The 72089-nt window shown below is 35.7% G+C and overlaps 3 protein-coding genes across 3 annotated transcripts; 2 read left to right on the forward strand and 1 right to left on the reverse strand.

Moving 5' to 3' along the window:
- The first annotated feature begins 9773 nt into the window (after positions 1-9773).
- Positions 9774-23437, forward strand: LOC126816423 (macrophage mannose receptor 1). The gene is made up of 13 exons (XM_050542963.2): positions 9774-9906; positions 11222-11340; positions 12837-12964; positions 14129-14319; positions 15283-15413; positions 16842-16969; positions 17315-17469; positions 18296-18411; positions 19228-19358; positions 20485-20666; positions 21695-21828; positions 22446-22567; positions 23132-23437. The coding sequence occupies exons 1-13, from the start codon at positions 9883-9885 to the stop codon at positions 23209-23211; spliced, it is 1641 nt and encodes a 546-aa protein (XP_050398920.1). The 5' UTR covers positions 9774-9882; the 3' UTR covers positions 23212-23437.
- A 4668-nt stretch (positions 23438-28105) lies between these two features.
- On the reverse strand, positions 28106-38314 carry LOC126816424 (post-GPI attachment to proteins factor 4). Its single transcript, XM_050542964.2, has 2 exons — positions 38212-38314; positions 28106-35414 (listed from the first exon to the last, which is right to left on the reverse strand). The coding sequence occupies exon 2, from the start codon at positions 35343-35345 to the stop codon at positions 34125-34127; it is 1221 nt and encodes a 406-aa protein (XP_050398921.1). The 5' UTR covers positions 35346-35414; positions 38212-38314; the 3' UTR covers positions 28106-34124.
- A 329-nt stretch (positions 38315-38643) lies between these two features.
- On the forward strand, positions 38644-44518 carry LOC126816425 (post-GPI attachment to proteins factor 4-like). The gene has a single exon (XM_056099473.1). The coding sequence runs from the start codon at positions 39318-39320 to the stop codon at positions 40536-40538; it is 1221 nt and encodes a 406-aa protein (XP_055955448.1). The 5' UTR covers positions 38644-39317; the 3' UTR covers positions 40539-44518.
- The last annotated feature ends 27571 nt before the right edge of the window (positions 44519-72089 follow it).

Consider the following 72089-nt stretch of genomic DNA (forward strand, 5'->3'; position numbering starts at 1 on the left):
TAATTAGCCCCTGTGACACGTTAGATCCCTATTTTATTTTAGTTTCTTTATCAGGGCCCCTAATTGGTTTTTTTCGTTTCATTATTTTCGAATGAATAATAGCGAATGAAATTGACACAACTAATAACGGTATATCCGCACCTGTATTTGTTTTGTAATGGAAGGAATTCTAATATTACATGTGCCAATTAACGATGTGAATAACATCATCATCAGTTAGCATAACAATATTGATTCTTGATTAACAACTTACAGAATATCTCATTTCACCCAAGTTTCAGATCTTCAGTCCTGATATTCACAGATGTTAAGAATATAGAACCGAGTTTAGTTGATATTGCTTATTGTTGAACAGTCGTGTATATTAGAACATTTCATATCTGTAGTTCTGATACTCAGAGATAATAATCAGCATGATGCCGAGTTGAGTTGTTGTGTAGCTATTGTTGAACAGTTTTAGAATATCTCGTCTCCTCTCGTCAGTAGTTATATTTTGAAGTATAAAGGACGTCAACTAGTTTAGACAGTGACACCGATATTTAAAGATGATATTCACAAGTATTAAGAATGCTGCTGAGTTTAAAAAATTTTAATTGTTGCTAACGATATTGAATATTCGTGAATCTTCTGTTGGGATATTCAAGTTGGGAGTTTAAATTCCGGCACCGGAACCGATAAACACTGCTGTCTAGTTTAATTTTTATTAGCTGATATTAAACAGTCGGATATATATATATATATATATATATATATATATATATCTATATTTGACTCACACCTCAAGTCTTGCATTTTAATAATTGTTGAGGACATTGACGAGTTTAGACGGGGATACAACAACCGATAAACAGCTGCCGAGTTTAATGTGTATTGGTTATTGATTGCGATATTAAACAATCGTATATTTATATATTTGACTTTAGCAGTGATTTTCAAAAGGTAGAAAGGACATTGTCGAGTTTAAACGATGAGTACCAATTGTACAAATATTACATCATCTTCACCAAGCGGTCTGGAAATTATAGTCTTTCCTATCCTGTATATCATTCTCGGTCTGTTTATATGTGGTGGAAACACGTTAACAATAGTCGCGGTCTGCAAGACGGAAGTATTAAGAACAATACCAAATATGTTTGTGGTTTCCCTGGCGATTGCTGATTTGATGATCGGGGGATTGGTGATCCCCATGCAATTTCTGTTGTACATGCCGACGTTAATGGACATCTTAGATCATAGCCGAGTATACTGTATATTTAAATACGTCACGTTTACAACTTCCGGAGCGGCGTCTGTTTACTTCTTAATGGCGACGGCCTTTGATCGCGCCCTTTATATCGGCTATTCAATTCATTACGAAACTATTATGAATACCTTTAGAGCGAAGGTGGTGATATTAGTCGGTTGGTTGATTTCCCTTAACGCTGGATTTATCCCAGCTTATTACAACAACTGGTATACCTGTCCAATTTGTCATGCTTTTATTTTCTTGAAAATGGAGTTTCAAGTCTACATACAATGTGTCGCGTTTTTTATATGTTTTATTATAATTAGTGTGTGTTACGCGATCATTTTAAAAATAGCCGCCAAACAACAGAAAGAAATCCTTCGACTTCAAATTCAAGATGCCAAGAAGACGTTTGAGATTGAAATGAAGCTAGTGAAGATGTTTATGTTGGTGTTTGGAATCTTTGCCATGTGTTGGATACCCAATATGGTCGTCCTGATATTAAAACATCTAACCAACAGTGTTCCTAGAATGGTGATTCATATTGTAACACCGCTCTGTTTGTTGAATTCCGGGATGAATTTTATAGTTTATGCTGTGAAAAATCCGGACTTTCGACGTACATTTTATAAATTGATGGGTTTCAAAAATCGGCCCAATTCAAGAATAGCTCCGATCTTTAATAATCCACCGTAACAGAGAAGGGGGTCTGATTAAGGCCTTTATGGGCACTAAAATCGGAGTAGATTATTGTCGTCTAACAACTCATCATCAACAGAGACGGGACCTGATTAAAACCTTTATGGGCGCTAAGCTCGGAAAAGATGGCTGTGAACCCATATTATTGACAATATAAACATTAACTGTTAAATAAATCTTTATATTTCAAACTGAAAACGTGCGCTTTAGATCATAAGGCCTGTCATTGAGTCAATTGACGTGGTTTCCATCGCAAGCTTGTACGCGACAAGGAGTAGGATGACTTGCCAAACCTATTTCAATGTGTAACAAACAAAACGTACAAATTGTGTGTTTTATATTGTGATATTGTTTGTTGTCATTAGTGTTCGCATCATGGCAAATCCCACCTGGGAAGATTCTCCTTTTTTCCGGTCCTTAATTGTTAGTCCAGGTTTAAACATAGAGAGTGGAGGGGGGGCAAATAGTTAGCGCGTGCGCGCTGTATCATAAAGTCTGTCATTGAGTCAACTGGAGTGGTTTCGATTCCGCTGTTGTAAGTGACAAGGAGTAGGGTCGCCTGTCCAGCCTAGTGGGTTTTCGGCGAATCCTCCGGTTTCCTCCCACTGCGAAAGACCCCTACACGCCAGCAAATTATTAAAATTTAAAAACCCAACGGGTTTGACAACTTTACGTCATGAAGGCGGGGCTAAATATATGTCGTGTACAACAGCCAATCAAAGTAAGCAATGCCCCGCGGTAATTATGAATGGCTGTTATAATTCTGTTACAAACATCGCTTGATTCACTTTACTTACAATATTTACAGATAAACGAAAGATGTTTCACTACATTGGGTCGGGTATGTTTAACTAGTCCCAGTAGTATAAAACATGTTATATGCATTAAAAAAAATAAAGCTTGCCAGGCTAAAAACAAACGCAGTATATCTCAGTGTTATTTTATAGCTACTGTTCTTGTAGCTAGTAAATTAAAAAATAAACAGTTCATTGAAAGCAGTTACTGTATTCTAACCGGAGATACGTTTCTATAATTCAATTAACACTTTCTTTCAAATATATCTGCGTAAGAAAGAAAACAAAGTTTTTAGTTTTCGGTAGATTTAAAAAATCATTTAAAAAAAAATCATATCAATTATAAATACTAAATTTGATGTCAGAGTTAATTGTAGAATTCTTCTTTTGTTTAAGTTGTGTTTCTTAACAAAAATGAAATGAAAAGGGAGTTTAAGGTTCTATATTTTCGTCCCATCCGAACAACTATACAGCGTCCTACAACGATGACAATGGTGTTTAACCTCCTCCTGTTCTGCACCGACTGGGTTACTGTAGACGGGCATACGCCATACAGTGTGCTAGGAGGTAAATTTTGCCCTGACAGCGGTCCCACTGTCTACTCTTGTATCGAATTCCAACTTTCAAGCGTTCTTTTACGTGCACGCCAATGTGTACATGGCACCTCAAGTTTTCATCCCATCCGAACGACTATACGTTGTCCTTACACCGCTGGCAATGGGGGCGCACTGAAAAAAAATATTTATTTATATAGTTATACAGCTGTGTAAACATGTATGTCTCATAATTCCTATGGAAACCGGGGGCTTAGATGGCCGAATGATTAGCACGTGCGCGGTGTACCACAAGGTCTGTCATTGAGTCAACTGGCGTGGTTTCGAATCCCCGGTTGTACCTGACAAGGAGTAGGATCGCCTGTCCAACCTCGTGGGTTTTCTCCAGGTCCTCCGGTTTCCTCCCACAGCTAAACTCCCCTACGCGCAAAAGAATTATTATAAGAATAAATTAAAACTAAACCATATGTTAGTCCCGAAATGACCTAGATTGTGTCGCGTGAACGTTAAACCCCCATTTCTCTCTCTCTCACTCTCTCTCTCTTTCTCTCTCTCTCCTCTGAAAACCAAAATAAATCTAAAAACACGGAAATGGCCCTAGAAATCCTACTATCAAGTTTACCCCCCCCCCCCCCGCCAGCATAAATTCGAAAGGGGTCAGAAAATATCGGTAGCGTAGCGTAGCTGTGGTACATCTATCATATTCTACAGATTCTCGGCAGGTCACATCGACCCTTTTCTACAAATGGGGGAGCTAATTATTTTATAAATATTTTATCTAATTTTTTGATTAGGTGACTTTAAAAGGGAAGTGTTGGAATAATCTCATGTGTGTTTGAATAATTATATACGTAAATATGTAAGTGGTATGGCTGATAGTTATGTACACATATATAATAGCATCTAGTCTTTGTATTTTCTGGGCAAAGTATAAAATATATTGTGTTTATAGATATTAATAATGTCAATATAACTTATGTTTAATGGTTTTTACGGTATATAACAATATAACATAGACTAACATGTATCAATCGTTATATATAAATCTATATCATCTGTTGTTTGTGGATTATAAAAACTTATTTAAAACCCTTTCTTTTGTATTGAACCAAAAGGTCTTTTGTTCTGACACCATTACAAGTGAGTCTGTAACATTTATGCAACTGTGGAAACATTAGGAATCAAACATACTAATGTATAACGTAGACATCCGAGTAACAGGTGCGTGGTGAGGGTAGAAACAGCTGAAATAGACTCATTATATTTCTTTACTAATAAAGGACAGAACTTCCATGGCCGTAAATGGACAGATTCCAAATTCATATTCTAATAGGAGCAAGCTTCAACGTCTCCTAGATCTTGGTTGCGGTATGACTATTGTGAAAGCAGACGTTAAAAGACTAGCCCCCGGTTATAGATGAGATTAGAAATGAAATGAAATGTGGTTTAACGTCCCACTGTTCCACACCGACAGGTCCAATAAGACAGGCATACACCAGACAGTTTGACCCGGATAGCAGCGCTACGGCCTAGTCTTATTTCAAATTCCAAATGTCAAGGGTTTATGGGACCTGGTTTTTATCGTCCTATTCGAACAACTATGCATTGTCTCTTGCCAGTCCCTCTGACCTGCACCACTGACGGGGGGGGGGGCGGAAAACCCCGTTGAACCTTCACGGCCAACTCCGGGATCGAACTCGGGACTCCAAAGTTCGAAAACCAACATCCTACACACTGAGCCACCGTGGGCTTGTTGTACTTAATGAAATGATAAAACAATATATTACTGAGATGGCGAATAGTGGGATATATATGGCGATAGATATCAGATCAAAGATTAGTTATTATCTGAAGAGAGTCAGTCGATGATAGTTATCTACATAGAACGTGATTCATTTTATCAAGTTCATTAACTGTGTTGGATATATCGATACCTTCTAATACAGGTGATGTTTAAATATACAGGTAAATATATATAAAATACAGGTGATGTATATATAATACATGTACATTGAAATACAAGTGATGTGTTCATATACAGGTGATGTGTTCATATAGAGGTGAAGTGAACATACACAGGTGATGTGTTCATATACAGGTGAAGTGTACAGGTAAACAGTCAGTTAAAGCTTTACTTATTACATGTATATCGTTTCTGTTGGCTAATTCCAGTTCTCTAGCTGTTAATACGCTCGTGTACCTTACAACTTCTAATATTGGGATTTAATATCTTTTTCTTCCATATCTAATAACCGGATCGAATACGGCTTAATGTTTAATCAAATAGGCCATATAAACCAGTGGTCATATTGTGGGGACGGTGAGGGGGCATAACTGAATTTACCAATCGACGAAACTCCCCTTGGCGGTATTTAGCTACCCCGACCCATATCATTTAAACAATGGTACACCATCCCCACCACACTCCCATTGGGAAATCCGGGTGCTAGTTTTGCTTCATATTGGATAGGAATAGTCTATTCTGAAATATTTTGAATTTGTGTGTTGCTCAAGGATCAGTCTTTGGCCCATTCACGTTGATAACTGAAATATACAATAATATACAAAATAATAAGCATATAATGAACTGTATTCTTGTGCCAGGAATATTGTGTGTAACGAAAGTGGTATAAGGTGTTAAATAAATAGTATACCATGCCACGTGTACTACACCCGCCAATGTTTACAGCTATCTAGACCAGTCGTTTGAACCTAGATATCCGAACAGTTCTAATTTGGCAAGATAATCGCGTCATGTAAGGTTATTAAATATATATTTTACATCTTTGGGAGCAGGCTCCAAACGCACCCTTTGTAATCGCCCACGTGTTGATGTGGCTGTAAACTATCGCCACACTAAACCGTCCGGTCGCCCATCAACATCTGTGCTCACGCTACAGAGTTAATTAGTTTCATCAAATTGGTTTGAACAGGATAGGATTCAATCTATTTCACATCTTTTACTTTTATCTCTACAAGATGACTGACCTTTATCAAGTTCACGTGAATTCTACGTGTGACGTCACATCACAAGGCGTAACTCATTGGTTGTATGGAGCGTGCATTGTTTACATAGCAGAATGGCGCCTTTTACTCAAATTATATAGCCAGTTACACTAAATAGGAAATATTTTGTATCCAGATATACTTCAAACGCTTTATTTATTTTTCTAATACTTTAAAACATTATTCTAGAAGTTAATTTGCAGAAGGAAAATAGTTAATATTGCTGGATTGACTTCTGATACTTGAGCTTTTGAAACAACACGACAGCCCTTTGTTTAATCTGGGGTTTTCCCTAAAACCTTGGACAGTGATTTAAGGTATTACTATAAAAGTATTGTTCGTCTCCAAAGAGTATAGTTTACATTGTAATCGTTTTGGTAGCCTCGTTTGTCACACAATTAGGTTTTCTACAGTTTTCTGCTATGCACTGGTTAATTGGGCATAATAAAATCGTGCGTCATGACGTAACGTTATGTAAACATATTTGGTCCAATTCGGAGCTCTGTTAAAGCGTAATGATGTTGTTACATAGTTAGGCATTGGTTGTTAATCGGACTATTGACCAGTCATAATTTGGAACAGAAATTTGCTTCCATTACACCAGTGTTAAGTGTGATTAGCTCTAATCAAAGGAAAAACTGCAAGGAGTATGGAGTTCATTAAGCCGCACCGATGTTCAAGATATGGTTTATAAAAACTATAACTGATATTGTGAAATATGTGACCCAAATTCTAATCTATGTGATATGAGTACCTACTATGTGTACAATTAGTAGATATGAACTGTAAATGGGGCGATTTTATATTGTACATCAATAGACAACATCACAGGAGAACTGCACAACAAAAGATAGACAAAACAATTAGTACAGCTCAATTAGATACATTTACGCATAAGAGTAGATGTACAAATTGAACATAATGAGTGTACACAAAAGACATCCTTGTTCTTGACGATGTTGCATGTATGTGTGGCTAGACGCCGGGGTTTGGGGGAGGGGGGGGGTCGTGAGGGCACGATCAAGCAACTTTCACCTGAGTAGTTCGATCTGAATACCACAGTCTCATAGAAAACAATGTCGAGGGGGTATTGGGCATGCCTTGTACACAGCTTCAGTTGTCTAGTTCCCATACACAGCCTATTTCAAGTCGGGCACTCACGACATATTTACTCTACATTTATGTTTCCTTCATAAAGACAAACCGTTTGATGGCGGGATAATAGACTCAATCATCTTTACAAATACATTATGCAAGAGCTAAATCTGCCTATTGCAGGTCTTTCTTTAGGTCTGAAATGTTATAAAAATTATTAATTAGACAGGACCATAATTAACTCTCAAGAGCATCGGATGCTCGACCATTTCAATGGATTGAAACTATATCGGTATTTAATCATTTATTTTTAAAAACTGGATAATCGAGACTTTGTTTACTATCGCAACAACGGTAGCAATTACAATCGAAACTCCTCCAAACATTCATAACTTCGGTCAGAATAAAGTAATTTGACTGTAATTTGCTAACGATACATTATAGGATATTAGATAAAGAGCTAGCAGTTCTCACTATAATAATTAAAAACTAGATAATGTAAAGGGAACATGCTGAAATTATGTCAAAGTGATCCACTCTGAACCGAGATTTTAACGATTGAATTTTCGGCCTAGCCTCGATCATCATTACTAAAGTCGGTACGATAAAAAAAAACATAGTCTCGATTATGCAATTCATGATTAAATCATGAATGAAAGTTGAGCAGCAGATCGGATCATAATCCAATAAATATCGCAGGCTAGCGTTGACACCGAGCATTGATTATGGTCTGGATAAGTTAATTAATGTCTAATTAATAATTTAGATAACATTCCATGCCTAAAGAAAGACCTGCAATAGGCAGATTTAGCTCTTGCATTATGTATGTTTAAAGATTCATTTTTCATTATCTATTTTTAAACTATTATAGCGATAACTGTCAGCTCTTTATCTAAATCTTACATAATGTATCTTTGAGATTTGATAAATCAAAGTTTATACTGTTGATATAAATCAATCAAACCTATATACAGCACGTGCACGACCCTTCGTGTCAATTTAGACCACGCCCACTGTTATAAAATTTTCTTATTCATAACATGGGTCTTTCTGTGATTATGGTATTTTGAAAAACTTGAAATACTTCTAATAAAGTAAAATATAAAACCCAAAATACTTCTAAATAGCGTATAGTGTATTAGGGTCATTCCATGCCAAGTGGACCAGTGTTTCTCGGATGATCCCCTGTCACCCGACAACTTTCTATGTGGTCCGCTTGACATGGAATTACCCATTAGATTGATTCGTGTTTGCCGGGTTGGGTTTATAGGAGAGCAACTGGGCCCAATTACCCATTGAAATTTTCATGTTGTTTTTAATTTTTTTTCAGGAGGATGAAATATCTCTGTCCATTTTTATTTTTGTTATCGCTTCATTATCTAACAGGTAAAGTTAATAATTACAACTATTTAATTATTGGTGCCTCGGTGGCTCAGTGGGTAAAACGCTGAGCTCACTACCCAAGAAGTCTTGGGTTCGACTACGCTGTTAGACCGAGTATTCAGCGGGGTTTCCCCCTTGTCAGTGGAAATGAAATGAAATGAAATGGGGTTTAACGTCCTACTGTTCTGAACCTATGCTGGGCTAATGAAGGCGGGCATACGCCATGCAGTGTGCTATGAGGGAAATTTTGCCCGGGCAGCGGCACTATCGCCTACTCTTATATCGAATCCCAACTGCCAAGGGATTTTTTACGTGCATTCCAATGTATACACGGAACCTCGGTTTTGCGTCTCATCCGAAGGACTAGACAGCTGTCCTTGTCAGGCCCTCCGTTCTGCATCACTAACAAGGGGGAACCACGCCGGAAAATCTGGATGAACTTTCCCGGCCAGTACAGGGATCGAAAACCCGACCTCCAGGCTAGCGAGCCAGCGTCTTACCCACTTAGCCACGTGACCCCCCCCCCCCCCCTTGTCAGTTTTGTGGGAAAGAGGGCCGAACACAGCTTCTAGTTAATCAGATTGGACGAAAATCCGCGGTCCCGTGCACACGTTTGCGGACACGTAAAAGGGCTTCGCTCTCCGTGCAAATTTCCCCCCCATAGCACACACAGTGTCTTTACTATAATGTTGATTATAACTTCTTTCAGAGGCACCAAGGGATTGAATATATCGACACAAGGTCCAATATAATCATTGAGTTACTGAACATAAGGTGGTTCAGTATACGCATGAGTTAAGAGAAAAATAATATCCCGCGAATACTTCCTCTGGAGGATTTAACCTTTTAATTGTATGGAAGTTAAACGTTTTGGTTTATAGTTTATATTTTCATCCAATTAAAAGCCTGCATTCTAATGATATTTTAGTTTTAAATTTTCGTAAATAAAGCCCTTGTCTTGTTAATGAAATTTTTATGCGGTTTAGCTATTGACGTCGTTAAAACAACGTCATGTGAGCCAGGATGGTTATTAGCCAATCAGAAGTGTTATTATTGGAATACTATAGATCAAGTGACCTTCACCCAGGCTCATGATGAATGTCACTCACGTGGTTCAGAACTACTTATGGTTGGTAGCTCCACAGAACAGGTAATATATTTTCAAAATGTTCGTATCGTTAGTCAACTGTTGACCGATGTCAACCCATCTATAATACATAGTTTAGTCAAGCTAGCATATATCAAACACAGTTTATTGTACATCAAGCATAGTTCAGCATAGACCAAGCATTGTTTAGCATACACCAAGCATGGTCTAGACAAGACTTAGTTTATCACAGAAAAAGTTTAGTTTTGCTTAGACTTAGCATACGAAAAATATAGCTTAGTAAGGGTCAAACAGTTTAGTAAAATATCAAACATAGTTTAGTAAAAGATCAAACAGTTTAGCAAGGGTCGAACGTAGTTCAGTAAATATCAAACATAGTTTAGTAAAGATCAAACATAGTTTGTTAAAGATCAAACATAGTTTGGTGAAGATCAAAGATCAAACATAGTTTGTTAAAGATCAAACATAGTTTGTTAAAGATCAAACATAGTTTGTTAAAGATCAAACATAGTTTGGTGAAGATCAAACATAGTTTAGTAAAGACACAAACATAGTTTAGCGCTGGCTAGCTTGTCAATAAGAAGCATCATAATAATAGTATGACATTAACATGGTGTCTATGGTTTTTGTGATTTGGCGGGGGGGGGGGGGTACTCTCGTATGACATAATCTAAAATCAAGACTCGTACTGGCCTTTAATCGTAAGTGTCGTGGTCAGCATTCACTGTAGGTACGAACCCCGAACTTGAACTTTTAAAATACATACCCCAGTTCGATGCTAAACTGGACTGATATAGTTAGATTTGTGCTGAATTATAAAGTTTTATTTTTATGCTTGGTGGGGGTTCAAAATATCATTTTTGTGTATGAAGAATTTCTGTAGACCTTCAGGAAATCCCGCTATATATGAAAGATTTTCAAAAGCATAGTGATAGGTTTGCATGTAATGAACTTTGAAAGTTGATATGTTTTGTTTGTGATTATGGTTAACACATTATTCACAGTACATTTATTTGATTTATAAATTATATATTTGTATTTCGCAATTGTCGGATTTATCTTTTTTCAATCGCTGTCGGATGGCTCACTAAGTATAGACGAAGAGGCCAAGGGATCGATCACGTTGTTGGCCTACAAAGTTTGTGGGATTTTCCAGCCTGGTTTCTTTGGATAGAAGATCTGGCAAGGAACTGGAAGAGTGTCTATAGTCGTTCGGATAGGAAGAAAACCCAAGGTCCCATGGCAGTTGAAATTCGACAAAGAATAGACGTTAACTCCGCTGCCCGGAAAAATTTCTCCCATATCACACTCAAGCATAGTTTTACTCCATTTCTTGTTATTATTATTTTAAATCAAGCAATGGATAAACGTACAGACTGAATCGTATCCGACTTCTGGTTGGTGGCTTGGATTAAAGAAACAGGAGGTATCACCGTATTCCTGGTCCTGGTTAGACGGTACAGTCGCTACTAATATGTAAGTTATTCATTACATCCTATACGTAAGATATTCATTACATTCAGTATGTAAGATATTCATTACATTCAATATGTCAGATATTCATTACATTCAATATGTCAGATATTAATTACATTCAATATGTCAGATATTCATTACATCTAATAAGTCAGTTATTCATTAAATCCAATATGTCAGATAGTCATTACATCCAATATGTAAGATATTCTTTACATTCAATATGTAAGATATTCATTACATTCAGTATGTAAGATATTCATTACATCCGATATGTATGATTTTCATTACATGTAATAATATATAAGATATTTAACATATTAGCTTATCGTTAGATCCATGTTGAAGTTATTTGAAACTTTTTTTAAGGATTTGCGAGCTATTTGTAATGGTATAGTTCGCATTTCAGTATAGGGGTTTACGGTGGGTAAGACGCTGGCTCGCTAGTCTGGAGGTCGGGTTTTCGATCCCTGCATTGGCCGAGGAAATTCATCCAGATTTTTCCCAGGAAGGAGGGTCTGACAAGGACAGCTGTCTAGTCGTTCGGATGGGACGAAAAACCGAGGTCCCGTGTACACATTGGCTTGCACTTAAAAGATCCCTTGACAGTTGGAATTCGATATAAGAGTAGGCCGTAGTGCCGCTGTCCGGGCAAAATTTCCTTCATGGCACATTGTATGGGGTATGCCCGTCTTCATTAGCCCAGTTCAGAGCAGAACAGTAGGACGTTAAACCCCATTTCATTTCATTTCGCATTTCAATAGAATGACTATATTGTGTTGTTTCTGCTGTCAAGGGATTTCACAGAACACCGCACAAAACGTGATTTTAAATAATGTAAATCAATGTCCACATCGGGAAAAAATAGAATATTTACCGTTTTAAAATGTTCCATATGAATATGTAAAAACAGATTCAATAAACTTTTTATTCAAGTTAAGTAAGGCAATTCGTATCACAAAGTTAACAGCGAACATTTAAAATTTCAAAACACATAATTCAATTTCACTCTTTGATTGGACGCATTCGGAAATGGATGCCCGTCGCCTCCAGTGCCGCCCCCATCCTCAAACAAGTCTTTAGGATACAAATATCCTGCCTTCGAGTAGTAGTTTTTACTGCCGCCCCCATCGCCAAACACGTCCCTAAGATACAAATTTCCTGTCTTCGAGCAGTAGTTTTCATTAACGCCCCCGATCCCCAAACACGTCCCTAAGTTACAGATTTCCTGTCTTCGAGCAGTAGATTTCACTAAAATAAATCTTGACTGTTCCCTTAATATAAAGATATATAATATTATGGCCTTGTTTTGTTAATTAATGCCGAACTAATAATTCAGATAACATTTCAGGCCTAAAGAAAGACCTGCAATATGCAGATTTACCTCTTGTATAATGTATGTTTAATATGATTATTACAATGACGTCATTATTAATGTGACGTCATAATGTATGTTTAATATAAAGATATATTATATGTATATTTTGTTTTTGTAGTAATTGGAATAAAGAGCCTGATAATTATGATACACAAGATTGTTGTACCTTGAATCAGTATAATAAATTCAGTGATGATTTCTGTACCAGTAAATATCCCTATATTTGTAAATTCAAGAAAAAGGAAAGTAAGAAACACTCTATAAATGGAGGAATTTATATCTGACGAATGAATTCTATAGCAAATGCTTTAAACAATATTACATTTAATATAATTACAAATAATCATACAAGCCTAATATGGTAGTTATATTAATAGTATACAACAGTCTAAAGGAAAAGACAAGCCTAATATGGTAGTTATATTAATAGTATACAACAGTCTAAAGGAAAAGACAAGCCTAATATGGTAGTTATATTAATCGTATACAACAGTCTAAAGGAAAAGACACGCCTAATATGGTAGTTATATTAATCGTATACAACAGTCTAAAGGAAAAGACACGCCTAATATGGTAGTTATATTAATCGTATACAACAGTCTAAAGGAAAAGACACGCCTAATACGGTAGTTATATTAATCGTATACAACGGTCTAAAAGAAAAGACACGCCTAATATGGTAGTTATATTAATAGTATACAACAGTCTAAAGGAAAAGACACGCCTAATACGGTAGTTATATTAATCGTATACAACGGTCTAAAAGAAAAGACACGCCTAATATGGTAGTTATAATATATCAATCGGTGAATGTAAGTACATTAAAGAACGCAGTAGGTTGAATATAATTGGTGCTATATAATAATAATAAGAACTAAAACAGTAAAGAGATGACGATGACGGTCATCTGTAACAGTGGTGGACTGTATGTAAAATTACAGTTTGTTTATTATGAAATTTGTCCAAGTCTTCCAGGGAGTGTGATATAAGACTTTAATCACGACTATAATTATAATTGTAACAAATTAATTCAAGCAATTCAATTCTTGAAATATTTGATTCCATGTTGAGTTTTAATTGTGACAAAAATGTCTATAAGAATGAACGACTGAACTGCAGAATGTGCTATATAAGTAACCATAAGTTATGTAAGTAACAATGGGTTATATAAGTAACCATGAGTTATATAAGTAACAATGGGTTATATAAGTAACTATGAGTTATATAAGTAATCATAGGTTATATAAGTAACCGTGAGTTATATAAGTAACCATGGGTTATATAAGTAACAATGTGCTATATAAGTAACCATGGGTTATATAAGTAACAATGGTTTATATAAGTAATCATGAGCTGTATAAGTAATCATGAGCTATATAAGTAACCATGAACTATATAATTTAATTTCAGAGGAATACTGTCCAACGCCTGTTAATGATGAAAGATGGGCGTATCTTATCTATGCTTGTTATTGGGTCGCAGATCCGGCTAATCCTTCAGAATTTCTCAACTGGAACGATGCCTTGGCTAAATGCCAATCCCTCAATCCTCTCAAACGTGGTGGAATGCACCTTTTGTCTGTTACTTCTGGAATAGAATCTGTAAGCTCTTTTACTATTCTTGAATGTATTCGATGAGTCCAGGGGAAGAACGATCTAAGTCACATTTTTGTCTTTTCGCATAAAAGCCAAAACAGACTTTTGGACGAGAATGCTTGACTCGAACAGAACAACGAGTGGGTTTAATTACAACTTCAAAATGATGTTTAATACGAATCATAAGGGCCTTGGTTCGACGTGACTCCGATCGTGTTTACCTGAAATTGATTGTTCCACAGAAAGCTTATACAATTTGTTACCAGATGGGGCCATTAACTGGGGTTCGTTGTAAAAGTAACTTAGATCGTTCTTCCGCGGGGCTCTTCATATTTATTTATATAGCTTGTCGTATGTACGGCTTATTCCTACCATCTGCTCGACACACATTATCTATTAACACTTTTTTAATAACAAACATTTGATTTGGAAATATTTCTCCAATCTGGTTAAAACGCATTACCAATAAAATGGTGCTTTAATGTAAATGAATAAAGTCGAAACCATTGGCTATAAAAGTAACAATTTTACTCTGCAACCACTTGACTCAATGACACAACTTATGATGCAACGCACACGCGTTGACAATTCGGACAGCCCCCCCCCCCCACACACACACACACACACCCCATAACAAAAAAAAAACAAGAAAGATGCAACAGAAATGTTGCGACGGGTCTTGACGATGGTCGTCTATTGAACGGCGTTTCCTGATATGATGGCGATAGTATGTCAATTGACGTCAATAATTAACAATGATAAAGGTGATAAGCAGTGTCGGTTGTTATACATAGGAGAATGTATGAGTCCCCCTCCAGAACACTTAATGCCACTTATTATCTCACATACGAGCCGTACCTTCCGAATTGTTGTTGAACTAGGCTTTTATTTATTTAGATCAACGAACACTTGTTCCTTATTTTGAAATTAATGATATAAATAAAATAAATACATTGCTTTTTATTTTAGGATTTTTTCAGTACTGAGCTTCCATATCGAGCTGCTGGCGTATCAACACCATGGTGGACTGGGCTCAACGATCGGGACAGGGAGGACTTCTATAAATGGGAAGATGCCAATACATGGAACTCCTCCTTAACGTAAGAATGTTTTAATACTCACTCCAGTCAGTGGAATCCTCTCTGTGAGTTAAGCCCCCGTCAGACCGAGGTGGCGTCCTTACTGCGCTGCCGCGACGGTACAGCGACCAGATATTAACAAGGTAGCCGGCAAACTTGAACATAACGCGAGAAAATGTCACAAAAAATTACAAACTTGCAAAAAGTCACCTTCGCACAGTTTTCCAGGTCAGATCGCAGAACCTTGGCGTTTGTTTTGAACATGCTCAAAACAAACGCCGTGACTCGGCGATCATTGGCGACCACGGAGACGACGGTCTGACGGGGGTATTAGGCACTGTGCCACTAGCCAAGGGGTTGCTGGTTGATCCCGTTACTGACCAAGAAAGAAATAGCCTTGGACTTGTCCAGCATTGTTTTCTCTTGTCGGTTGTGCAGAACGGGGGCCAGTGTCTGGACGTTCGGATGGGACGAAAAACAAACCGAGCTCCACTGTCCGTGCAAAATTTATCCCATAGCACATTGCTTGGCGTATGCCCGTCTACCTTAACCCGGTCGGTGCAGAACAGCAGGACGTTAAACCCCATTTCATTTCACTCCTGTGGATAATGTCCCACAATAATGTATCAGTTGACCACTTAATCTGAATTCTAAGCCATCTGAACGAACAAGGTTGACATATGACCATGGTATAAAACGCCTAGTATACAGAAATAATAAAGACACATAATTTAACGTTTATGATCGTTACTGGTATACTTTAACCTAAGCTTAAGCTCTGGACCCGGTTTCACCAAACATTCTAAGATTTCAGTTCAGAATTTACACAACTTTTAACTTTCACATTGATCCAGAAACACATAACTATACACATATTTTCTTATTGATGTATTTGATTCATTAAAACAACAAAAGTTTTATAAAGGTGTATATTGTAGTTAAAATAAGGAGAATAATTTTGAGTAAATTCTTAACTTCAGTCTGAGAATGTTTTGTGAAACCCGGGCCTGGAAATTTAATAAGTCAAGCATCAGGAAGCAAACCAGCTTGAGAATAATATTTCGAACCAGATAGTTAATGGTATATACCAAACGTTAATTTTTGAACCCAATTCAATATACTTTATTTGGAATCAAATTTTTCTATACTGAAAATTCTATAGTGGCGTACATTATTTACACTAGTTGAAATATTGGACCCGCGTGACGTATTTCATTGAAATGCACGTGCTGGATAGTGTCTGTATTTTAAGTTGTTTAATGGTCTCGTGCAAGACATTGCGTAATATATAGATATTGCCCTCGTGTTATCGCACTTTTTCAATATCAAAATATTACTTAATATCTCGCACTCGAGCATTAAACTACACTTAATTTCTATATTTTAGACCATGGGATACATGCACCTAGTAACGGGGTAGTATAGAGCTTGTTTATTTCTATATTTCAGATCATGGGATAATGCACCAAGTAATGGATCAGATGAATCGTGTGCTATCATGTATACAGGGGGTGTGGTCGATGATTATAAGTGTTCGGGTAGATCACATTTCATCTGTCAAAAATCAGCTGTTCAAAGTGAGTATAACTCTGTGACAGTGTGACGTAACGAATTAAAGACGTCACCAAACTACCAAAACATAAACCGTGGCTTTCAAATCAATTAAAAATTTAAATCGCCAAAATTTCAAGATGCATTATTTAGTAGTTAAATCTACCTATGGCAGGTCCTTCTTTGGTCTCATATGTTATATTAATTATTAATTACAAATTTATTCACATGACAAAGTCTATAATCAGCTCTCTAGACCATCGGATGGTTTTGATTTCGAACGGATTGAAACACGGTGGTCATTTGATAATTTAATTTAAAAATCAACATAATCATGGCAACTTAACCTGGATTCATCCAATATTTTTCAGAGAAATTTGCATTTGGCTGTCCTGATCATTGGCTAAGGGCAGGTCACTCTTGTTACCTGTTTGCTAATAATAGTAAAGTATCGTGGCAGTCAGCGAGATCTGTCTGTCAACGTGGCGGAGGGGATTTAGTAAAAGTGAATGCCGTTTCTGAAAAGGTAAATAATGATAATATGTGTCTGTTTTCCATCATCATTTTGTCCTTCACCTATATTAGTTTGTCAAAATGGCGTTCGGGACATTTTATAAAAATCTCCATGATATACCAAACGCTTTTTGGATCTTCACCCCCAGCATGTAGGCCTCGAGTTCACAAAGCATTCTCAGACTTTAGTTAAGGCTCTCTGGCTACAATTAGCCTCGCTTGTAGCGTAGATAGTTCTTTGTGTGTAGAAAATGCAATTATCATTTTTATTGCACACTATACTAACTGCACCCTGTGTTAGTCTATTGAAGTGCAGATCATTATATTCTTATATTGAATGTTATATTATTGATTATTATATTCTTATATTTAATGTTATAGGTATTCGTTATTTTCTTATATTTAATGTTATAGGTATTCGTTATTTTCTTATATTTAATGTTATAGTATTAGTTAGATCAGACAGATGATTATATTTTTATATTTAATGTTATAGTATTGGTTGTTATATTCTTATATTTAATGTTATAGTATTATTTAGATCAGGCAGATGATTATATTTTTATATTTAATGTTATAGTATTGGTTGTTATATTCTTATATTGAATGTTATAGTATTTGTTGTTATATTCTTATATTTAATGATATAGTATTGGCTGTTATATTCTTATATTTAATGTTATAGTATTATTTAGATCAGGCAGATGATTATATTATTATATTTAATGTTATAGTATTGGTTGTTATATTCTTATATTTAATGTTATAGTATTGGTTGTTATATTTTTATATTTAATGTTATAGTATTGGTTGTTATATTTTTATATTTAATGTTATAGTATTGGTTAGATCGACAGCTTATAGGTAGTGGTGGATATTGGACTGGACTCAATGATATAAATACAGAAGGTGATTATAGATGGTCTGATGGAACTAAACTAGATACACAATACATGTAAGTAACACCCCCTTCCCTCCCCCTCCCCCTGATGGAACAAAACTAGATACATGATACATGTAAGTAACAACCCCGCCTCCCCCTGATAGAATCAAACTAGATATACAATACATGTAAGTAACAACCCAGTAAAAATACGTTACAAAATATCCCCTACCCCTTTCTTTGTGACAATTGGATTACTTATTGGGCAAAAGTATAATCAGTGTTTCCAAAATTTGAGTTGTCTTTATGTACGTGCTAGTCCATGCATTATGCAGTTGTTGCATACCCATTTAATAGACAAAGATGTTTTTTATACTCAGATATTTAACAACATCAATAGTCTTAACACTAAATTAGTACATACTGCTGTCTCTTGCATTGTCTGTAGGGTTTTACAATTCATGATTGTTTGAGATATTACGGAGGTGTGTGTGTGTGTGTGGGGGGGGGGGTATGTGATTTTTTACAATTGCTGTTTCCTAGTGTCATTTAATTGTATATCGAGTGAGGAAGGAGGTTGGCAATTACTGCGGGAAGTAATTATAATCACCGTTTGTAAACTTGTGAGGTGGTCAATCAAAAATTGTCAAATTGACCAGATACTTTTGCCGACCACCTGTACAACTGGATAGCAAACGCCAAGCCAGTCGACCGAGTTCCTGCGCCACTGTAAATAGTCCATTGCCATATCGCGGCTGTTTTAAAACAGGGCGTTATACCATGATGATTTACGCTCGATATAAGATCTATTTGGTGTTTTTGGTTTAGTCTTATCGCGGCTGTTTTAAATAGAGAGTTTGTTTTTTTATATTTCCTTTTTATCTTCAGACAATGGGACCAACAACCCCGTGATGACTTGTCGATTCCAGGATGTGGTAGAATGGGTCGTGATGGAAGTTTTACTGATGTTAGTTGTACACAAACACAGGGTTTTATCTGTGAATATGTCAATGATCCAGGTGATAGTTTCAAAATTAAAATCAAAATACAAAATAAACTAGGTCTACATTTCAACATAATCCCAGAACTTGGTCTTTAAGTGACATTATGTGGAACAAATTAAAAAGAACACAATTTTATATGGGATATCAACAAACTATTAATAGAATAAAACCAATGATTAATATATCCCAGACACATTGTGTTCTATCAGATTTTACCCGAGAACAGTTCCTCACCACCCCCTATATTGCTATTTGTTGTTAAAGGGGAAGACCAAAGATTTTCAATAAGGTTTCCATAATCTCAAATATATATTCCTAAATCTATATGCTTACTATAGAGTCCAGTGAGCGTGTTGAACCAACTATGTATGTCACTTCCCGTGTTAATAAAAATTAATTTCTCGCTTACAAAAACTTTTTTGCTTGTGCTACAAGGGGGGGGGGGGGGATTATTTATTAATATATATTTAAGGTTTATGGAAACCTTGTTGAAAATCGTTGACCTTCCCCTTTAAGTGACTTGAACACATTGGCGTGCATATATAAGAACCCTCGCCAGTTGAAATTTGAAGAAGAGTAGTCTGAAACCCATCCTCGGTTACCCAGTGTACTCATTCCGTTCTACTCCACTGGATTAACCCAGGGTATAGTGGAGTAGAACGGAATGAGTACACTGGGTAACCGAGGATGTCTGAAACCCAGCTGGTCCGACACAATAGTCCTGATAGCATACTGCAAGACGTTCGCCTATTTTCATTAAACAGGTCGGTGTAGAAAGCAGGACGTATAATCTCTTTTCATGTATGGCGGGTGTGGCGCCAGGCAGGGTAAGCTTACTCTTCCGGACACCTGTTGCCACTGTTTGTCGTGTATTTTGTACACGGTGAACAGTTCATTTGCTGATTACACTATTTTGCCATACCCTTTTGTTTTAGGACTTCGAATTCTGTCTAATGGTTTAGATTGTTCGTACTTGGTTTTATTTTATTTAGGTACATTTCATTTTATTTGTTCATAATCATATTTCATTTGTACATGAATGAAGTTAGTATGACTCTACAGGAGATCCATGTTTAAATGGCTAGATTCCTGACCTTAAACCACATTTCAGTTAATTTAATGAAGTTATATATCTCTATAGGGGCTCCGTGTTTAAATGGATGGATTTCTGATGGTGGCTCCGCCTGTTATTATATTAGTTCCACCAATATGACCGACCTGGTGATGTGGACTGAAGTACAACAGACTTGTTTAGATAGGGCGCATGCACAAGATGATGATCTGCAGGCTGGATATCTGGGACTAGATTCTCAAGATGAAGTAGTAAGTATAACAAAACAAAGCCTATATCTGATGTGGCATCATTAACAGTATCGTCGCCATAAGAATCAAGTTAGGACGAATCTTAATCCGAAACACTATCATTAGTTTTTAGTCATCATCATCATCATCAACCGAGTCCGTAGTACTAGAAGTATTACATGTATAGAACACTGCTAACGTCCATTATCTTGCAGAACATAGTGATCCACAGTTTCATCTTCATAAGCATCACCATGACCATAAGTATCATCCATAGGAGGTTTCTTTGTCAAACAAGCATCACATTGGCATCTGGTGTGCACGCAGTATCCTCAGAATCAGCAAACATATTCCATTTTCATTATATATAAAAGCTACATTAAAAGCATTTACACAAGTGGCATTCTATTCACTAGCATCATGCATCATGAGATGCATTATCATCATCAGCTACATCATCATCCAAAACATCGTCTTCATTAGCATCAACATAGGCAGAGGGATATTCAAATCTCGATTCGAAAACGCTCGTCGGCGGCATTAACATCATGCATATATATGCAGGAGTATATTTAAGCCAAATGGATCAAGACCATGAGTGACAGACTAGAATCGCCATCGTCATCCGGGACAGTGGGTTTATACAAAATAACATCCTCCAGAACAATCATCAAAAGTTTTATAAGACGCAACAATACCCGACGCGCATCGACGTTACCGACGCATCAGCGCAAGGCGTGAAAAAAAAAGAAAGAATTTGGGTGTAACGTCCACTCGACACAAACTTTATCATTTCCGTACAAATTTTATTTCAATAATTTGCTTATGCGTAGGACTGTTTAGCAGTATGTGGAAACGGGGGGATCTGGAGAAAACCCACGAGGTTGAACAGGCGACCGCATGCCTTGTCACGTACAAACGGGAAATCGAAACCACGTCGCTTGACTCAATGACAGACCTTATGATCTAAAGCCTTAAACCATTCGATCACATATCCGTCATTGTAAATAGAAACATAATCGTGATATATGTACATATTTATTTTGAAGAAATTTATAAACAGTCTGCTGGCTAAGATGCCGCTAACAGCCCGTGGTTGGTGGACTGGATTGAATGATAGATTAGTGGCCGGTGAATGGGTGTGGGAAAGAGATTCAGATACAACCCCTAATCCTGATCTCATGTAAGTATATTGTTGCTAATCTTGACCTCATGTAAGTATATTGTTGCTAATCTTGGCCCCATGTAGATATAAAGTTCCTAATTCTCACCCCACCCCCACCCTGAGTGGCATTAGAAGCGCTTAGAGCACGGCTCGGCATGGAATATATAACGTTGTTCTTGCGGACGCGTTGGGTACGTTTGGAATCAGCGATCTAGCAGCTAGAGAACGCGTTGTGTCATTGATCTGGAAGCTAAAAGCCAGAACACTTTCAGCCAGTGATCTAGAAAGGCTTTCAGTCAGTGATCTGGAAACTAGAACTTAGAATGCTTTCAGTCAGTAATGTGGCAGCTAGACCTTGAAACGCTTCCGGTCAGTGATATGGAATCTAGAATTCCGAACGCCTTCAGTCAGTGATGTGGAAGCTAGAAGTCAGACCGCGTTGAGTCAGTGATGTGGAAGCTAAAGTCAGAACGCCTTCAATCAGTGATCTGGAAGCTAGAGGCTAGAAGTCATAACGCTTATAGACCTCGTCCCATCATCTATCGAAATAATACGTAATATAAACTCCATTTGGATCTAAATCAAAATAGTTTAGTCCCGGAGTAAATTATTATATTCCACCCTGTTCCTTTCAGCAATTGGAATGGCGAACCAAATAATTTTAATAACGAAGATTGTGCTGTGATGTTACAAGGTGGAAGATATAATGATTTAGACTGTGCTGCCTTGGCTAATTTCATCTGTGAACAACCTGCTGGTAAGTTAATTCCGCCTCTTTCTGTTGCCGTTTTGTCATCCCTTTAAATATGAAATCAAATGTATGGTTTATAATCACCTGTTGATACGCGCACCTTATCACGTCATCAGCTGATGATGTTAGTATTACCTCATGTTCGTGAAGCAACGACTGCGAGTTTTACAACATCTTGACTTTGCTAGATTACTGTGTGAGTTAGTTGTATTTTACGTCCGCTTCCACCGAGGTGATATCGCTAGATTACTTTACTATTATTCCCGAACTTATAGCTACGTTATCTACAGACACGTGAACAGTAGCGCCCAATCAGATGTTGTGATCATAGCGACCTCCACGGAAACCTCGATCAGTTTGCGACTCCCTTTCCATTTGGACTGTTCACTTATTTCACCGAACAGAATGATTAGAAATTAGGATAAAAACTTTACAAATTGATTGTATATCACTTTATATACACTCATCTTAACCTAATATGTGCTTTTAGAACCATTTTCATGTAATTCAATGTTCCAAACAATTGATTTACGCTCTTTAATTAAATATTTGAAATGTTGTATTTTTCAGGTAGCGTGACTGTAAAATATAGCTGGATGTTATTAATATCATTAATCTGTATATATAAAATAGTTTTACCCATAAATTAATATTAAACGTATATATAAAAATAGATCTATTAATTAAAACAAAAAATAAATAGACTTCAAGTTTAGTACGCTACATACTCCTCCAACTGAATTGAAATGAGGTTTAATGGCTGTGCCATCTGGTCTAATGAAGGCGGTAGCACATTCTTTAAAACCACAAGTTGTTTGTTGAAGTAATATTCTACCAATGTTATTCTCGATCTAAATGTATTGTATCGTGACGTTCAGCCAGAGAGAAAAAGAAAATGGGTTTTTTTTTTGTCTTCATTGTATTGTCTGGAACGCAAAATACTGGCAGCGATGAGGTTGGGACTGGGTGGGAGAGGGGGTAATGCATGGAAATAATTCTTTGATTAATAAACCATAAAGAAGAAGAATGCCGATTGAATCATTTTTATGTGTTTTTTCATGAATTCAGTTTCGTGTAATTTGTAATTAAAAAACATATTTTTCGTCTTTTTTGTTTGTTTCTGGTGAATTTCAATTTTCAACATGAGCAAAGCCATATGTGACACGAATTTCTTTTACATAAATTTGATTTTAAGATACTGATGCCTATACGGATCACCAGGTGATTCAAACCGCGGCCATTCCACGGACTGTCAGATCAACGATTCAAATACGGGTTTCCATAGGGGTGCATTGATAGGGAGCAAACAGATATTGATAATAACCAATATTTTATGGGAGCCGGTGATGTAGTGGTGAGTAAACAATATCCCTTTTTTCATCCAAACAATTAAAGGGGCATTGAAGGAGATTAGATAAAGGGCTGGCAGTTCTCACTATAATAGTTAAATGCTAGATAATGTAAAGGGAATTTGTTGAAAATTTCAGTCAAATTGATCCACTCGGACCCGAGATATTAGCTTTGGAATTTTAGGCCTAGACTCGATCATCATTACTAATGCCGTTACGATAAAAAAAAAACATAGTCTCGATTATCCATTTTTTGGATTTAATCATCAATGAGCGTTAAGCAGCAGATCGGATAGAAATCCAATAAATAGCGATGACATCGAGAGTTGATTATGATCTGGATAGGTTAATTAATGTGTAATTAATAATTTAGATAACATTTCAGGCCTAAAGAAAGACCTGCAATAGACAGATTTAGCTCTTGCATAATGTATGTTTAATGATTAATACAATGACATCATTATTAATGTGACGTCATAATGTATGTTTAATATATGCAACCTTGGACTGTCCACCACCACCACCCCACCCTCAGGAATATCAAAATCCAAATATTATGTTCAGACGGGTTGTTATTACTATCCGGCTTGGGAAAATGAAATGAAATGGGGTTTAACGTCCTACTGTTCTGCTCCTATACTGGGATAATGAAGACGGGCATACGCCATACTGTGTGCTATGAGGGAAATTTTGCCCGGGCAGCGGCACTATCGCCTACTCTTATATCGAATTCCAACTGCCAAGGGATCTTTTACGTGCATTCCAATGTATACACGGGACCTCGGTTTTTAGTATCATCCGAAGGACTAGACAGCTGTCCTTGTCAGGCCCTCCGTCCTGCATCACTGACAAGGACAGCTGTCTAGTCCTTCGGATGAGTCGAAAAACCGAGGTCCCGCATCCCAGAAAAGGGGGAAACATCTGGATGAACTTTCTCGGCCAATGCAGGGATCGAACATCCGACCTCCAGGCTAGCGAGCCAGCGTCTTACCTACTTAGCCATGTGATCCCCCGGCTTGGGAAAGTGTTAGATATTTCAAACTATACTCACATCGTATAACAGTTTTATCCTATGTGAGTAGTTTGATACGACATGTAATGTTTAGCATTTTACGGGTTCATTCCAGAAAAAATTGGGACTGACACAATATATTTTTATTTCAATAATTTCTTGGAGTACACGGGCCTTTAGCAATGGGAGACAACGCTAGTGGAAACCATGCATATTGTCGGAAACTTCAAAGCAAGAGAAAAATATCAGTGGGTTTTATGTCTACTCAACACAAACTAGGTTATTTTTGGACTAACATCTTTACCTATTATTTCTATAAAAGCTTGTGTACGGATCTATAACAAAGGGAGGAGACCTGAAAACTTGGAGAAATCCCAAGAGGTTTGGCTATTCACCCTACTCTTCACAAGAAAGATCGAATCCACAAACAATTCAATGACAGATCTATAGCACACACACTGCACACACGCTGCATCTAAGTGTTTGTCGGGTCCTTGATAGGAACCGTACATGTAGGGACTGTACTAATTTCAGGTTAATAGCTACAACAATAAGCATGTAGGGGAGCCAAGGTAAAATACATGTAGATAATAAAACACAAGGCAAAGAGCGACAGAACGTAATCTAATCCAATCTGGTTAAAACACAGATCCTATTTCGTTTCGTTTTTATAGTTCAAAATTTCGTTTTACTTGTTTTTACTACACTTAGATCTGGAAGAGTTGTTATTTAACTCGTGTTCTGAATGGTGTCAGGGATAAGTCAATGAAACGGTCTGTTACGGCGAGCTTTAGGCGTGTTTTGCACGGAACTGTGGGTAATCCACTAGTTAATCAAATGCCTGACGTCATAGGTTAAAAGCCGCTGGTATGACCTCTGACTCGGCCTATCGCCACAACCGGTCAGATCTTCATGTAGTGTAGGCCATCGAAAGTATAAAAAAACGAAACGAAATATAGAACTGTATTATAATCAGATTGTAGCTAATCGTGGATTAAACTACACATGTATATACATTTCAGTAAGAAGGGCTACAACCGAAGTGACATCAAATGGGTTTTATGTCCACTTGGCACCAACCGTGTAATTTTGGGACAATTCTGTGGTATGGTACCTCTATTTCATTAAATTCATGGCAGGGATCTTTGATGTGGGAAGAAAAGCGCAGGGATCTTTGATGTGGTGGAAACCGGGAGGAAACCCATGATGATGTTGCGAAAGGGCTCCTATCGCAAAACCTCATATACCCTTACCAGGGATCAAATCGTTGCCAACAAGCAAGAGGAGATCGACCTGCAAGAACTCGAAGCGTTACACATTAAACTACTAGACCGCCACCCCTCCGGACAAAGACAGGTAAATTATCAACAGTAAATATTACTAGTAATTAATCATGTAAATCAATAAACGCAACAAGGAAACATAGTTGATTTGTCTAACTGGTAAATATACCCCGAGATCAGGTACGAGTCACTGTTGACGGTTGTGACAAAGATAGTTGATTAGTCTATCTCATAACCTGAGATAAGGTACATGTAAGAGTCACTGTTGACTGTGACAAACTGAAAGGTGGTTTACGGTTGTGGTTTGGATTGTGATTTGTCTGACCTCTCCTTTAAATTCGTGAAACTGTACCACTCTGGTCAATATGTAACATCGGATGTTCCACAGTCGGGGGTTCCCATTTTCAAAATGCAGTAAACACTGGTTTTGGGTAACACAGAATGTTTGTAATTCGGAGAGAGAGGGGGGGGGGCTTTCGGAATTAACATAATGGTTCAATTTTATATAAATAATTCACATGCTCGAAGGGGTCTTTAACAGTGGAAGGAAACCAGGAATAGAGTTGATGGTAGTGAAGAGTAACTACCCTAATATAGAGAGAGTTGTCTTGTCATTTCATAATATTACAGGATATGAGCAGGATATTTTATCTATCTACAATACGGAAATTAGTTTTAGAAAAATTTGTGTCCTGAAGGAAGCCACAGTTAGTTTTATAGAATGGAATTTCTTTATATCTTAAAATAAAAAAAAAAAGGAATTGGTGTTAACCATCATAATTAAAAAAATTAAATTGTGAAATAATAATTGAAATTGTGTATGGAAAATTCCACCAGTATGATTCATTGTGGAGGTAAACAGAATCAAAGTACATGGGTTGGTAACATATTGTTGTGTTAATTTAACAAATACAAGTAAATACATGTAAAACTTCATGTTAAATTCAGTTTGATATTTTCAAATAATCAATAAATTTATGTAGCAATATTAATTGCATTTAGTGTCGGTCCCGGTTGGATTCTCCTTTTAGATATCAAATTGCTGAAACTAACCTTCCTTTTTGGTGTCCACGAGACGTTCTACCCAAGTCTATCTCACAGAGTAGCGTGCAAAGGGGGGGGGGGGGGGTAACGACCCCGGAAATCCATTTCAGTGGGCGTCCATCAAATACCTTTTAATTTTAAAAGTGTTGTTGAAATTTGAAATTGCTAACTGTTTGACAATTAAAATATCTTCCTTTCTCACATTTCTCAACTGAGTACTTGTCCTGTTCTTGGGTCTTGTTGGCATACAATCACGGAATTGGCTCCAGGGAGTGGGAACAAATGGTGCAATAGACAGGAAGAGTCTGATGCCCATTCGGGGGGGGGGTGGGGTGGTTAGCATGTGCAGGCTGTATCATACGGCCTGTCATTGAGTCAACTGGCAGGGTTTCGATTCCCCGCTTGTACGTGACTAGGAGTAGGGTCTCCTGTCCAACTTCATGGGTTTCCAATGGGTCCTCCGGTTTCCACCCACTGCAAAAGACCCCTACATGCAAGCAAAGTATTGAAATAAAATTTACCATGTTAGTCCCGAAATGACCTAGTTTGTGCCGAGTCTCGCTCTCTCTCTCTGATGCCCACTCAACACTTAATAGGTTTGGAAGAGAGAGAGAGAGAGAGAGAGAGAGTTTAACATCTACATGATACAATTAAACTAGGTTATTTTGGGACTAACATATGGTTCAATTTAATTTCAATCAGTTGATTCAACATAGGGGTCTTTATCTGTGGGAGAAAAACCGGAATACCTACCAGAAAACCCACGAGGCTGAACTGGCAACCCTTCTCCTTGTCGGGTACATTATTATAATAAGTTATACATGTAGTTAATTAATTCAATTATAGTTTGGTCACAAAATTAAAATAACATGTTAATTATATAATAAAGTTTTATTAGATACAATGTAATAATATTATATATAATCAATAAAATCAATATATTAATCAATACTAGTAGGTAATAATTGACATACATTATGGTTTGTATCAAACAGTAAATATACATATACATTATGGTTTGTATCAAACAGTAAATATACATTATGATATAAAGTGCACACATGCACACACACTTGAGACTACTTGGTACTGGGGACTAATAATTCAAAATAAAAATATCAAAATAATTATATAAACTTGTATAATCAAGTTTTATATAGACATTAGATAAGAATAAAATGGTAAATACACTAGCTTCCTTTCTCCACGCAAGTCTCCCTATCCAGTAGTTACTTTAGTAACGAAGTCTTAGAGACCCCTAGTGCTCTCTCTTCGTTACTGGCACGTCCTAATGACAACTAACATGAAAATAGGGCTTTTCCCCATCTCGGTTCTAACGCTACTTTGGAATCCTTACCGTCTATTTTTCACCGTGATTTTTCTTTGATCGCCAAAAGGAGTCATTTCTTGCCACATCTGACACAAATTTATAATAATCCAACATTATTTTCATGTAGAATTGTGCGCTACGAAAACATAAACAACATTCATTTGAATCGGTCCACCATTATGAAACTGATGCCTGCGCAGAGAGGTTCACACACTGATCCGCAGTGAATATTCGCTAGGCCGCGACAATCACTGATAAGGATGACATCAATGTGACTTAATGAGTCACAAATATTAACTTTTTTCCTCCGACAAATTAAATACTAAAACATTCTTTTCATGTATTAGAAAAATAAATAAAGACGTTTGAAGTATTTGTAGGTAAAAATTATTTCCTATTTTAGTGTAAATGGGTATTAAAATGAGTAAAAGGCGCCATTCTGCTTGAATATGTAATGCCTTATGTAAACAATGCATGCGCCACTGAGCCAATGATTGACGCCGCGTGATATGACATCATGGGTTGAAGGCAGTCATCTTTTACAGAGATATTAGAAGACTTTCGTAATAATCTGTGAAACAGATTGACAGGTTCATAGCCGCGTTCAGCCAATATTCCAAATTTAGGAATGCAATTTTACCGTGAACAAAAAATTCTTGCTGTACTTGAATTACATATTAATCGATTTTATGTAATGATTGTTGATGTATGTTGAATACATAAATTTTACTGGTATTTGTGGATGTGGCAAAAGGATTTCAAAATAGCCTTAGAACCGAGATGGGGAAAAAGATTTATTTTCATATTAGTTGTCATTAGGACGCGCCAGAAACAAAGAGAGAGCACTAGGGGTCTCCAAAACTTCGTTACTAAAGTAACTAGCTATCCAGCAGTTAGTGTGAACTGCAAGGGAAGACAACTCTGTTTGGGAGAGGTCATTTTGGGACTAACCTATGGTTCAATTTTATTTCCATAATTCGCTTGTGCATAGGGTTCTTTAGCAGTGGGAGGAAACCAGAGGACCCAGGTTCTTTAGCAGTGGGAGGAAACCGGAGGGCCCGGAGAAAACCCACGGGGGTTGGGACTCTGGGAGATTGACTAGCTCCTACATATAGTATATATATATATATATACAATGTATATCAAAACATTCAAATATACGGTAAATCTTCAATTATGTAAATATGTAAATATGTATATAGACATTTAATGAGAATAAAATAGCAACAAGTATATAGATCTACAGTGTATATAATAAAATATACCAGAGGCAGATCCAGAGGGGCGCGGGCCCCCCCACCCCCCTAATTTTCAACAGTGCCCTTTTTACTGCTGAAAGTGGCTTTTCTCAGACCCAAATATGTCCGTTCCCAACCCGTTGCAGGGATCCCAAATGACTCAAACACACCAGTCTGATCTAATTAATGCTTCCACTTTCAAACGAATTTTTGTTGTTAAGCTGACGGTGCCCTAATCTTATAGACTGACTATAGACAGACATCAATGATAGCATCTTGTGGAATCAAGTAAGGCTCTTTTTCAACGATTTCCGAACGTTTACCTAGACGAAAATATCAGCCAAATAGCTCTTGGAATGGCTACAGATGCAAGGAAATGACGGATAATTTTCTTGGTGCCCCCACCCCAAAAAACCTTTTCAGCGGCATGCCCTGTCTCCGCGGTCAGTGCCCTCATTTTCAAAATTTCTAGATCCGCCCCTGTATACATGTACAGTAGTCTAGCAATAAGTATATAGCTCCACAAATATATAATAAAATTAAATAAACAGTAAACCTTCAATTTTGTAAATATGCAAATTGTATATACTTTAGACATTTAATGAGAATAAAATAGTAAATATACCAGAAATAAGTATATAGGTCTACAATGTATATAATAAAATAAAATATACAGTAGACTTTTAATCTGTGGATATATAAATTGTATTAAAGACAATAAAACGAAGGATAGGTTGCCAGGCAATAATATTATGTGATTCACATATTTATTCTTTTTATATAAAATAGGAAAAATTATAAGACATTGAAAATTACCAGCCACTGCCAGGCAAGATATGCCCACATTTTGCAAGAGTTGGATTGAGAACAAGCTAAAAATAAAAAAATGTTATTTTTCATACAATCAGAGTCCATAATGTAGGAAGTTATGGCCTGAAATGTTTGAATATCGAAAGTTTCATCAAAATTGTGATCTCTAAGAGTGTCCACAACCTCGATATTATGAACTCGACCTTCCTTGTGGTGTTGCGGTGATATATTTTTGAATCGGATAAAAATTGTGATTTTTCGTTCAATCAGGGGTCATAATCCACAAAGTTACGGTACGATATGCGTGAATGTTGAAAGGAATAGCGATTATTGGGTTATAAACGGACATTCAACAACAGGTAAAAATTGTGACTTCCAGAGCATACACAAGCTAAAAACATGAGTTTTGGTACAATCAGGGGCCATAATCCATTAAGTTACTATCCAATACATGCCAATATCGAAATGAACCGAGATTTTTGGAAGATAAACCTATATTTTAAGTTTCGTCAAAATCATATAAAAATTTTGACCTGTAGAGTGTCCACAATCCACAAATGAATTATGGACGGATGGACGGACAGACGGACAGAGGCCATTTTAATATAGATCAACATGATAAAGTGGGCGTATAAAAATGCAGGACTAATGGTAATTAAATGATAACTTTTGATGTTCGAGTTTTTGAAAATCAATAGTTTTCTTCACATAAACACTGTGCATTCAAAAATATAAACCGGATCAATTGGAAAATAACTTCCGCCACTAGACGACTCACAAGATTCTAAAAAATGATCAATGGCAATAACTCTGTGCTTTGGTCTGTATATAACCACCAGATATTTCAAGGACCACAAGACTTCATTGTCCTATTAACGTAGAAACAGTGTATGATTGGGATGACAACTTTAGCCATTTAGAATGTACAAATGCGAGAGAGAGAGAAAAATAGGGTTTAACGTCCACTTGACACAAACTACGTCATTTTGGGACTAACATACGATTGAATTTTATTTCAATTGGGATGACAACTTTATAGCCATTAAGAATGTACACATGCGAGAGAGAGAGAAAAATGGGGTTTAACGTCCACTTGACACAAACTACGTCATTTTGGGACTAACATACGATTGAATTTTATTTCAATAATTCGCTTGCTCGTAGGGTTCTTTAGCAGTGGGAGGAAACTGGAGGACCCGGAGAAAACCCACGAGGGGTCCACATGCGATCGAGGGACAAAATGAACTGTTTGACAACAATAGAAGACCACATTTCAATGTTGGCGTATAACATTTGAGATGTATCTTGTTGGTTACTTCTATCACATAAGTATTCAAAATAATTTTCAAAATTCTGCACTAATTACCTTGAATGCATTAGTGAGGAAGGGTTCGACCATGTAACAAACATATGACTATAAATAACTGATCATGACTAACTGATGGACGGTAACTGTGATGATGCCATGCAGTGTGCAATGCGAGAAATTGTTCCTACAGCCCTACTCTTATTTCAAATTTCAACTGTCAACGGTTCTTTTGACTAGACACAGTTCCATGTCAGACCCTCCATCCTGCATCACTGACAAGGGGAAGCAACGCTGGAAAATCCTGAGTAATTTACTCACTGAGCCACCGCGTCTCCCCTTCTAAGTGTGGAATAAACTACGAAATCAATGCTGGACAGAGACAAGTAAACTTTATAAAATCAAAACAAACAAATATAAAATCCAATGTGAAAAGAAACAAGTATAAAATAAGATCACCTGGACACGTATATATTTGGGGTTTCTAGCGGAAGATTAAATACAACTTCTAAAATCAGAAAATATCAAAACAAACAAGTATGAAATAATTTTTTTATAAATCTGATTTCTACAATCAGAAGTAGACAAAATGGTACGAAAATGAACAAGCGCTCGATATTTTTAATTTCTAGTGGAAGACAAACACAGTCATCTAAAGACAGACACAATCTTCTAAAATCAGTCAACAAAACTTCAATTTCAATGTAGGTAAAATAAAATAGATTCTTGAAATATGACAAAAGTACTGAAGCAAATTTATATATAAGCTTTTAGCTTGTTTTTGTATTAAAAATGTTATGTTATATTTTGATATATACTCTTCAAAAAAAGTAGGGGATATTCAGTTGCAAATACTGATTCTTGAAATAAAACAAAAGTGAATAAAATCATTTATGAAGCAAATTTATAAATAAGTTTTTAACTTGTTTTTGTATTAAATTTGTTATATTTTGATATATTATGAATACATATTGTTTATGTATATCTGACAATTATCAACCAAACCTGATGTAAATACTTGTATACCTTGCACATAACCCACTTCTCTCACAATAAACTACTTCAATATGTTAATAAATATAACCCACTTCTATCAAAATCTTAATAAATATAATCACCATACCTGTATATAACCCACTTCTCTCAAATTAAACTACTTCAATATATTAATATGTTCAATTAAACTTCTTCAATATATTAATATGTTCAATTCATTATAATATAGATTAAATGTAAATGTAAGTACTGGTAGTTATTACAATACTCAATATAGGAGACACATTATAAAACCATTATAAATTACATATTGACCAGTGAATAACAATATCATGACATATTGACCAGTGACTAAAAATATCAGATATGACATAAACTATAACACATACTTATGGAAGAACAATTACTGATTTATTTGGGCGACGTTTCGAAGAGTATTCTCTCAACGTTTTCATTTGCTTGAAAGTATGTGTTATAGTTTATTGCTCTATCCAGTTACTAAATGCCTCTAAAAGATCAGATATGACATATTGACAGTAAAAAACAATATATCAGGATAATTAGATAATATGATATACACCCTGTAGTCCGGCCAAAATAACTCCAGCAAGGCAGTCGACACACTAGGAAAATATCTGTGCCAATGCCATTTGGCCATCTAATATAGGCAATGATAAATATGGTGTCGGCCGAAGCTGAGGTGAAGATCACACCTGAAGGATTCGCCAAAAAATTGAACAGGTGTGTCCTAGGCATTAATATAGGAGGAGGTAATTAGATAGTATGATTGACTAGTAAATATCAATTTACCTGGGAAATCAGTTAATATATATATATCTATTATTACACAGAACACTCAATATGAGTGGCATCATTTTTATCTGACTAACGAAATGGACTAGACGGAAGACATTCTAATCAAAAGATTAGTGTCCTGTAATCCATGACTACCCCCCCCCCTTCTTTTTATGTGACTGTTGAAATAGACTAGACAATGAATGGACCAAGACCAGGATGGAATCCCCGACCTACTGGATAGTGAGCAAGCATCTTATTCACTGAGCCACTTTATAGGAAATAAATGAAATAGACTAGACAATGAATGGACCAAGACCAGGATGGAATCCCCGACCTACTGGATAGTGAGCAAGCATCTTATTCACTGAGCCACTTTATAGGAAATAAATGAAATAGATTAGACAATGAATGGATCTAATACCTTTGATCGTAAAGATGAATAAAGTCCTATATGTTTAAATAAATTGGGTTGAACTAATAGACCAACCAGTCCATGTTTGCGTTTAACATCTTCTAAAACCATATCTTTAGCATAATTATATCTACATCTTACATTCTGCATATATTCCATGACCTTTTGACCTCCATGTTGTGTAAATAATAAGGCTGGTGTGCAACAGGAGGGTGCAGGTGTCACTTGAAATAAACTACTAGAAACGCGTCGAAATTCCATGATGTTCTGACGTCCGATTGCTATGGCAACCAGACAGGAATAAACTGTAAACAGGAACCACATTTTGTTCATGCTGTATTTTGATTTGATAAAAAGGTACGCGTAACTTTGACACATTATGGTTCCAAATAAAACACTGATTGATATTAACTCTGGAATCCTTTCCACTTCCAAACTGTAATATCCCAGTAAACGTGGAGGGTGATAAAATTTAACATAAGTTACATCACGAACTGTTGACTTAAATTCAGAGAACTTATTCTCAATTCTATTATCTATGACATGTTCCAGAACAGAAAATAACGTATCATCTGGGTACGCATCATCCTCAATCAGAAATGTATAATTCGCTTTCCTGTTCATTGTTTCGTTCAAACAAAATAAATAATCCTGTTTTTCTTTTTCGAATATATTTAAACGCTGGGGTATTTTTGCAGTGAAGCGTTGAAATGTCGGAAGTATTTTTGAAAGTGGGGATATTTCAGTGTATGAATTTGGATCAGGATCTACATTGCACAGAAAAACAGCATAGGTTTTATTTAATGCTGGATCTTTTAGTAAGGATACAATTTTCCCGGCTACTTGCGTTAAATACTTTGGTTCATACAAATCAAATTGGTGTCTGTTTCGCGAGACTGTAATGATCGTGACACCTATGTCAATGTTTTGGTTTTTAAACAGAGAATGATGTGGCCTTTCATCAGAAAAATTTTTAGAGTTGGAAAGATTTAGAATTTGTAGACTTTCATTTAATCTTTTAGAATCAATGATTTTCAAAAGTTTTTTTTCTTTGTCTACATTAATTGGTTTTATATAAAAAATCGAGTCTCGTAATAAAGTACAAATCATGGGAAGAATAACGATTGTGATGACACACAGGATAAGAAAATGCTTCAAGCCCTCGTCCAACTTACATAGTTTCAAGCAGCCTCTTAAAAAACCCATGGTAACTATTCAGTGCCTTTTTCTGTGCTGTTTGCTAGAATTATGATAACTGTCCCGTTAAAACAGTACCTGAAAGTAAAAAAATAAAAACATTTAACCGAACCAATAATCAGAAGTTTGGAGAGAGAGAGAGAGAAATGGGGTTTAACATCCACTAGGTAAAAACTAGGTCATTTTGGGACTAACATATGGTTCAATTTTATTTCAATAATTTGCTTGCGCGTAGGGGTCTTTAGCAGTGGGAGGAAACAGGAGGACATGGAGACAATCTACGAGACTGGACAGGCGGCCCTATGCCTTGTCACATACAACCAGGGAATCTAAGCCACGCTATTTGGCTATCCAAGCCCCCGCCAAATATTTTGTGGGTGTAAGTGTGCAACATGCAATGCAAAACACAAACTTTAAAGAAGCTATTTAAATCGCTAATATTCGGGACCTAGAAATTGACTCAAATGGGTCCCAATGCATATAATAATGTACTATGAATATATATAAACTGATTTACATCCAATCGTTTCTGTTTTTACTGTAATTTCTAATTAGTTACGTTCGTTCGACAAAATACGCCAGAAGTCTCAATCGAATGGCAATCCTAGCGTCTGGTTATTCCAGTGTACACCGATAGCATTTATTGCGCATGCTCTCCAGATAAAATATTGCGTCACCGTTTGACACGACTTGTGGGATATGTCTAACCTCGTTTTTCAAGTCCTTTGTTACAAATGGCGCTGAAACGCATTATCGTACACGATTCGTGTACCAATGGTAAAATGTTTATTTTGTCATCAGAAGCCCATCTTTTCCCGGTAAGATCACAACATCAATGTTGATTTAAATTGACAAATAATTTGTGTTTTCAATGTCGAAAACTTTGGATGATACTGAGTTGAATACTTATATTTTAAAATATCTTTAAATTAATATTATAACCCCCAAACCCCCACAAATAATTTGGAAAACTGTACAAATTATTACAAGAGGCCTAAAAAAGACACAAAGTCAAATTGAGAATTTAGGATATTGTAAATTGAGTAAGTTTCTAATAAAATAACAAATTACGTTAAAGATACATTATGTAAGATTTAGATAAAGAGTTAGTCATTCTTGCTATAATAGTTCCAAAATAGATAATGCGAAATGAATAATATGAAAATTTCATTCAAATTACTCTATTGCGAGCGAAGATATTAGCCTTTGAAGGTTTGACAAGGGGTGTGCAATAATTTCAACTACCGTACTGGTTCTTCGAAGCTAAGTCTTGCTCCTCCATTTTTTAACTTAAATCAAAATATGGCTGAACTGTTATAATCAATTTAATATCGGAGAAATCTGATGCCACCGAGAGTTGATTATGACCTGGAGTCAAATTAATAATTTAGAAAACATTTAAGGCCTAAAGAAAGACCTGCAATATCCAGATTTAGCTCTTGCATAATGTATGTTTATATCTTGAAAATGATCATCCTGAGTCTTTTCTGAATCATACATAAAATCATTGACCTAAAAATAGATAAGGTCCATGATAAAATCATCCAAATCCGACAATAAAGTGTAATATTACCAGGACCTTCAAAACAGATAAAAAAAAAACGGAATAAGGATAATGCAATTTTCTTAAAGATAGGTTCCCAGAAAAGTATTTATCGGGTGGTTATTTCCAATAAAAGTATGGCAATTTTGGTACATGTATATATGGAAAGTAGAAATATCCAATCTTACTAGAAAAATACTTGATTCCCTGAAAAACACTCATGGAGTGTATACAGGACAAAAATGTAAGGGTTTCCCTAATCGACAGCCTGACGATTAGGAATGTCTGCATGCGTGATGTCAAAGGTTGCACGCAGAGTTTGAGCGCTTGATGTACATGTTGATAAACTTTATGAAGAGTTAGAAGTACAACACTTTCTGAGATAAAAACACGGAAAAAGACGCGGGCAGTGGAAAATCCGAGAATTTAATTAGGCTTCGATATTTGTAATAAATAGTCGGCGATTAAAGACAACATCGACTTGTGTATGCAATGAATTCTCCTCCAAGACAGGTAAGTCACGTGACACAAACATAACATCTTTTGATCGATTTTTTTATAGCCAGGGTATTCCCTGGCAATTGCAATGTTTTGTGACGGATTTGAAGCAAAATTATGATAAATTAATTAGTTTGAATATGTTTTTAGTCCAAATATATCGTTAAAGCACCCAGTTTGCCCCCGGGAATGTATCTTTGATCTTCTTACATAATTGACAAATAATTTTTTACTGTTAGAGCAAAACAATGATGAGAGAGAGAAATGGGGTTTAACGTTCACTCGACACAAACCGAGTCATTTCGGGAGTAACACATGGTTCAATTTTATTTCAATAATTCGCTTGAACGTAGCCATAGGGGTCTTTAGCAGTGGGAGGAAACCATGCAGAGAAAACCCACCAGGTTGGAGAGGCGACTCTACTTCTCGTCACGTACAATCGGGGAATCAAAAAGAAGCCAGTTGACTCAATTACCAGACCGTATATACAGCGCTAACGTGCAAACAATTCGGCCATCCAACACCCCCACCCCACCCCTACAAAGACATCAATTAATAATAATTAATAATTGTTTCAAAAATGACAACAGTAAAAAAAGGTGTTTGTGTGAGTGAGGGGGGGGGGGGTTAGAGGGGGCTTGGCACCCTCTCCCCTGTATTATCGTTTGGTTGGATTATTTACTGTGGACTTTCACCTGTCAATAATTTTGTCAACAAAAAAATATTTGCTCTGACTAGTGACTAGTCTGACGAAAAGAAATGCCAGTGGTCTGCGATATTACTGACATAGAAGCAGACGATAAACACCAACTAGAAAAAGAAGAATTTACTTACATTATTCAGTACATTGTCTGTAAATAAACAGTTTATCCGAAATAAACAGGATCCTGTCGTTCACCCACCCACCCAACCAACCAGCCGGCCGTCCGTTTAACGTCAATCGGCTGTCTTCGATCACCTACTTCCGGTGTCATAACTCTAAAATTTCTTCCAGAAATCTAAAAAATCTAGACGTTATCTTTCCATAAATTCTTACTCTTAGCCCTGCATTTATAATATTAATTGAGACTTTTTGTGCCAGCATTGGACCGTATATACGGTCCAGATATAGCATTATATTCTTGCACGGGTTATCCTTATACATGGGCGACAAATCATATTGGGTGGTTCCCAAACGTCCCACTGCTCGTGCGAAGCAAAAATAGAGTCTGGTCAACCGAGATCAGGGAATGATAACTCTCAGGTTTTCATTTCGGAAATCCTGGTTAAAGAATAAATTGTTTACTGACGAAAATCAAATTAAGGGCAAGGTTAAGTGACAAAATTGTCATAACACCTGAAATTACGCGGGGAGGGATCCTCAAAAATGCAGCCCAGGCCAAGACCTTCAAAACTCTGATTTGAGACATGCATTCTTTTTGATTTTCTTAGTGGTCTTAAGACGTCTATTTTATTATTAAAATGTTAATTGAAACAAAAAGAAAAATCTATGTATTGACTATTGTTGGAAAATTTTGGAAATTATTTTCAACATCCATTGTACACGTAAAGGGAGCAGAAGCCAGGGTACGATTTGTTGATTTTGGAATTTTGGCTCTTGCAAATTTCAAACTTTCGATTCAATTATTTTTATTTAACTTTTAGGTCTAGTTTTATTAACTTACAGAATCATGCATGAAAATAAGATTTACTTTTCATATAATTATTAATGATTTGAAAATAGATTGTTTAAATCTGGCAGCATGAATTGTAAATTGCATTTTGCACGAGCTTATCATCATGATTTATTTGTATATTTAGACCTGTAAGGCCTACATGGGCATATTATCATTTTCTGTAAAACTGGCTGCATGGCATTTAAACTGTATTTTTTTTAAGATACACAAATATGGAGAAACAGTCACAGTTTTCATAATTCTAGCAAACCATGCATAGTTATCATGGGTTTTTTAAGAGCCTGCTTGAAACTATGTAAGTTGGACGAGGGCTTGAAACATTTTCTTATCCTGTGTGTTATCACAACCGTTGTTCTTCCCATGATTTGCACTTCATTACGAGACTCGATTTTTTATATAAAACCAATTAACGTAGATAAAGAAAAAAAACTTTTGAAAATCATTGATTCTAAAAGATTAAATGAAAGTCTACGAATTCTAAATCTTTCTAATTCTAAAAATATTTATGATGGAAGGCCACGTCATTCTCTGTTTAAAAACCAAAACATTGACATAGGTGTCACGATCATTACAGTTTCCCGAAACAGACACCAATTTGATTTGTATGAACCAAAGTATTTAACGCAAGTAGCCGGGAAAATTGTATCCTTACTAAAAGATCCAGCATTAAATAAAACCTATGCTGTTTTTCTGTGCAATGTAGATCCTGATCCAAATTCATACACTGAAATATCCCCACTTTCAAGAATACTCCCAACATTTCAACGTTTCAATGCAAAAATACCCCAACATGTACATATTTTGGAGAAAGAAAAACAGGATTATTTATTTTGTTTGAACGAAACAATGAACAGGAAAGCGAATTATACATTTCTGATTGAGGATGATGCGTACCCAGATGATAGGTTATTTTCTGTCCTGGAACATGTCATAGATAATAGAATTGAGAATAAGTTCTCCGAATGTAAGTCAAAAGTTCGTGATGTAACTTATGTTAAATTTTACCACCCTACACGGTTACTGGGATATTACAGTTTGGAAGTGGAAAGGATTCTAGAGTTAATATCAATCAGTGTTTTATTTGGAACCATAATGTGTCAAAGTTACGCGTACCTTTATATCAAATCAAAATACAGCATGAACAAAATGTGGTTCCTGTTTACAGTTTATTCCTGCCTGGTTGCCATAGCAATCGGACGTCAGAACATCATGGAATTTCGACGCGTTTCTAGTAGTTTATTTCAAGTGACACCTGCACCCTCCTGTTGCACACCAGCCTTATTATTTACACAACATGGAGGTCAAAAGGTCATGGAATATATGCAGAATGTAAGATGTAGATATAATTATGCTAAAGATATGGTTTTAGAAGATGTTAAACGCAAACATGGACTGGTTGGTCTATTAGTTCAACCCAATTTATTTAAACATATAGGACTTTATTCATCTTTACGATCAAAGGTTTTAGATCCATTCATTGTCTAATCTATTTCATTTATTTCCTATAAAGTGGCTCAGTGAATAAGATGCTGGCTCACTTCCCAGTAGCTTGGTGATTCCATTCTGGTCTTGGTCGAGAAAGGTTCACTGGTTTTCCCATATCAATGGTGCAGGACCCAATCAGTTTAAAACACAGATCCTATTTCGTTTTGTTTTTATAGTTCAAAATTTCGTTTTACTTGTCTTTACTACACTTGGATCTGGAAGAGTTGTTATTTAACTTGTGTTCTGAATGGTGTCGGGGATAAGCCAATGAAACGGTCTGTTATGGCGAGCTTTAGGCGTGTTTTCACGGAACTGTGGGTAATCCACTCGTAACATCAATGCTGATTGGTTAATCAAATATCTGACGTCATAGGGTCATAAGTCGATCTTTTGACCCCTGACGTGACCTATCGCTATAACTTGTCAGATCTTCATGTAGTGTAGGCCATCGAAAGTATAAAAAAAACGTAATGAAATATAGATCTGTATTTTAATCAAATTGGCAGGACGGAGCGATGTCTCTTGTCAGTGGTGCAGGACGACTGGGCCTGGCAAATGGCAAGGAACAGCAATTAGTGAGCCTGGTCATTCAAATGAGACGAAAAAGCGGGCTACATTTCACGGGGGATTTACAAATTCAAATTATCTGTCCGTGATGATTTGATTGGCTATGTGGGTTTTTTCTACGAACCAATCAAAAACAGATTACACACGAGTCTTAACATCATTGTTTATCTTCACCACAATACAGCAGCTTGTACGTTCAGTTTTGAGAAACGTGACTTCCTGCTTAGTGAGCCAGCGCCTTACTCACTGAGGCACTACAGCCCCCGCCTCATTGAAAGTAAATAATAAATGATAAAATTGTTCTTCTCAAGAAAATACCAAATTAAACAGACTTTTTCTCTAGGTTGATGATGTAATATGTTAACCTCAGATATCCAGATAATTTAACAATTTACAACATTAACACAGTTTTTATAAGCCCACATTTCTTTGTGGGTGTGTATTACACTGTCACCCTGTCCGTCAGTCTTATTAACATGTTATTTCTGTATAGCTATATGTTTTAACCCTTTAAGTAAAAATGACAAAAAAAAAGTAATTATTTTATACAACTGAATAGAGGAATTCAAGATCTTTCCAAATATATACACATTTGTATGATCTATTCATAAATTTAAAGAGTTACAGGATATATTCTTAACTATATGCTTTTCCTAGTCGAAACCCAGAAACAATCCGATAGTTACAAGGTTAACATATTACACAGAAAGTTAACAGCATTTGCTGTGTTTTAAGCTTAAATTCTTTGAAATTTTAATTTTATAAGATGTAAATACACTGACAGTTCTGTTCCCAAGCCAGTAACTTTTTCGCTGCCAGCCAGTCAGGACAGGTTGACATGACTGAATCAAAAGCCCTGATAGACACTGCTTGGAATTATCAAATACAGTTTTGTCTTATGTTTCTGGCATGAACGGACAAATTTAGATGGCTGTAAGTTGAGCTTTGCATGGCGGGTTAGATGGCCGAATGGTTAGCATGTGCGTGCTGTATCATAAGGTCTGTTATTGAGTCAACCCGATTTCCCTCTTTCTCTGAGCTTTGCATGTTATTTGGTTTTCAATCAAGGGTTTAGAACAAGAATATTTTGTCCAGTAGCTTAAACATATTTTCCAATCAAGGGTTGTATGTGAAAGAAAGATTAGGTAACGTTTAGTGCAATTTGTTTTAATTAACAAAAGTATTAATTATAAGATTTTTCTGGTTCTGATTTTCAGTGCCGCTCGGAAATTTTAAAACCGGCAAAAACCTAAAAGGGTAAAAAAAAAAAAAATGTTGATCAACCTGTATTTTCTTAATCTGATTAAAACACAGATCCTATTTAGTTAAAAAAAATTTGTTATGGGATCTGGAAGAGTTGTTATATTACCGGTGTTTTGGTTGAAGTGAGGGATTAGTCAATAAACAGTCTTTTACGGGGGAGTTCTTTTAGTGTTTGATGTACGGAACTGAGGATAAACCACTAGAAACGTCAGCGCTGATTGATTAATCAATGTCTGACATCATAGGGTCAAAAGGTGCTCGTACACCCCCCGATACGACCTTCCAGTACAACCGGTGAGATCTTCATGTAGTGTAGGCCATCGAAAGATTAAAAAATCTCTATCTTAATCAGATTGGTATTGTATGTATGGATATGTTTTGAATTGTTTTTTAATTTGACTTTCTTTTTTTGTGTAATATATAAATATAAAATATTATCTAATTAGATTGTTATTCACCAGTTAATATGAAATCTAGAGATCTATATGTTATTATTGTTATTTACCAATATGTATCATATCTATATGTTATTATTGTTATTTACCAACAGGTGTTTTATGAAATACCATCTTATTGTGTTCTGTGTGCAGTATATGTTGTTATTGTTATTTACCAACAGGTGTTTTATGAAATACCATCTTATTGTGTTCTGTGTGCAGTATATGTTGTTATTGTTATTTACCAACAGGTGTTTTATGAAATGCCATCTTATTGTGTTCTTTGTGTAGTACTGTAATCGGTATAAATGTAAATATTATCTAATTATTACCTGTTATATTGGCCATTCAATATGTCATATTATCTAATTACCTCCTGATATTGACCAGTGAATATATCATATTATCTAATTACTACCTGTATATTAGTCAGTCAATATGTCATATTACCTATTTACTCCCAGTTATATTTGCTATTGACTGGTCAATGTTACTGTTTTAAAGCAGCTAAACCTTTATTCAGATAACTTGAATGCAAATTGATTTGTATTAAATTTCTTAAACTGTTATTCTAATTTTTTTATCAGTAATGTGTACTTAATATTGGATATCAGAAGCCCACATTATTGAATTCATGTCAGAATATTATGGATAATATTGGGTTATTATAAATATTTAAGTGAGGGTGGGGGGGATATTTGTTGGTTTTTGTCTTGTTTATTTTGATTTTAAAAACTGGGTGTTTGTGGTACTTAATAGAAATTGACACAAATGGGTCGCAACGCATATAATATGTAATATGAATGTATATAAACTGATTTACATTCAATCATTTCTGTTTTTACTGTAATTTCAAATTAGTTATGTTCAGCGAAATATGCCAGAAGTCTCAATCGAATGGCAATCTCAAGCGTCTGGTTATTCCAATCTACAACGATAGTATTTATTGCGCAACGTCTCCAGGTAAGAATATGAGGTCACCGTTTTACATGACTTGTGGAATATGTCTAGCCTTGTTTCTTTGAGTCGCTTGTTACAAATGGTGTTGAAACGCATCATAGTACACGATTCGTGTACCAATGGTAAAATGTTTATTTTGTTTTAAATATTGCTGTCAGAATCCCATCGTTTCCCGGTAAGATCACAAAATCAATGTTGATTTAAATTGACAAATAATTTGTGTTTTCAATGTCAAAGACTTTGGATGATATTGAGTTAGAGACTTAGCTACTTTAAAATTGGTATCTATATATATATATGTATATATATTTATATATATATATATATTTTTATTATTTTAAGTAAATGAATAACTTCTATTAAAATGTGTCCATCTCTCACTGGTGTATAAATCTCTATTTTCTGAATAATGTTGTTAAATCTACAGGAAAATATGGCTGTGTATTGACTGGGGGATAAAAGTTGATTTTTTGATTATTTTTTTTAAGAACTCAGTTCTGTGACTAAATTCCTTTTCTATTAAATATGAAGGACAGTAATTATCTTTAATGCAATTTTACCTAATTAATGGCACAAAATCAAAATCAACCCTTTTATATTTTTTGAAATATCTTTTTATATACATGTATATTTGTTATTCACACCAATATATTTAGTATTTGTACTTTAACCATAATATATATCCTTCGTGTATATTACTAATTGATTCTAACCATAATATATATCGTTTATGTATATTACTATTTGATTTTAACCATAATGTATATCATTATGTATATTACTATTTTATTATAACCATAATGTATGTCATTTATGTATATTACTATTTGTATATTGATTATATATAATATTATTACATTGTATCTAATAAAATTTTATTATACAATTTCCATGTTATTTTGTGACAAAACTATAGGTGGCTAAGTGAGTAAGACGCTGGTTTCGCTAGCCCGGAGGACTCCCGTTGGCCCGGATGACTCCCATTGTTGGTCGTTAAAGTTCCTCAGGATTTCCCGACGTCGGTTCCTCTTGTCAGTGATGCAGGACAGGGGATCAGGCAAGGACAGCTGTCTAGTCGTTTGGATGGGACAAAAACAAGAGGTCAAGTGTAGTCATTAGTTTGCACGTAATAGCTTCATTCTGCGCGAAGTTATCAAAGAATGGTGTAGTCTCAATTGCCATTTCTACTGTTGTTATGTTAATAAACAAAGTCTTGATTATCCATTTTTAAATTAAATCATTAACTGCCAATTATATTTAAATCGGTTGAAAATCAAAACAATCTGGATGAAGTTCTAGAGAGTTGATTATGGGTCTGGCACGTATATAAATGTCTAAATAATATGTTATATAACATTTGAGGCCAAACAAAAGATCTGCATTAGGAAGATTTAGCACTTACATCATGCATCTTTAAGTAATTTTGCTCCCCCTTGTCAGTGATGCAGGCCTGAGGGCCTGACAAGGACAGCTGTCTAGTCCTTCGGATGAAACGGAAAACCGATGTCCCGTGTATATATTAGAATGCACGTAAAAGATCCCTTGGCAGTTGGAATTCGATAAAGGAGTAGGCGACAGTACTGCTGCCCGGGCAAAATTTCCCTCATAGCACACTGTATGGTGTATGCCCGTCTTCATTAGCCCAGCATAGGAGCAGAACAGTAGGACGTTCAACCCCATTTCATTTTATTTCATTTAAGTAATTTTGCCATTGGTCATGGATATTGCATGAGGACTGATTGTACAAGTGTTTCTAGTCATTCGGATAGGACAAAAAAAGCGTGTACACCAGTGGCTAAGTGAGAGGGACCCAATGACAAGCTTTTTGTCATGGTTTAGAGTTTTTGTGCCCACTTGAGTTTTTGCGCCCCCCCCCTCCTCCTCTAGCAAATGGCAAAAATGACACGTTTTCAATGCGGGTGTTCAGCATTATAATGCCCAATCAGTGTCAACATAAACTGTGGGTCGGATATTATTTGTGGCACTAGGAGCACCCCTACCCCCCTCCCACACAAACACATATCAATGTTGTTTTTTGGAGGCCCGTACATGATCTTATTCCTCATGCAAAATCATGGGTCACCACGCCCCTAGTGTACAAGCTGGAATTGTTAGAAAGAGAAGCTTCACATCCCAGATATATCCCATTTTATCTAATTAGCTGATCAGGTTTATTTTATTCAATTTCACTTTACGCAAACACACTACAAAAAGGCCAATCCCTAAAAAAATTGCGAGGACAGGATTTTTTATGGTTTTTTGTAGTGTTGGATGTACTTAATGACATCCTAAAAGTTTACCAAAATACTAGTACCGAAAAGTCCCAAATGTTTAGGGTAGATGCTAAGTTTTATAAGCCCATATCCTTGTTACATAATCACAGATTATCTGACCACAACGACGATTTACGGAAGAAGAAAATGGATATAATTTCTACATTGCGCGTGTAACCATTACAATAATTTATATTATATATTCGCGTGTGTTACCATGAGAATAATTTATATAGATGTGATTTTAGTGATTCGCGTGTGTGCAAATTAGAATAGTTTGCGCTATATATTATATATGCGATTCCAAGAACTCGTGTGTGTAAACAGTAAAATTATCTACAACATAATTATGTGATTTCAATGTCTCGCGTGTATGAACGCTTCATATATGCATGAACGTTTCAACCAGTGTTTTATTCTCTTGCCATTTACATTTTTTTTTGTTTATATAACTTTTAATCAGTGTATTGTTATTTTTCGTATTTTTGTTTATATATTAATTAGGGTAGTTACCATCGACTCCATTTATATTTAATTTTGTAATGGTCTTAAAAAGTTTTTTCATATAATTCATAACTTTATTCAAAAAAAGGGAAGGTATGTTACATAATCACAGATTATCTGATGTTATAGACGCTTCCTGCCAACTTGACACCTGTTCGCTATCGACATCCCTGGAGTTCTTGGTCTATGTGATTATGTAACGATTAGTTAACCTTACCTTGTTGGCATGTCTTATTTAAACTTTCTTTGATGATAAGCAAATGTTAAACCTGATATGATACATGATACATCAGCCAGATGTCTAATAAGATTTTTAACAGAAACAAATGAAAGTTACAGCTTTCCTTGGGTTGTATATGTCAACCTTCAATAAGAAATGGTTTTCATAGACGTCCTATGCACCTTTGTACTCTTACCCTAAAAACCCATTGCCGAGTTGCACTGTTTCGTTAAAAATAGCCTACATTTGACCAGTTATTAAAAGCACTCTGTCACAAGTGTCCAAAACCGTGCTATTACCGATATTCCCGACAAAGATACAAGAAAAGAAGGTACTCCTTGCATTCCCATCTCTATGAAGCTTGATATATACAAATAATATACTTTTTACGTTTAAATGTTGATTGCTCCTTTACAAATTTTATATAATTTTATATTATACAATGACCAATCAGCAGTAAGTTAATTGATTTTTCAGAGACGAAAACCATGGCAAAGTGGACATATATAATTTTGACATTTTTATTTCTGTTTGATATGTTCACACGATATTGTCCGTGACCCAGTTTTGATTTTTTACCGATATGTGGTAACACCTATCATTTTTGGCAAAGATATAACCTCGAACAAACCCTGCAAAATATCTTTTTATTACTACTTCTCAGTCTGGTTAAAATAGATCTATATTTCGTTTCGTTTTTTACCACTTCGATGGTCTCCACTACATGAATATCTGACCGGTTGTAGTGGGGGTCGCGTCAGGGGTCATAAGAGCGGTTTTTGACGCTATGGCGCCAGATATTTGATTAACCAATCAGCGTTGATGTTTCGACGGGATACCCACAGTTCCGTACTTAGCACACAAAAAACTCATCATTGGCTAATCCCTCATATCAACCAGAACGCCTGTTATATAACAACTCTTCCAGATTCCAGTGTAGTAAAGACAAGAAAAACTATAATATTTTGAACTATAAAAAACGAAACGAAATAGGATCTGCGTTTTAATCATATTGTCTACCTCTGTGAATCTGGATAAATTCAAATATACTTCTACGTTTTTATACAGTAAAGGACATGTTGTTTGTACCTTTTGAGATGTTATAAAATTTTATTATAAACTAATACCTTGACAAATTCGTCACACCATCCCCGCCACCCAGATCGACCTGCGCCCGCCCCGGGAGAAAGACATATCCGTTCAAATTCTTCAAGTGATTATTTAATCGTGTGAATAGTATTTGAGATGTATGCACGCATTCTTTATGACACAGTTGTAATCTGAATCTGAATTGATATCGGATATTTTATTTTGCCACTCCACATTATAAGTTTGTAGATGGGTCAACATCACAGATTGAATGTGTTGTAATTACAGGTTAGTGGATGATTTATATTATAAATAATTTAGATGAGATCAGGACAGAATAAGTTTTATAATTTTTGAATATTCTCATTTTAACTTATATTCTGTCATTTTACTCTGGTAGCAAGTCACGTACAGGTACACATGCTTGTAGGGTCGACATAAGTTTACTTTAAAAATGAGCATACAGTAAACAATTTTGACCGTCTTTAAGTTAGATATTGGACCAATTACAAAATTAAATATTCTCTGATTTTTATTAAATCAAAATGAGAAGAGAAACATTCTGCGGTTATCACCAGAAATATTTATACCTGGGGAATAACATTCCTGTTCAATGTTACGGATGCCAAATAAAATTACGGAAGCTAAATATGACCATAATTATTATTTTTCATAATGCTCTATTCATCTGAAAGTAAGTTAGACAAACGAGAATTCTGATTGTATTTTTATTACGATATATTCTATCATCAACCCCTGTAATTAAAGCACTGGCTTGATTACTACCCAGGCGATCCGGCTTTCGAAGGGTTGTTCTCACTTTCCCAGCAAATTAACCCTACTAATTAAGCGGATTAGGGATTAGTTATAGATTAGTGAGTTATACTCTGTTTTAATTATTGCATGAACAGTTCAATTTAACCTATGACATGTATGAACTATAAATCACTGTCTGATTTTTCGTTCATATGTCAGTAGGTCGAAGGTGTAGATATAAGTTTATGGAACCATTTCTACACTGAAGGTGCAAGAACAACCAAAAATATGTTGAAGGTTGGCATTCAAAGTTAAAGAAAGTATCGTCAAACCACCCGAATATTTTTAGATTCATAGAACTACGCCAGAACAGGGTTACGCAGAGATACAAATTTTACAATATGGAAATGGAGGCGATTCACGTCCAAAGAAAAGAAAATACATAGAATTAAACAGAATACATGATGAAAACAAAGATTACGGAAATTCGATATCACATTTAATCGGATTATAAAAATACATGTACAATACTAAATTTATTAATAAAATAACTTGTCTGTAAAGTACTTAATATTGAGATGAAAAATATATATGTACATGCTAAATTTATTAATAAAATAACCTTTATGTAAAGTGGTTAATATTGATATGAAAAAGACTATAGTTTTAACACCATTGTTACCCTAATTAGTACTGGTCCAATAATTAGTACTGGTCCAATAATGATTCTACCTGGAAAACAATAGCTGCTGGGAAAGTGAGAACACCCCTACATCCCCTTTCGAACCCGGTATTGCGTGAAATATTTGATTACGGGCCAAGGTCTGCATTAAGTGAAGCATCGTATTTGACAGCTAACGCATCCTGAGCGTGTCGTGTCTGTTATTGTTTTATTGTCCGTTCTACATCATATCCGCTTTAGCTTTAATTAATAAAAATTAATTTTTGTCGAAAATAATTAAGGAACTCGTAAAAACATAAACATGTATTGTTTTTTAAATATATTATAACTTCCTTGAATACGGTTTATTTATTACCGGTACTCTGTATCCATACTGACAATAAATCACTCATAAATATGATTTTGTATTGTGTTTAGGTCATGGGTAATATCATAGATGTTTGCATTCGCATCCCAACAAAGGATACTCTATTTAGGATGGAAGGTATTTCAGCATATCTTTTGGTGTCAGCACTTAAAGACAAGATACAATGGCATACATGTATACCAAGCGATCAACAGAAATTATATTACATTGATGATGATGGTAATGAACATGAAATGAAGAATTCTTGTAAATTATCCGACTATGGTATTCGTGGTGGGTCTACTATATATGTAGCGTGTCTGCCACTAGAATATGTTATGTCTCCCATTTTGAAAGCCATTGGTGGTGCTACGTCTATTACGGATCGTTAATGTTGCCATTTTGGACGGCCATGTTATTCTGTGTTTTTGTTCAATAATCATGTAACATAATAAAGGTAAAAACTGAAATTCACATCTCTCAAAGTTATTTATTTTGTGTTAAACGTTAGAAAATAAATATAGTTTTCTGCAAAAACGGGGATAATAAAGATAATACACCATGTAGTGTGCTATGAGCAAGACGGCAGCATATGAAGTACGATAGCCAAGCCCACACAACAGCTATTGTGTCTCGCAAACACGATAGCCATAGATGATTGCAGCTTATCTGAAAGGAAGACCAAATGAGAATCACGCAGCCTTCAAGAAATCGGATTTCTATCGATTTAACAAGATTTTCGGGAGATAGGAGGTATGTGGACGTATACAAATCCGTGGTCGCATGTCCACAGTGCGACGCCAAATTTGAACGAAACTCGTTACAAGCTGCGTAGATTCTATCACGTTAACAAGTTTTTCCAGTAAAGGGATTGAACTCCGGAACCAACGGTTGCGGGGGGTGCCGCATGACCACAATTTTTCACACCAAATGTGAAGAAAATCCGTAAGAATCCGCAAGGTGTTGACGGATGACGGGCCGACGAACATTTAGTGTGGGCGTTTAATAATACAAACGTCACGGGTCACCGCAGAGGTACGGTTTGTTTTGCCAGCGGTGAAGTACGAAACAGTTCAAACCACCGAGAGCTTCGGGTTGTTTTCGTAAAACCACTGGGAGCGTGGAAGAAAAAATGAGTCAAGAAATATCTACAGAGACAGTGTGATAAATACAAACAATCACCCCCCCCCCCCCCCTTCTAGTTGTCATACATTAGTTAACTTTTAATCTGCAATTTAAATTATACCCAAAATCGTTATCTAAAACCAATGATCTGAAACATAAAAGGCGGTAAATAGCGCGTGGTGTAACTATGAACCTAATTGTTGAAATAAAACAAATCACATTTGAACTCTGTCTATAATAAGTTGATTATATGCTTTTCCAAACATGTCTGCGAGATCACCCTAGATGGAAGCGGACGTTAAACCTTAAGAACGAAAGAACGAATACGAATATATTCATTTGTAATAACATTTCGGGCCGTGGAATTAATTTTGATCTATTTAGAACCGGGACAACTGTATAATGGATCACATATTTTGACATTTTTGAACATTTGTTAAATTGAAAATTAAATTAAATGAGGGACTTGATTTATTTAAACTGAAGAAGAAAAGAGATCTTTACGTCTTATATTAGCCTTTATGCTGACCTATTAAATTATTTGTCTATTCAAGTTGGTCCGTAATCACGCTATAAGTTTTCCTGTGTTGACCCTTTTATTGCCACGGAACAATAGTTATGAAACTAAAGTGGGGAAGGATTGTTTCCTGTATAATTTTCATATTTTATAAATAACATGTTGAACTTCATTACGACGGGTTTATCTTACAGATGTCATCTAGATAAAAATCTTGTCGTTCTTGATGATGTAGCTGGTTTTTCGAGATTCGCTAATATCAAAAAACAAGGAGAAAGAGCAGTTTTTATGTGAATACACTGCTCAGGCATCCTCTATTACGATATATTTAGTTCGTTTTACAAGACTGATTTAATCAAATTTGTTTTGGAGACATTCTATCGATGTACATCCATTAAATCTACTTTTTTGAGATTCAAGTTTGAATATCGAAAAACAAGTGGATCTTTTTTCGACATTCGCCAATATCGAAAAACGAGCTAGTTGTTTTTCGTTATTCACCAATATCGAAAAACGAAAATCGAGCTAACTTCACACTGTCGATATGACCACAGTGTTCCCGAGTTAATTCATGATTGAAGTTTTATACGCTACGGGTAAGTCCTACCGAGACGAAGGATAGTGTCACTGTGGGGACCGCGGATAGGATAGTTTCACAGTACCGCTTTTCGGTGCCATGACGAAGGATAGCCACACTTGTCCCCATAGTGTCACTGCTTGAATCCTGTGTCTAGACTTTACAAGACAAGAAACAATGTCGCCTCGTAATTTTCTCACTCGTAGTGGATAATGCCTGTAGACTGACAGTGAACGTTTTGCTTAGTCATTCGGATCGGACAAAAAAGTGAGGCCCACCTGTGTACAGACTGGGTGCACGTTAAAGAATCCTTGAAGTAAGAGTAGGCTAGCTGTCCAGGCAAAATTGCTCTCTTTGCACGTATGTCCGTCTTCAACTCCCCCCACCCTCAACCTCCCTGACTTTCGGACAATCTGACTTTTCGTGCAGACGGGTAAAGTGAAAACAAAATTATTATTTCATCTTTATTAATTGAATACAACGAATTTGTAGTGTACTGACCAGGGATTAAAATATTTTGTCTGGAGCCATATTTGTGTGACATTTTTCGGACATCGATATCGATTAATGTTTGTGAATGCAGCTGCAAAAATTCGATTGGATGGATGTAATTCGGTCGCCATAAAGTGGGATTTCGGTTGCAAACCGATTGGAAACTTTGAAGTTGCTTAATTCAAGGGTTAGAATAACAGAAAATTTTGGGGGGAGAGCGAAGCCCCCCCCCCCCCGCCCCGCCCCCACAACAATTGATTGGTTGTTTTAGATTTGGGGATTCAGGTAGGCTAAGGACCACATTGAACTTGCTGTATTCACGGGCTGGAAGAGCAGGAAAAAGCGTTTGCGTCAGTTAAATTTTCCAAATTTACTCCCAACGGTCCCATCTCCGTGGAGTGTAAACGATTGATTGGTTAATTGGATCTCGATTGAGCGTCCTAAATTAGGCTATATTAGATCATCTTGAAGTTGCTGCATTCACGGTCTGGAATAGCAGGAAAACGCTTATGCACCACGGGGTCAATTTTATGAATAAATTTATCTGATATTTCTAGATTTATCCTGGTAAGAAGACACCGGTGAAACATCCTTCATAAAAGGCTTCTGGTTATTAAAAAGTTTTCTTTGTATTATATATTATTATTTTTGCATACTTATTCAACAAGGCAGTTACTCAAATTACTCAAATATCTATTTTATTTTTACACATGTGACGGCAGTGAGGTGTTACGATAGAAACAGAAAATGTTAATACAACCGTCTTAAAGATACATTATGTAAAATCTAAATAAAGAGGTAGCCATTTTTGCTAGGTAATGAAAAATGAACAATTGCTCTATTGCGAGCAAAGATATTAGCCTTTGAAGGTTTGACAAAATGTGTGCATTAATTACAACCACCGTACTGTTTGTTCGAAGCTAAACCTCGCTTCTCCATTTTGAAATTAAATCAAAACATGGCTGAACCGTTCTAATCAACTTAATATCGGAGATATCCGATGGCATCGAGAGTTGATGTTAAAGGGACTATCCCGATTTTAACAGAGTCTCAAAAATAAAAGTCCGAGTTCGTATGAAATTTAAACGCCAAAATATAGAAACATGGTGTATTTACCCCGTCTCAAAATTTTAGCTCAAAATATTGAGTCATTTGGACGTGAACATCAAAACTGCTTATCCGGGCACGTAACCCTTTTAAGATTTCGGGTCAATTTTTTCGATGGGTGACCTGATAATCGATTCCCGTTCCTTTTGAGGTTTATACAGTGAATGACCCATGTGCTATACTAGATAACGAAAGGTAAATTTCACCTACACATTATTCTTATAAAATAAAAGTCTGGTTTTATCCAGACACTGCATAATACAGCTTGGGACACCGGTCTCCATTTCCAGATGAAGACTGACGGGTTTAAGTTGTTTGAAAACGTATCACTAATATTATGTTAGTTGCTCAGCCCTAATGTAGAGGATTTTAAGGGATTTTAATACAAAAATAAGCAGTTTTATTCTCGATAATATTATCGGGATTTGCCCTTTAATAGACAGATTTAGCTGTTGCATAATGTAAGTTAAATGCTAGCTGTGCCCACTATCACCGCTTCGTCATATTTGGTACATGAACTAATGTTGTGAGGATATTTCAGTGGAACATGTAAACATGTCTCAATGTTTTAATCATATTTCTATAGTTGTTGTTGTTTTTTCAAACGTTTTAAATATCATATAACACAGCAGAATATACCCACTTCTCCCGGATTAAGTGAAACTGAAAGATACATTATGGGAGATATTTATAGAGAGTTTGCCATTCTTGCTATAACAGTTCAAAAGTAGATGATGAAAGAAGAATATATTGAAAAATTCAGTCAAATTACTTTATTCTGAACATAGTTATCATCGTTGTAATATTTGCCTAGAAATGGTAGCGAAATGTGTCTTCACCTTCGCCGAACGTTTGATTGACAGGCGTTAACTCCACCTACATATCTCGATTATCAAGTAAAGTTTTCAATGGCATACGGAAACGCTTTACAGTGGCCTCGCTAAGTACACTCTATCATTTAGCCTCGATCTAACTGACGTATTTTCATCAGGTTACCCCTCATCTGATTTAATCAATAAGTGAAATCCTATTTAAATCCGAGCTGTAGCCGAGCCATCCGCGGGTCTACAGAGTTGATTTTGGTCTTGTTGTTTAAATAAAGATCTAATTTATAATTTCTATAACATCTGAAGCCTAAATTAAGACTTGCAATAATCAGATTTAGCTCTTGCATAATGCATGTTTAATAGTCTATTGTGCTTGTCATGTCAGCGTGACACAGCACCTTTGTATTCTGTCGTAAACAAGTGTGAATGTTCGGTGAGAAAATTAATAAACGATGTAGGATATATTGTCAACGATTAAACCCCATCAACATAACTTACGACAGTTATATGTATACCTATATTATTCATCAGGGGCGGATATAGAAATTTGGTATGGGAAGTGGGTGCAAATGAGTTTGTGGGCAAGTGAAGCGAAGCAAAAACAATTTGGACCATTTTCTTACCACTCTGCATAGAATAAACCCACGACAAGTGAACTAAACCATGCTGTTTGGTACATATTAACACTTTGTGATAATATTATTTACGTTTCATATGTTCGTACAATATTGTCAATACGCAGTTTTGATTTCTTACCTACACGTGGGAACACGCCTATCATTCGCGACAAAGAGATTTAAGAAAAGAAAGAACCTTTAGCGGACCCTGCAAAATATCTTTTTACTAGCTCTTTGAATCTTGACAAAGATGTTTTTATATAAACTAATCAGCACCCACCACCACCAAACGTTATATTTAACAAACTTTACGATTTTAAACAGTAAAGTCCCTGTCAAAATTATTTACCGCGAGAAAGACATATCCCTTCAAATTCTAAAAGTGATTATTCAACCGTGTATTTGGGAGGTGTGTATTCATTCTTTTTGGCCTAAATTAAAATCGGGTATTTTACATTTCTGCTCTCAGTCTGCTAGTTGGTGTTTCTGTCCCTACTTTACAATTCTAGAAGTTACAGACCAATCAACACCTCAGTAATAGGAAGAAAACCTAACAAGAAAATTTATAACCCGGCGACGGTGAGTGATAATAAGCAACCGTCAGATAGTGAAACAAATGCTGATAGCAATGTAGATCAGATATCAGTGAACGATGTTATCCTAGCTTATGTCGTATTTTCAATGCAGAATAGTTCAATCGAAAATATTAAAACAGCTGTACTTGGACATTATACACTAGAGCACATTTCACAAAGTAAACGCCTTTTGTGGGAGAAATGTGATAACAAAATTATTGGTGAATTAGTCCGACGAAAAGACTCTACTGCGAGATCAGAGAAAGAGGTGCATATAATTGATATTCTTTGTGCAATTGAAAAACTGGATAAGGCAGATTGCTTACCGGATGTTACACTTAATGCCCTTGATCTTGGAAAGATGCCTCGCTCATATCCAGAAGAGCTAAATACGATATCTATTGTGGAACGATTGAATCTGTTTGAGACCAAAATGACTAACCTACAGAACGTACTTGACCATACCGTCTGTGAAAATATCGCTATTAAAGATAAATTAGACAAGATGACTACAGTATATGGAAAATCATACGCTGACTGTGTTAGCAATACAAGAACTGACACGATTATAGAGACGACCAAGTTTTATTCGTAAAACCATCAACCGAAAACCCCAGATATAATAATTCCAATAGAGCGAAATATACCAAAAAACGCAAAGATGTGTCAGTGGATCGTTCCAGTGTGTTATCGGAAGGTACAAACAACTGTATACAGTCCCGAAAAGGTAATCCTATTTTAAATAACAATGATTCGCGCCACAATGGTTGTGAAGATGATGGCTTTGAACTTCCACCATATGCCAGGAAATCGAATAAACGCCAGGAATCCAGGCGAAGACATATTATACATGGAAAATCCTCTAATCATCTCCATCAGTTTAAAGGTGCACCCGAGCCTAGCAGGGAGCTATTTATATATCGTGTACACGACTCTACATCTGAATCACAAATATCTTCTCATCTTAGTGAAAATGGATTTACAGTGAGGGAATTATCATGTATATCTAACCCTAACTCAACACATAAGTCATTCAAGTTGTCTGTTCCTTTATCAGAATTTAAACGCTTATACGATGAATCATTGTGGCCCGAAGGTGTACGAATTAGGAAATATATCCGTCTTAGAGATGATGAAAATGTACAGAACACAAGGTAAATGGACTTGTTTATTGTTTCATATAACTCACATGGACACGGCACTGGTCGTTTTGAATATATCGAACGATTGTGTATTTCTAACGATGTGGTTTTAATTCAAGAGCACTGGTTTTTAGCGGAGGAGATGTCTGTTTTTGAACAACAAATTAAAAATGTCAGTTGCCACGGGGTTTCAGCGTTTTATCTCTGGAAGACAGTTTGGTGGATCCGCAATATTGTGGAAGAGTAACTTACTTTGTAAAGTTAAGCCCGTAATAAGTGAATCCAAACGTATTTGTGCCGTTGAGCTGTCAGGTACTGCTATTGATATTCTAATATGTAGTGTGTATATGCCATGTGACTCTGCAAATCCCCGAGAATTCGATGATACATTAAACGGTTTGTTATCAATAATAACCAACTCGGAATCCGACTACTTAATTATCGGTGGTGACTTTAATATCGACTTTTCCAGAATATCTCCACAAACTGAACGGTTACAAAACTTTTCTGACTTTACTAATTTGAAATGTATATTAGATCAACCAAACGCTAAGGTGTTATACACGTATGAGAGTAAAATAACTGGCGATAGATCACTTATTGACCATATATTCATATCCCATAATTTTTACGACGATGTTAAAAACTATATCTCAATCCACGATGGGGATAATCTGTCTGATCACGCAGCCCTTCGCCTGTCTCTCAATCGCCCTGTCCAATACTCTAAACGAGAGTTTGGTTATTCCCACCAGCGATATCCGCGGTGGTTTAAAGCCTCCGATATTCATATTAAACAATATCAGCAAGAATTAGACTCCAGATTAATATGTATTAACATTCCTATAGATGCTATAAATTGTAATAACTTTCTTTGTAAATCACATTTACAGTGTATTAATGATTACTACAACAAACTTATTGAGATTAGTTTATCTGCTGCTGAGCATACAATAACAATGTCTAAGCATAATAAGAACAGTAAACTCCCCGTTCCCGGCTGGAAAGATCATGTCGAACATAGTAGAAACACGTCTATCTTTTGGCATAACATATGGAAAGACAATAATCGTCCTCGGTCAGGAATTCTTGCCGATATACGTAATCGAACAAGGGCCCAATACCATTATACATTGAGATCCGTTAGGGCTAAGCAAGATAATATAATAGCTGAAAAGTTGTCTGAATCTCTACTGAACGACAGAACTAGACATTTTTGGGTAGAAATTGACAAAATCAAGGGTAAAGCAAAACCCATAGCCACTAATATCGATGGTAATATCGGAGTTAATGATATAGCTAAATGTTTTACACAGAAATATAAAGAATTGTATAACTGTATTTCTTACGACAATGCTAACATGGAAAAATTAAGTTGTGATATTGATTCTAACATTAAGCACTATTGTCAGACAAATACATGCAATGCTAAACATAATATCTCTAAATTTAATGTTGCTGAAGCTTTACATAAACTGAAACATAGTATAAATGATGGTTATATGGGTCATAGTAGTGATCATCTTATATATTCCTCAAATACATATCATGTCCATTTATCAATGTTAATAACTGCCATGATTAAACATGGTTATTGTCCAGAATCATTTTGTTTGTCAACTATTACATCCATACCTAAAAATCGTAGACAATCCTTGAATAGCTCTAGTAACTACAGAGGAATATCACTGAGTAGTGTTATAGGTAAATTAATCGATTTGATATTATTAGATAGTTATCCTCATATATTTAACTCCTCGCAATTACAATTTGGTTTTAAGAGTGAACACTCGACCACTCATTGTACCTTTGTATTGAAAGAAACTATTAAGTATTATCATAACCGGAAGTCTGACGTATTTGTTGGTCTGCTTGATGCCAGTCAGGCATTTGATCGGTTGAACTACATAAAGCTATTTCAATTATTATTACGAAAAAATATATGTTGTGTAATTGCTAGATTTCTCTTAAATTTGTATATTAATCAAAAAATCAGGACCAGATGGGGTAATTTAACAGATGAACCATTCTCTGTCTCGAATGGAGTGAAACAGGGCGGGGTTCTATCTCCGATATTATTTAGTTTATATCTAGATGGGTTATTAGTGCGCCTGAAAAACAGTAAATTTGGTTGTCACATTGGGCATGTGTATATAGGAGCCCCGGCATATGCAGATGATGTCACATTAATTACGCCAACAAGAAAGGCCTTACAAGAATTACTTAACATTGCAGAGTCTTACTCTAATGAATACGATGTCAAATTTAACCCTGACAAAAGTAAGCTTCTAATATTTAGACACAATAATAAACCTGATACGAGTACTTGTCCAATTAAGTTTGGTGATAAAAATATTAGTATCTCCACTTCAGAATAACATTTAGGTAATCCAATCTTTAGTGATCAGACCAAAAATAATATAGACAACTGTATAAATAACTTTATTGTAAGATTCAATGTAACTTCAAATGTATTTAAGTTTGTCTCGCCATGGATTAAGTATAAACTATTTAAAACTTTTTGTATGCCACTATATGGATGTCAACTGTGGAACCTAACTAACAAATCTACCGAGAAATTTTACTGTGCCTTTCGCAAAAGTGTAAGACGCATATTTAATATTCCATATAGAACTCATAATGGTCTATTACATTTGATTTGTAATGATCTACCTATTGATGCCCAAATTCATAAACGGTTTGTAAAATTTATTGTATCTGTTTTAAATAGTAAAAACAAATGCACACACATATGTGGACTACTTGCATTAAATGGTAGCCAATCAAATGCAAGTGATAATATTAATTATATCTGTGAAAAATATTAAATGTATAAGAATGTCTTCTGTTCAATGACAAAAACTGAAATAATAAGTAGCATGGTAAATGTCGCAACTAACAAATATCAAGTTAATGACCTGCAAACTGCTGGCGCTATAAATGACATGTTATTTATGAAACATTCTAATGAAGTCTGTGATAAAGAAAAAATAAACGAGATTATAGAGTATTTATGTACAAAATATGTCAATTTAATTTAATTAAACATGTATTTATGAAACTGTAAATAAGTGTAAAATTATTGTAAATTTTATTATTAGTATTACTACCATTATTATTATTATTATTATTATTATCGCATCTGTGCTTCTGTATGTATACCTTTGTGTATGAAATAAATAATATTATTATTATTATTATAATCAAATAGAATCACTGGTGAGTAGAAGATTTCTGTTTTATATTCTTAACAAGATTTAAAACAATATTACGGTATCTATATTCCTAATAATAAGATTGTTAAAAAGTGTAAAATGTTAGGGTAATCTATTCTGATATATTAAAGGGCGTATGACTATATTCTTTGGAACATTAAATAGTCGAAAATGAATCTAAAAGCACATATTAATGTAATATGTTTGTAGTTTTGAAAAACGGATGTGTGTACTGTCGAAGACTAGAGGCAGATTTGCCGAAAATGATTTATCAGACACATGTTTTTGGGGTAGACATCTTTTGATATTAGTAAACAAAAGAAAAAAAAACCCAAACGAAAACAAAACCCAAATCACTAGTTTATCAGATCAGAGAGAAAAGTGTCAAGGGAACGAAGTAAGTGAATCAAAGTGAATGAATATTTTGGCCACGATATTGTGAGAAATAGACTGCCGGAAATGCAGTATTTCAGACACTGGTCGTGGAGATAAATAGATCTGATCAGATACTGTCTGGAGCCAAATCACTAGTTTATCCGAATAAAAAGGGATGTGTCAAACGAACGGAGCGAGTGAATCAAAGTGAATGAATATTCTTGCCGCGTTAAACCCATAACCAAAAACTTTGAGGATGGCAAAAACCACTTGTGGTTTACGTGTTCTTGTTTATAGTAGGTTTACAGCAGGATGGGCTTGGTAAGAAATCACTCAGACTCTACAACATGCAAGTTTATGACTGAGTGGGAATGTGGGATTTAATCACCGTAAAAGGTACCGATTACCGAAACATTTCACAAATATTTTTTTTATTATTTTTAAAATTATGGGGGGTGGGGCACACCGACCATGGAAGGGGTGGACGGGGGAATTAATGTGGCGATCATAAAGATTGAAGAAAGGGTCGCAGGTCTTCTTAAGCAGCGTTTTGATATCATCTGAGGTTGGTCGAATTAAAGCCGGAATTTCAATGTTTTGTCGGACCCCGTCTTAACATTTGAATAATGATTTGATTTGATATACATTGTGTTATTTAATTACTGACAGGTAAAGATCTGAAGGATTATTTTATTGTGCGTCGGAAGATTAATCATATTACCATGTAAAATCTACAAAAGATATAAAAAGGTCCTTTTGTTGAATTACCCATAAATACAAACCCGGATAGTATTTTCAAAAATTACATGTACATGTGTAAACCTGAAATGACCCAAATCATCGCGAACTACCCATTTTGAACGCTATAATAAATAGGCCTCTATGTAAATAAAGTAAAATGGGATTGATGAATTTCTTAGAAAGGTAAACCAGGACATTATTTAAAATCTACTATAGGTTTTGAAACTATTAACTCTACATAATTGAAGTGTTATGTCACTATGATATTTTAATATACGTTTTGACCTCATATATATAGCTACCAGATCATGTCCCTTACATAAAATATACATGTTTCTTTCCATGTCTCTGCTTGCCTTGATACCCGGTTTGGCTTTTCTGCTCGTGATCAACCGCAACTGTTTATTCGTAGTGTAGACCTTTCAATTCAGGCCCGTAGCTAGCGGGGGTGGGGGGGGGGACACGTTATTGGCTTCGTATTGCGTCCAATGGAAAGGCAGGTCCGTAATTAAGGAAGAGTTTCGCCTCCCCGCCCCCTATGAAAAAATGGTCGACCATAAAATAATCGACCCCTGTGAAAAGAATCATCGATAGTTAATATGGGGATTCTCAGTGTTTCTACTAATACAGATTTTATCCAAATTTCTGGATTTTTCACCTTTTTCAGATATTCAAATGAGGGTTATTTGGAGGTTCTCTGGTCAAATGTTCTTCAAATGAGACCACCACCACCCAAAGCACGAAAATTGCCCGAAAGGGAGAAAGACGTCAGGTGCGGGTAATAGTGAAGGTCCATCTGCATCATTGTCCTCGATTGATGAAGCTGCACAGACTGCAGGAAATAGCGTTTCCTCTAAGCGAGCAGCCCCCCCCCCCCGGCCCCCTAGATATACACTGTCCGTCAATTTTACAGCACCCCTAAGAACACTTCCCGCACCTCGTTTCTCTGAGCTAGTTACGGCCGTGTGGAAAGGGCGTCAAAGGCGCCCATTGGGGGGGGGGGGACAGATTATTTCCCAAATGGGCAAAGGCACCATTGGGTGCGTCGATTTTTTTTCCAGGGGAGGCAGCTGCCCCTCTTGCCCCCACTAGCTACGGGCCTGCAATTGATACCGTACTTACTATTTATGCCCTTCCAAAGAAATAGCTAGCTCACTAGCCAGGAAGTACCGGGATCGATCCAGTTGTTGGTCGAGAAAATATCAAGGATTTTTCTTTATATATTACCCCCCCCCCCCTTTCCCTCGCCTATTTTATATTAGCTAGCCAACGTTGAGAGAGAGTAGTCTCGTCAAAATATATTTAGTGGTTGTTTTCTTAAAGTATGTTTATTACTCAATCCAGTTACTACATACCTCTTAAAGATTATTTAATTTCATGTTTATGTTAATTTATTCGGGATATAAATAGTTAAAGGGAATCATCTGTTGAAACGAAAACATTTATAAGATGTAAATAATTATAATTCTTTAGTCCATAAACGGGTTTTTAAATCCGTAAAAAATTACGACCAAGTGGGGAACACAAAGCTCTTTGTACTAGGGATCATAATCTTGGAAGTTACTGTCCGACATGAGCGAATATCGACAGGAGCCGCTTTCAATAATTCGCTTGCGCATAGGGGTCTTTAGTAGTAAGGTGAAACCGGAAGACCCAGAGAAACCCCACGGGGTTTGACAGGCGACTCTATTCCTTGTCACGTACAATGACAATTTGGAAAAAAGTTAGAGCCGGTTTAAGAGACGAGATTTAACATTAAAATGAATGGGGAAATCATTGGGGATCTGTGGCCACATCGTCCGTTATAATAAAGAGAGTTGCCTCCCTCGAACCGTTAATTGCGATTAAACAACCTAAAATGTAAACAGTTCGATTGCGGGTACATTTTGTTTCGTTGCTTGGCAACCTATCCTTCTGTAAATATGTTCGACAAGAATTTTTTTTTATAAATAGCAACACCAGTAAAACATAAAGAAAAGACAAAATAAGTTTTTGTATATCAAGTGCTTCCGGTTAAACAATTGTTGTCGTTTTGTTTAAAGGACATTTTAATCAATTAATGTCTTTCCTGTCAGTTAAGATCATCTGCTAAAAGCCCACGAACGATACTCACAACCCCAAATCTTGAGAAACGTGCTCTTGTATCAGCTGTTTCCAGCATTCTGCACACAGAGAACTATCTACTTTGAGAAAAGTCATACATACAAAGATTAATTAAAACTTTTCAATTTTATTAAATGGAAGCAGAATAATTCATTGTATTCGACTAGAATCGTCTATTTAGGAATTAAAATGTCGGTATAAATTCCTAGAAAATACAACTGTGAATATAAATGCTTTCCCTGAAATTCATATTATCTAGAAATTATAATGCTAACAAAGGAAGTGGGACAATATCTTTCAATAGGATATTATTGTAAAGACTGGCTTTCCCCAAAATTTCATATACCCCAGAAAAGTTTATTAAAGAACGCTCAACGATATTATATTATTTGGTTATTTTGATCTCATTGTTTGGTCCTCTTTTAATATGCATGGTGATTCGAATACATGTTTGTGTTTTTTAGAAAGATTTCTTTCAAACTGTATGGAATATAATATTAAAACTGAATTGACTACCGACGTAAACAACCATTGTAAAATAAGTTTGAATAGAATACTTGGCAGTTAACTTTTAACCCGGATCGTCGGGTCAGACATTTTGTAAAGTGTTCAATAATGTACAGCAATAACATTAAAAACCCATTAAACAGTTACCGTTGTATTATCTATTTGTGAATCAAATTATCATAGAACGTAATGTCATTAATCCACCGGTAGCAGATCGTTTCGATTTATTTCTAATTAATTCTCATTTGTAAACTACAATATTTTAAAGCGAATATCAGTCTAAAAATGGTTCCGTTCCAGTCTAAAAAAAGGCCCCCTCTCCATTAAGTATTTACACAGATATGATGAATTAAATATTATGCAACATTCAGAATCCTGCACAGATGATAAAAACTGGATATGGTCAAGACGGACTAACGGACATAAACCAAAATAACAAAATTCGCTTTAGTCGAAACGACCAAATTATGGTCAAAATTTATCTGAATATCTATCTTTGGATTGTTATTAAATAACAAATATAGATCATATAGATGAAAATATAAATCGTCGTATTTACCTTTTTAATGTCGTTATAATATGGCCAATCTATGACTAAAAGTAAAGTACATTTTGACCAAATGTTTGGACCCTTTTGCTTTAAGACCGTTTCGCTTATCTCCCTAATAAACAAGTCTACGCCGATTTTTGATGGGCCTCGTTTTATCCAAATTAACGTAAACACATTTTCTTACATTGTCTTTCCGTTAAAATATACAAAAGAAAAACTACACTTATACAGGGACCTAACAAGTCTATGTGGGGTCCCAGGGTAAAGTTTCGGTGACGTTATCCCGCCCCCCCCCCCCTCCTTTGCATACCGCATACTGTAAAATACAATTATTATACGCTCACATTGGAATGTGGTCGTATATTGTCGTCGCCCATGCCCGCCCGTCCGGCGTCCACAAATGCTTGTGGACGTTCTAGAGGCTAAAGTTAACAGCCCATTGACTTTAAATTTATACAGTGTTTAAGATCATGAGACGAAGACGACTATTGACTTTCAACGATTTTCGATAATTATGGCCCTTTATCATTTTGACAATTTTGTGGACGCTCTAGAGGCTAAAGATAATATCCGATTCACTTTATATTTATACAGTGTTTAAGGTCATGAGATGAAGAAACCTATCGATAAAGGAGATGACTCACTATATGAATAACTATTCGGGAGAATCCTTCTTTTAACAATTTCCCTTTGATTAAATCATAGTGACAACTCTTGAATTGGATTATATTCATACGCCCACAGATTTGTATGTGCGAGTTTGCGTTGTCAATATATTATACTATCCGCTCGTCTGTTATGAGGCGGGGGGGGGGGTATTGGTATTTTGCTTTTGAAACTGAATACAATGGTTAGTCATATTGCTATTGCGACATATCTTTTTCTGTCACTGGGTCTTTTTATTGGATTTGCTTTTGAAAAGGCTGAAATTGTTTAGCTAGTCATAATGATGAAGATTGTGAAAATTGCATAACTGATTATAATGTCTTATATTTCCCTGGCTATATTCACCTATAAAGTTTTTATAGCCACAGGAAGGCTAAACGAGTAGGTTGCCAGTTGATGTCCGAACCGCCAAATGAAATGAAATGGGGTTTAGCACAGGCCCGGTGGAGTGGGGTGTGGGGTGGTGTGGGGGTGCACGCAAGTAATAATGCCGTTAGATACAACGAGGCCTGATTTTAACATAATAGTGAGACTTCTAGAACATAGACTTTTAGAAGAAAACCCTGTTATGCGCTATACTTATCCCTGGGTGAAGAGACTCTCGGTTGCGAAGGGTCACGATTAGTTAACTGAACAGACGATCTTTATTTCAACCCCCTTTCACTTCCGTTGTATCTATGGCAGATTAGGTAATTAAAAAACGACGGGATAGAGTTTTTCTCACAATCTTTTCCTGTGTCCCTTATCCATCAAATAATTAACTGCTATCAGTTATGACTAGATAAAACAAGTGGTTTTCATGCAAAATACGCCCACATTTTCCAAGTAATAAAATCAATGGGGCTCATCCTCTCAATCAACATCTTTTGATCCTGGACATATTTGTTAACAATTGTAGCTCCACTGGAGGGCCTGTGACACTCTGGGAAAACTTATTCTATGCCCTGGAAGCCCACACTTCAATGTCACACTGTCGTGTATCTGTGTATATTCTACAACATTAACACATCAACTGTTCCATAGATATTTTAACGTTACACACGATCAAAACCTGCGATGTTCACCATGGCTATTTCGCCCAACTCTCTTCCAGGGGAAACGAGCTAGTTTAATATATATAAAAGGCGTCAACTATCAGGGACTATACCAATACTGATGTTATAGGATTAAATAAAAGTATTTTAGATTTTAATTGGAATCAGAGTTTTAATGAAGATACTAATTTGAATATTTTAACTTAAACGTTTTCAGGGAAACTACTTGAAATCATTTCAAAATATGTTCCAAATAAGACCGTTACTATACGACCTCATGATAATCCATGGATGAATTGTCATATACGTCATATTATTCGCAAGAGAAACAGAATCCACGGTAAAGCCAAAAACATAATTTACCTTCTAATTGGGCAAACTTTAGGAACTACAGAAACTATGCAATGCAAGAGGTTCGAAAGTCAAAAAGGTCTTATTATAAAAAGATGAATAAAATATTAATACAGACACATTTAATGATTCTGACTGGTGGAAACTTGTACGCATTTTTTCATTTAGAAACGACAATTCTATTAAAGATATCCCCCCTCTGAAATCTGGAAATACCATCAAATACACAAATAAAGATAAACCGAGCTTTTTAATAACTATTTAGTAGACCAATCGCTATAAGCTAATGAAACGGACTACCGACTTCCAGAACTAATATTAGTCGATACTGACATTGAACCGCATTCTATTGAATATCAGGATGTGGTCGTTGAAAAAATAATATATAAACATATTTATAACTTCGTTCACACTAATAAAATATATATATGTACCAGTCTGGGTTTCGACAAAATGATTGTGCTGTTTACCAACTCACCGATATGTATAACCATGTTTCATCCTGTATAGACAAAGGACGTGAGGTAAAAGCTATATTTATTGATATAAAAAGCGCATTTGATAAGGTATGGCATCGTGGGTTGATACACAAACTAAACTCAAATGGAATTAGAAATGGTGTTTTAGATCTCATCAAAAATTATTTATCCAATAGAGAGAGAGAGAGAGAGAGTGAGAGAGAGAGAGAGAAATGGGGTTTAACGTCTACTCGACACAAACTAGGACATTACGGGACTAACATATGGTTTGATTTATTTCAATAATTCGCTTGCGTGTAGGGTTCTTTAGCAGTGGGAGGAAACCGGAGGACCCGGAGAAAACCCAAGAGGTTGGACAGGCGATCCTACTCCTTGTCACGTACAACCGGGGATTCGAAACCACGCCAGTTGACTCAATAACAGGCCTTATGATACAGCACGCACGTGCTAACCATTCGGTCATCCACCCCCCCCCCATTATCCAATAGAAAGCAATTAGTTATTATTAATAATGATTCCTCAGCTTTTAAAAATATATATTCCGGCGTACCCCAGGTGTCCGTACTGGCACCCCTCCTTTTTCTTATTTTCATTAACGATATTAGAAATGAAGTTACCTCCCGATTAAGATTATTCGCAGATGATACTTCGTTATTTTTGGTTATAGATAATTCCCCCCGGCACCCTTAATACTTCGAATAATATTTTTTTTTTAACAAATATAGACAATTAGATACATACATACATACATACTTAGATACATATTTCAAATATTTTAGTAATATGGCATACATTTCGGATATTTATTTTATAATACATGTACATACTATAGATATTTCAAAATTCTTAAAAATATATAAATACATATTTCAAAATTTGAACAACTACCCTCCAGAACTAGTCATGAAACAAATCAAAGAAACAACAAAAAACATCAAAAAAAGCCAACAAAAAACGCCCAAAGAGATGATTAGAATAATTTTACCATTTTATGGCAAACTATCATACCAAGTCAGCAACCTACTCAAGAAGTCCAACATTGATACCACATTCTCTGTCCCTACTACATTAAAACAGATACTGAAAGCGAATGGCAAACTAAAGCCAAGCATACCGATTCAGCCTAAGGGAGTCGTCTACCAAGTCAACTGCTCTTGTGATTTCTCATACATTGGCGAAAGTAAACGACCCCTAGATAAACGAATATCGGAACACAGATCCAAAGCTGCTACCAACAACTCAGCCATAGCAGAGCATCTTCGAAACCACCCGCAGCATAGAGTTGAATGGAACGATGCGCAGATTCTGACATCCAACCAACAGAACAAGAAACCAGGAAAATCCTAGAAGCAATTAACATTAGAAGATACTCACCAGAACTGAACAGGGACGCAGGGCTTTACATTTCAAGGGCATATGATCACGTTATCAGGATAAATAATACCACTTAAAGGGTTCTTATTCCTCAACTCAGCGGCTTTACTTTACGTCGTTACCTCAATATTACAAACTGTCTACATTACTTAATATATCACTCTACTGGTTTCTCACAATCAGCCTGCCAACCTATACATGTTTAATCACCTCATATTGCTTATTTATTCCTATTATTTATTGTTTTTTTCATATTTTGTTATGGTTTACATTTGTTTAACATCATTTATTTCCTGGATTGCTTAATTAGTACGCATATATTTTTCATGTTGATTTAGACAATGGATGTAGGGTTATGTTGTGTTTGTATTTCTTGGTGAATGGTCTCATCTTGATCACCTCATTAACTGCAATATGGTTTCACCCAATGGCTCCCTTTGAAGGCATTCATTGTTAGTTAACATTATCCTTTGGTTGGACCATGGGTCTATTATATTGTGTTGTTTTTGCTTAATCTTTTACTTCTTAATGTTATTATTATTTAATTTTTGTAAATGGCTTCATCATGAACTCTTATATATTAAATCCAAGTTTACTAAATGTCATTGTGCTTGATAACGATAAGAGGATACTTGTCGAAACGTCGTGCTATTAGAAAAAAGCCAGTGATTGTTTCCCATAAAAATTGTGTTCTGTTATTGTTTTAAAGCAGCTAAACCTTTATTCAGATAACTTGAATGCAAATTGATTTGTATTAAATTTCTTAAACTGTTATTGCAATTTTTTATCAGTAATGTGTACTTAATATTGGATATCAGAAGCCCACATTATTGAATTCATGTCAGAATATTATGGATAATATTGGGTTATTATAAATATTTAAGTGAGGGTGGGGGGGATATTTGTTGGTTTTTGTCTTGTTTATTTTGATTTAAAAACTGGGTGTTTGTGGTACTTAATAGAAATTGACACAAATGGGTCGCAACGCATATAATATGTAATATGAATGTATATAAACTGCTTTACATTCAATCATTTCTGTTTTTACTGTAATTTTAAATTAGTTATGTTCAGCGAAATATGCCAGAAGTCTCAATCAAATGGCAATCTCAAGCGTCTGGTTATTCCAATCTACAACGATAGTATTTATTGCGCAACGTCTCCAGGTAAGAATATGAGGTCACCGTTTTACATGACTTGTGGAATATGTCTAGCCTTGTTTCTTTGAGTCGCTTGTTACAAATGGTGTTGAAACGCATCATGGTACACGATTCGTGTACCAATGGTAAAATGTTTATTTTGTTTTAAATATTGCTGTCAGAATCCCATCGTTTCCCGGTAAGATCACAACATCAATGTTGATTTAAATTGACAAATAATTTGTGTTTTCAATGTCAAAGACTTTGGATGATATTGAGTTAGAGACTTAGCTACTTTAAAATTGGTATCTATATATATATATGTATATATATTTATATATATATATATTTTTATTATTTTAAGTAAATGAATAACTTCTATTAAAATGTGTCCATCTCTCACTGGTGTATAAATCTCTATTTTCTGAATAATGTTGTTAAATCTACAGGAAAATATGGCTGTGTATTGACTGGGGGATAAAAGTTGATTTTTTGATTATTTTTTTTAAGAACTCAGTTCTGTCACTAAATTCCTTTTCTATTAAATATGAAGGACAGTAATTATCTTTAATGCAATTTTACCTAATTAATGGCACGAAATCAAAATATACCCTTTTATATTTTTTGAAATATCTTTTTATATACATGTATATTTGTTATTCACACCAATATATTTAGTATTTGTACTTTAACCATAATATATACCCTTCGTGTATATTACTAATTGATTCTAACCATAATATATATTCTTCGTGTATATTACTATTTGATTCTAACCATAATATATATCGTTTATGTATATTACTATTTGATTTTAACCATAATGTATATCATTATGTATATTACTATTTTATTATAACCATAATGTATATCATTATGTATATTACTATTTTATTATAACCATAATGTATGTCATTTATGTATATAACTATTTGATTATAACCATAATGTATGTCATTTATGTATATAACTATTTGTATATTGATTATATATAATATTATTACATTGTATCTAATAAAATTTTATTATACAATTTCCATGTTATTTTGTGACAAAACTATAGGTGGCTAAGTGAGTAAGACGCTGGTTTTCGCTAGCCCGGAGGACTCCCGTTGGCCCGGACGACTCCCATTGTTGGTCGTTAAAGTACCTCAGGATTTCCCGACGTCGGTTCCTCTTGTCAGTGATGCAGGACAGGGGATCAGGCAAGGACAGCTGTCTAGTCGTTTGGATGGGACAAAAACCAGAGGTCAAGTGTAGTCATTAGTTTGCACGTAATAGCTTCATTCTGCGCGAAGTTATCAAAGAATGGTGTAGTCTCAATTGCCATTTCTACCGTTGTTATGTTAATAAACAAAGTCTTGATTATCCATTTTTAACTGCCAATTATATTTAAATCGGTTGAAAATCAAAACAATCTGGACGAAGTTCTAGAGAGTTGATTATGGGTCTGGCACGTATATAAATGTCTAAATAATATGTTATATAACATTTGAGGCCAAACAAAAGATCTGCATTAGGAAGATTTAGCACTTACATCATGCATCTTTAAGTAATTTTGCTCCCCCTTGTCAGTGATGCAGGCCTGAGGGCCTGACAAGGACAGCTGTCTAGTCCTTCGGATGAAACGGAAAACCGAGGTCCCGTGTATATATTAGAATGCACGTAAAAGATCCCTTGGCAGTTGGAATTCGATGAAAGAGTAGGCGACAGTACTGCTGCCCGGGCAAAATTTCCCTCATAGCACACTGTATGGTGTATGCCCGTCTTCATTAGCCCAGCATAGGAGCAGAACAGTAGGACGTTCAACCCCATTTCATTTTATTCCATTTAAGTAATTTTGCCATTGGTCATGGATATTGCATGAGGACTGATTGTACAAGTGTTTCTAGTCATTCGGATAGGACAAAAAAAGTGTGTACACCAGTGGCTAAGTGAGAGGGACGCAATGACAAGCTTTTTGTCATGGTTTAGAGTTTTTGTGCCCACTTGAGTTTTTGCGCCCCCCCCCCCTCCTCCTCTAGCAAATGGCAAAAATGACACGTTTTCAATGCGGGTGTTCAGCATTATAATCATAATGCCCAACCAGTGTCAACATAAACTGTGGGTCGGATATTATTTGGTGGCACTAGGAGCACCCCTACCCCCCTCCCACACAAACACATATCAATGTTGTTTTTTGGAGGACCGGACATGATCTTATTCCTCATGCAAAATCATGGGTCACCACGCCCCTAGTGTACAAGCTGGAATTGTTAGAAAGAGAAGCTTCACATCCCAGATATATCCCATTTTATCTAATTAGCTGATCAGGTTTATTTTATTCAATTTCACTTTACGCAAACACACTACAAAAAGGCCAATCCCTAAAAAAATTGCGAGGACAGGATTTTTTATGGTTTTTTGTAGTGTTGGATGTACTTAATGACATCCTAAAAGTTTACCAAAATACTAGTACCGAAACGTCCCAAATGTTTAGGGTAGATGCTAAGTTTTATAAGTCCATATCCTTGTTACATAATCACAGATTATCTGACCACAACGACGATTTACAGAAGAAGAAAATGGATATAATTTCTACATTGCGCGTGTAACCATTACAATAATTTATATTATATATTCGCGTGTGTTACCATGAGAATAATTTATATAGATGTGATTTTAGTGATTCGCGTGTGTGCAAATTAGAATAGTTTGCGCTATATATTATATATGCGATTCCAAGAACTCGTGTGTGTAAACAGTAAAATTATCTACGACATAATTATGTGATTTCAATGTCTCGCGTGTATGAACGCTTCATATATGCATGAACGTTTCAACCAGTGTTTTATTCTCTTGCCATTTACATTTTTTTTTGTTTATATAACTTTTAATCAGTGTATTGTTATTTTTCGTATTTTTGTTTATATATTAATTAGGGTAGTTACCATCGACTCCA

The sequence above is a fragment of the Patella vulgata genome, chromosome 3, assembly GCF_932274485.2.
Source record: "Patella vulgata chromosome 3, xgPatVulg1.2, whole genome shotgun sequence".
NCBI classification, from domain to species: domain Eukaryota; kingdom Metazoa; phylum Mollusca; class Gastropoda; family Patellidae; genus Patella; species Patella vulgata.

Excerpts from the sequence above, each read along its gene's own strand:
- LOC126816424 (XM_050542964.2), bottom strand. The coding sequence starts at position 35,345 with ATGGGTTTTTTAAGAGGCTGCTTGAAACTATGTAAGTTGGACGAGGGC.
- LOC126816423 (XM_050542963.2), top strand. The coding sequence starts at position 9,883 with ATGGTTGGTAGCTCCACAGAACAG. Across the intron at positions 18,412-19,227 it reads AAACTAGATACACAATACAT|ACAATGGGACCAACAACCCC; the intron begins GTAAGTAACACC and ends TTTTATCTTCAG. Across the intron at positions 22,568-23,131 it reads CATCTGTGAACAACCTGCTG|GTAGCGTGACTGTAAAATAT; the intron begins GTAAGTTAATTC and ends TGTATTTTTCAG.
- LOC126816425 (XM_056099473.1), top strand. The coding sequence starts at position 39,318 with ATGGGTTTTTTAAGAGCCTGCTTGAAACTATGTAAGTTGGACGAGGGC.